Consider the following 72,089-nt stretch of genomic DNA (forward strand, 5'->3'; position numbering starts at 1 on the left):
TTTTTCACAGAGCCACACAAATTATGGAGCCTGTGTTGGTGCCAGGTCTGGAGTGGGCCTATGGGTTCAGATCCCCATTTATCATCTTTTAGGAGTATGACCCATGGCATTTATCTATCCCATTTTAAACCTTGTTTCTTTTCTGTAAACTGAGGATAAAAACCGGTTATTGTGAGAATTAAAGAAGAAAATACATGGAAAGAAACAGCATTGTACTACACATGGCTAGTCTATAAGTGGTAATTTATTCTCAACAATGAGAGTGTATTAGCTTCTCTCATTGTAGAGAGTTTATAGACAGTATAACTATATATATATTATTTTATATTATGAGTATAACAAAACTCAGTGGCTTAAAACAATATTTATCAATTCACAGTTTCTATGAGTCAGAAATCCAGTGCAGTTTAGCTGGGTCCTCTGGCTCAGTTTCTCACCAAATTGTAGTCAAGGCATTGCCTGAGGCTACAGTCATCTCAAGGCTCAACTGGGAAAGAATCTCTTTCCAAGCTCACTCATGTGGCTATTGGCAGGATACAGTTCCTACTGAGTTATTGTTCAGAGGGCCTCAATTCCTTTCTGGCTGCTAGCCATAAGATATCCTCTGTTCCTTGCCAAGTGGGCCTCTCCACAGGGCAGCTCTCAACCTGGCAGATTGCTTCCATCAGAACAAGCAAACAAACAGAGCCAGAGAGAGAGACTGAGCAAGACATAAGCAAAAGTCTTTTGTAGCCTAATAGCAAAAATGACATCTCACTTTTGCCATATTTGATTTATTAGAACCAAGTCACTAGGTCCATCTAACACTCAAGGGGAAGGAATTATACAAGGGCATTGTTATGGACTGAATTGAGTCAGCCTAAAATTGGGTCTTAACCTACATTAGAATGTGACTGTATTAGGGGCACCTGGGTGGCTCAGTCCTTGAGCGTCTGCCTTCAGCTCAAGTCATGATCCCGGGGTCCTGGGATCGAGCCCCACATCGGGCTCCCTGCTCAGTGGGAAGCCTGCTTCTCCCTCTCCCACTCCCCCTGCTTGTGTTCCCTCTCTCGCTGTGTCTCTCTCTGTCAAATAAATAAATAAAACCTTAAAAAAAAAAAAAAGAAAAAAGAAGTAGTAGCGTACCTAGTAACTAGTTGATTATTCTTAAAAAGAAAAAAAAAAGAATGTGACTGTATTAGGAGATAGAGCCTTTACAGAGGTAATAAGATTAAGTGTTATGGGTGGGGCCCTCAATCCAATATGACTGGTATCCTCATGAAAAGAGGAAAAGACACCAAGGGCAAGTGGGCCAAGGACAGATCCTATGAAAACACTGAGAAGACAGCCATCTACAAGGCAAGGAGAAAGGCCACAGGAGACATAAAACCTGTCAAGACCTTGATCTTGCACTTCTAGCCTTCAGAACTGTGAGAAAATACATTTTTGTGTTTAAGTCACCCAGTCAGTGGTATTTTGTTATGGCAGCCCCAAGCAAACTAATATAGGCATGAATACCACGAGGCCGGGATCATTGGAAGCCATTTTAGAAGCTGCTGCAGAGGATATTGAACCAGTTTATAGTCAAGGCCCTTTTATGCAATAATCTTTTAGAAGGATCCTCTGTTTTTGCAGAAAAGGACACATTTGACATTCTCCAATATGCAACAGTAGCCTGACGGCCATTAAAGCAATCTTAACCTGTACTCAGGAAATTGTAAGCTCTGTGATTTACAGAGTCATTTGCAGAGATGTCAGTTGCTAGAATTAACACTCTTAAACATTCAGAACTTAAGTAGTCTCAGAGAACAGAACATTAAAAAGACTTTTAGCTTCAACCCCCATGTGTCCTGATTTGTTATATTTCAAAAAGTCGTTTTGAAATTAGACCTATTTCATTTGCCATCTTTCTTAGATATGCATACTCTAGGCATTCTCTGATCTAATCAGAAAGCAAAACTACAGTAATAAGCTTGCTTCCAGCTGAGTTTTTTGAAAAGGACTGACATATGCTGAATTTCCTACAGCTACAGCCTTTCAGAGGAGTCTTGCTCTGTAAGAAAAAGAAATTAACAATTCTGTGGAAAGCTTTTCAATGTAAAATAACTTGTGGGAGTTCCTCTTCAAAGCATTTGAAAATTCTAATAATTCAGCTACCCACCCACATCAACACTGTTAATTAGAGCCTCTTTTTACTTGAAAGGAAGTATAATCAAAAAAAAAAAAAAAAGAAAGAAAGAAAGAAAAGAAAAGAAAAATAAGAGTAAGCCAAGCATATGTACCAACTCCACCTCTCATTGACAACTGTATCAACTGAAAATTTAAGTTGTCTTGGACTTTTGGTTCCAGCCATGGACAGAATGGCTGGTATTAGACTTAAGTCTTCCTGACATAAAATAGACAAAATATATAATTATAATAACCATCTCCAGGATTGGACAGCAACCAAAATAGAGCCATGAGACTTGAAAGAAAGAAACAAAGTGAGCTTTACATTCACCCTGCTTTGGAAGTGGAGCCCAAGAATAAAGTTACACCCTCCTCAGGCAGAGGAAACGGAGACTGGAGTTTGAGATTGCCACAGTGGCTGGGATTTGGAGGTCAGGTGATGGAGAAGACTGAAGTACACAGGAGAAAACTTCAGAAGAGGAACTCCTGAAATTTTACAGAAATCTCATGTCCTTGGTTCTAAGCTGTGTGACCACGGGGTGAGACTCCAGAGGCCTAGCAGAGAACAGCTGCTGAGAGCCTGGAGAGCTAAGCAGAAAGTTCAGAGGCTGCACAGTGCTGGGAAGATGATGGAGTTCAAATACAGCCAGAGTAGAGGGATATTGGTTCCTAGCCTTTCAGATGAGTCACAAAAAATGTCATGCCCCAGAAATATAGATCATGCTCCAGGAAGAAGGGCTATAACCTAGGAATAAGGTCAAAACTTAAATAAACCCCCCATTACAGTCTAAATCCAATCTTCATCAGAACTTAAATGAACTGCCAGTAATTTAACTGGCCACTAGAAGAAAATTCAACTCTTTTTAGAGGAAAGAACATAAACCAGAACTTCTACAAAATATCACCCACAATATCTACCATAAAATAAAAATTTACCAGGTAAGAATTGTCAGGGTAAAGTTACTAATAGCCAAGAGCTAGAAAAAGGTACAGAGATGATCCAGACATTGTTGTTAGCAAAAAAGATTTCAAAATAACTATAATGAATATGTTAAAGGAAATTGAAGTAAAGATTGACAATGAGGATGACAAGTGGAGTACATCAACAGAGAATTAGAATTTTCTTTTGAGAGAGAGAGCATGTGTGCATATGAGTGGGGGGAGGGGGATGAGGGACAGAGAAAGAGGAAGAGAGAGAGAATCTTAAGCAGGCTCCACGGCAGCATGGAGCCTGACCCAGAGCTCAATCTCACGACCCTGAGATCATGACCTGAGCCAAAACCAAGAGTCACACGCTGAACCAACTGAGCCACCCAGGCATCCCTAGAATATTTTTTTTAAAGAAACCAAGTAGACATCCAAGAATTGCAAAATAAAATATCAGAAGTTAAGAATTTATCAGATGGGTTAGCAGCACAACAGAAAACACAACTAATGGATTTGAAGACAGGCAATAAAATATATCCACACTGAAGTAGAGAGAGAAAAAAAGTAATAGAAAAAAACAAGTCATCTTAAATCCATTACTGGGGAAATACTCTCTTATTCACCTTTCTTTTTCTTATCCTTGCTCCCGAACCAGCTACTCTTCTAATAAAAGAAAAAGTAGGGTTAGGAGTGGGATTTAAAATACTTACCTAGTAAGAAATACCTAACATAATAATTAAGAATTAGCCTTAGTTCTGCATAATGAAAGAAACAACAAAACTAAAAGTTAGCCTGCGAAATGGGAGAAGACATTTGCAAATGACATATCTGGGTTAGTAGCCAAAATATATAAAGAACTGATACAATTCAACACCCAAAAGACAAATAATCCGATTAAAAATGGGCAAAGACATGAATAGACATTTCTCCAAAGAAGACATACAGGAGGGCAAATCAACACATGAAAAGATGCTCACCATCACCCATCATTAGGGAAATGTGAATGAAAACTACAATGAGATAACATCCCACACCAGTCAGAACGACTGAAATAAAAAATACAAAAAACAAGCGTTATTGAGGATGTGGAGACAAAGGAATCCTCTTGCACTGTTGGTGGGAATGCAAACTGGTGCAGCCACTGTGGAAAACAGGATGGAGTTTCCTCAAAAAGTTAAAAACAGAATTACCCTACAATCCAGTAATTGCACTACTGTGTATTTATTCAAAAAATACAAAACACTAATTCAAAGGGATATTTGCACCCCTATGTTTATTACAGCATTATTTACAATAGCCAAACTATGGAAGCAGTACAAGTATCCATGGATAGGTGAATGGATAAAAAAGATGTGATATATATAAATGGAATATTATTCAGCCATAAAAAATAATGAAATCTCGCCATTTGCAACAACATGGATAGACCTAGAGAGTACTAGGCTAAGCGAAATAAGTCAATCAGAGAAAGACAAATACCACGTGATCTCACTCATATGTGGATTTTAAGAGACAAAACAAACGCAGAAACAGACTCTTAACTGTCGAGAACAAACCATTAGTTACCAGAGGAGAGGTGGGTGGGAGGATGGGTGAAAAAGGTAATGGGGACTAAAGAGCACACTAATCATGGTGGGAAAAAAAAAAAAAAGAATTAGCGTTGGGCACAGAATTAAACAGAAAGAGTGTCTGGACAATTCAAATCTCCCTCTTTCCACTCTTTCCACATCCAGAAGCCAAACCATTCCCTCCTCTTCAACAGGCTCAGGTCCTCTGCTGGGCTGCCTGCTCTCCCAAAATTGGGTTTCAGACCCTCCATTAAAAAGGTGCCCATCCAGTGTCACATTCCCTCAAGTTTTGGATATTTAGCAAATGGCTCTCCTAATTAACCTAACACAATCAGCCTGTTAGCCCCTATAGATTATCATTTAACATGACAAACCTAGAAATACAATACATAACCTAGAGCAGTAAATTACTGAGGTTGGAATTTGATACTCTAAGACATGCCAGGATGGCAAAACTTTAATATAGAAACTTAATTTTAAATAATATTAAAATGCAGAGGTTCTGGGGTGTGTCGGTGGCTCAGTTGTTAAGCACCTGCCTTCGGCTCAGGTCATGATCCCAGGGTCCTGGGATCGAGCCCCACGTCAGGCTCCCTGATCAGCGGAGAGCCTGCTTCTCCCTCTCCCACTCCCCCTGCTTGTGTTCCCTCTCTCGTTGTCTCTCTCTCTGTCAAATAAATAAATAAAATCTTTAAAATAAAATGTAGAGAGTTCTACAAGACAGTAAGTACTTTTAATCTATTGAACAAAGCATTTCATGGACGGTTTTACTCTGGTTCTAAAAAAACACACTTGCAGCTCTGTTTTTGATTTGTAACAGTAATAGCTCTCCATCGCCTTTCAGAAGACATCCAGACTCTTCTGCCATCCTAGATTCCCTATTTTCCACTTCTATCTAACTCACCCATGAGTCTCTAACTACGGACCCCCATATACAGTTCTCCTCACATTAGCACTGCACCTGTTTCTTGCATATATTACTCATTTAAAAAATGTATTCAATGATGAATCTTTATAGAGACTCTTCTCCAATCCTTGGTCTCAAGCTGCATGAGCACAGGGTGAGACTCCCAGACACCCAACATAGAACAGTTGCTGGGACACCAGAGAACTGAGCTGAGCAAAGATATCAGAGACTACACAAAAATGGATTTTCAGTAGGCAACTATATTCCATGCCACGTCTACTTCTTTGCCTACCAAATATTAAGACCCCACTGTGTGCCATGCACTATTCTAGGTGTTAGGGTTATAGCAGTAAACAAATTGACTAGGTCCTGGCCCTTATGGTAAGAAATCTAAGTAAATGGGTAGGGCTGTGAGAGGGATAAAGAATAGTGAGAAAGAATTAATGGGCATTTGCTGAAGCCCGAAGGCAAGAGACAGTATGATGCCCACAAGAAACTAATCTTTTTATTTTATTTTATTTATTTATTTGAGAGAGAGAATGAGAGATAGAGAACACAAGAGGGAAGAGGGTCAGAGGGAGAAGCAGACTCCCTGCTGAGCAGGGAGCCCGATGGGGGACGCGATCCCGGGACTCCAGGATCATGACCTAAGCCGAAGGCAGTCGCTTAACCAACTGAGCCACCCAGGCGCCTGGAACTAATCTGATTCTTTTTTGAAATTTATTACTAAAACCTCTTCTCACTTCAATTCGCCCACACCTTCTCTAATTGATCCTCTCTCTGCTAGATGATCTATTTGATCTTATCTCCTCCCTGGAACCAGAAGTCAAGGTAGTAGATAAAGATCATTAAGAGGAGTCATAGTGAAGTAAAAAGAGAAACTGTCTTAGTTATAAATTAAAAATGCAAAAATGAGATGTCTGGGTGGCTCAGTCAGTTAAGCATCTGCTCTGTGGGAGGCCTGCTTCTCCCTCTCCCTCTCCCCCTGCTTGTGTTCTCTCTCTCGCTGTGTCTCTCTCTGTCAAATAAATAAATAAAATCTTAAAAAAATAAAAAATACCATTAAGAAAATTAGCAGCGCCTGAGTGGCTCAGTTGTTAAGCGTCTGCCTTTGACTCAGGTCATGATCCCAGGGTCCTGGGATTGAGTCCCCACATCGGGTTCCTTACTCAGTGGGGAGCCTGCTTCTCCCTCTGCCTGCCACTCCCCCTGATTGTGCTCTCTCTCTCTGACAAATAAATAATAAAATCTTTTTTAAAAAATGCAAAAAGTAATATAGAAATGTAAACCAAAATATAGCAAAGTTTGGGAAAATACTTCTTCTAACCTCAAGATAGAAAAAGACTTTATAAGTATGATATAAAATTCTTGAGGCATTTAAAAAAGTCAATAATCTGATTAACAAAATTCACAAACTTCTATGTTTGATGAGAATGGTCATAAGCAAATTCAAATGACAAACTGGGGAAAATGTCTACAACTCATATCACAGATATATATTCCCTAAAATATAAAATGCCTATAAATCAATATGTAAAAGATCAATACTCCAACAGGAAAATGGGCTAAAGGAAATGCAAACAGTCCTTAAATATATGAAAATATGTTCTACCCCACTCATAAGAAAAATGCTAATTAAAACTACGTAACACCGTATTTCATTTGTTTGGAAAGACAGGAAATCTGATGACACAGGAATCAGTGAAAGTGTGAAAAAACAGGGGTTTCTCATTAAAGTCTTCAGAGACCTAGACTCCTCTAACAGCACACACTCTGCCATTTCTAGGGCCTGGCCTTTATCTTCATGGTCCAGAGTAGCTGTAAGCCTATCATTTCACATCCATTCCAAGAAACAAACTTCCCTTAGGAGACTTCTCAGAAGTACCACACAAGGGGCGCCTGGGTGGCTCAGTTATTAAAGCATCTGCCTTCGCCTCAGGTCATAATCCCAGGGTCCTAGGATAGAGTCCCACATCAGGCTCCCCGCTCGGTGGGAGGCATGCTTCTCCCTCTCCCACTCCCCCTGCTTGTGTTCCGTCTCTCGCTGTCTCTCTGTCAAACAAATAAATAAAATCTTTAAAAAAAAAAAGTACCACACAACACTTCTGCTTACATCTCAATGATCAAATATTAGTTATGGAGTCACAACTAACTCCAAAGCAGTCTGAGACCCTTATAGCTTGATTGCAATGAGCAGCTACATGTGACAATTTGAAACATAAAGTGGATCTTTGATAGACAACTAACATTCTCTGATATGTCCATCTCTTGGCTGACCAAATATTTAAACATATGAATTCTCATATATAAAACACAGTGAATCCTCTCCCAAGGAGCCAACTCTCAAGTCTCATCTAGACGTTGCGTCCAGGTCAAAGTTCACTAAGTGTGGGAAATGTGCACCTCCCATCTCCTCCAGATGGCTCTCCATGGTCCAGCAATCTAAGAACTTAAAGACAAGTTAACCTGCCCCAACTTATCCAATATACAAAAAGGTGGTATAGGAGCAAGATAGCCACATTAAAATTGTGATTCAGAAAAAAGGAGAAAGGAAAATCTGCTGTGGTTACTGGTCTGGAACAATATGAAATTCCATGAGGCAGAAATAGAAACTTCCCTTCCTGGCAGTTTCTGGGGACCTTCAGTTCTGCTTTCTAGGAAACTCCTTCTGGGGCCTCTAGTTTTGCTCCCTGGGAGCTTCTTTCTAGTCTCTGGTCTCACCCTCAAAATGCACTAAGGAACACCAGGGAGCTGCTGACATTTCAACGCTTATTTTCTGTTAGCAGTTCAAGTCTGTTTTCCTCAGGGAAAAACTATCTTTTTTCCCTGTTTCCATACCCTCTTCCTTACTTCCTCTTTTGGACTGTCCTTGACACAACAGGAAAGAAAATGCTGCAGTACCTTTCTTTTCCATCATCTCAGTTTTGAGTAAACCTCTGATTATTATTTACCTTTTTTTTAAGATTTTATTTATTTATTTGACAGAGAGAGACACAGCGAGAGAGGGAACACAAGCAGGGGGAGCGGGAGAGGGAGGAGCAGGCTTCCCGCGGAGCAGGGAGCCTGATGCAGGGCTTGATCCCAGGATCCTGGGATCATGACCTGAGCCGAAGGCAGACGCTTAATGACTGAGCCACCCAGGTGCCCCTATTATTTACCTTTTAATATCTTTGCTTCTTACAGGAAAGAAAGGGAACATCAATTCAAACTTTCCTATCATAATTCGTCTGTCAGTCTCAAAAAAACCTTTATACATTTTATTCAAAAACATTTGTTGAGCACCTACCACGTGTGATACACTAAGGATTCCAGGTTCAAGGAGATCCTGGTCCCCATCTTGGTGGGGTAGTTACAGGGTATATATAATTGACAACACTTATCAAAATATACATTTAAAATCTGTTCATTTTATTGCATGTAAAATATACCTCAATAGAAATGGGGCCGTTCAAGGAAAGATAATACAAGGAAATGTTTAAGGTTTGTTGTAGCTGCCATAGTAATTTCGAGTAAGTTAAATTTAGGATGTGAACGTGACTACTCCATGTGCTGTGTGTATAGGGCCCCATATACTGGGTCAAGTACATGGACCCTCTAGAGAACTTGAAATGTTAACATTTTATAGTTGTTGTAATTGCCTATTTTATCATTTCATCAGTTGCAAAAATTATTTTTAAATGTGGCATGTAGCAGTACTAAAATCATTTAAGCTTTTCGTTAGCAAACCTGGGTTCAAATCCAAGCTTTCTCTGTGATTTAGGGGAAACGACCCACGCCTGTTTCATCTGAAAGTGGAGAGAATGCCCTACTTCACAGGATAGTTGTGGCAGCTGAGTAAGTGCCAAGGCATAGCAAACATTCCCTTTCCCGAGTTACCTCCCCCCAACATCTTTTGATGTCAAGTCCTTGGCCAGGATCGGATTACCAACTATGGCTAACACAGAAATACTGGTCCTTTACAATGATCCACATTATCCAGTTCCCAAAGCATTTTAAACTTCACACATACAATTCCACAATTCATTCATCATTCTTACTGAATATCTACTATTACTAGAACCTGTGCTAGCCTCTAAAGATACAAACGCAGTCCTGCATTTATGAAGTTTACATTCTAGGAGTCAAGATTATTTACATGCACACACATACAAAATCAGGTGGGTTAAAATTCTCTGAAAAAGTAAGATGAAGGAAGAAAATGATGGGGAAACGAGACAGGTGTAGAGTCTGCTATTTTACATAAGGGTGAAAGAAGCCCTCTCCATCAAGGTGACATTTGAGTACAGATTAAAGAGAGGAAGCCAACCATGTGGACGTCTGGGAGAAGAGTTCCAGCAGAGAGAAGAGCAACTCAGACACTTGGGTAAGTACGTGTGTGGCCTTACTGAGGAACAAGAGATCAAAACAGCAAGAGTGCAAGTGAACATGGAGGGAAGAATCCTAGGCAAGGAAGAGATCAAGGGTGCATAAGACCAGATTACAGTCTCATAAATCACAAGAAGTACAAATTCAGAATTTTATTCCCAGTGATAGGAAGCCACTGGGAAGTTCTGAGGGTGTGATGTAATCTTAAAAGGATCACTCCTGGGGGTGTTCAGTTGGTTAAGTGTCCAACTCTTGATATCAGCTTGGGTCTTGATCTCAGGGTTCTGAGTTCAAGCCCTGTGTTGGGCTCCATGCTGGGTATGGAGCCTACATAAAATAAAGTAAAAAATTAAAAAAATAAAAGGGCACTCTGGATCTGAAGCAGAAAACAGACTGTGAACATGTAGGGGAAGGAGGAAGACTTCCATGAGTCTAAGGCAGCAGCTCTCAAACCTGAGTTATGTCAGTCTTCTGAGGACTTGCTAAAACACATACGGATCACACAAAAAGCTGTACACAAATGTTTGTAGCCACTTCACTCCTAACAGCTAAAAACTGAGAACCCAGATGTCCTCCATGTACATCCATACCATGGAATACTACTCAGCAATAAAAAGGAATAATCTGATACACACAACCTAAATGACTCAACAAATATGCTGAGTGAAAAAAAGCCAGTCCCAAAAGTTTATTTACTGTATTAATTCCATTTATGTAACTTTCTTGAAACGACAGTTACAGATATGGACAACAGATTACTAGTTGCCAGGGGCTAGGCATGGGGGTGGGTTGTGGGTGAGGGTGGCTATAAAAGGGCAATAATGAGGCATCCTTGGGGTAACGGAAAAATTGACTCACCAATAATCAATACCCTGATACTGTAGTTTTACATGTCACCATTGAGGGAAACTAGGTAAAGGATACAGGGATCTTTCTGTAGCGTTTCTAACGCTGCATGCAACTTCACGACTATCTGGAAAGAAGTTAACAATTCAACATAACAGCTAAAGTACTTAAATCACAGAGATCGCTAGGCCTCACACTGTTTCCAGACCTGAAAATGCACACTTTTAACAAGTTTCTAGGTGATGATGCCAGTCTGGGAACAGCTATGAGAACCATCAATTTAGAAAATTTAGAAAGTAACACCTTGGGGCAAGTATTGTTATTCCTATTTTTTGGAAGAACCAAAGTCTCAAGATTAAGTGACTTCACCAAGGGCTAGGAACTAAGTGGCAGGACCAGGACTCAAACCAGATCCTATCAGCTCAGTGTTTTTGCCTAAGCAAATCAAGGTCAGAAATAATCTTAATTATACGGACTCTGCAGTGTCTAGCACAGAAAAGACCAATGCTTGTTGGATTGCACTGCCCTAAAAACCAAAATTCTGTAAAATGTAGCTTAGTTGTAAACATCTCATACTTTAAGATCTCACTTTAAGATATACACACACATTCAAGGGTGTACTAGTCTCAGCTCTTACCTGTGCTTTGAACAAGTGCTTCAACTGTTCCTTAGCTTCCCCAGATAGAAGATCAAAGAACTAGTCCCTTCCTACTTAACTCTGGATTTCTCACTTTAAATTCATCTACTGGGTTTTGGGCACCTGGGTGGCTCAGTCGGTTAAGCGTCTGCCTTCAGCTCGGGTCATGATCCCGAGGTCCTGGGATCAAGTCCCACATCGGGCTCCTTGCTCTGGGGGAAGCCTCCCTCTCCTCCCCACTTGTGCTCTCTCTCTCTCAAATAAATAAAATCTAAAAAAAAAAAAAATTAAAATCTACTGGGTTTTTAAAGACAGCTACAAGTTAACCCTCAATGAACACAAAACCAGTTTGCTATCCATGTTAGTATTTTATCAAAATGGACACCTGACATAATTTTACTTTCTCAATCTCAATTTCTGAAAATCCTGAGCAAGAAAGAGGTGTTAATGTGCACCACAATTCTAACTAAACAGAAGTTCACAAACACTAAAATTTAGCCAGGACTGGGAGGGGGTGCACATTCCTAAGCAATTCTATGGGATTTAAAAACTGCTAATGCTAAGAGTTTTTAGCAAAATCATTAAGTGCCTAGATTCATAGAGATGTTGAAGCAATTACATTAAGTGCTTGCCAAAAATGACTTTCCTGCAGTTAGCTCTCAGGAATTTCACTTTAAAATCCCATTATGCAGTAAGCCTCCATAATAGTCTCCTACGTCTCCATGGTAAAGTTAACAAAACTTGAGGAAATAGGCTTAAATAGTTAAGAGGGTTTACATCAGAAATAAGGAAGAATTTTCTGGGAATGACAGCTCTAGTCACCTGAGATTACATTCATGATTATTCTCTACTTAAACACTGGATGTTTAAAACATTCAAGCCAATGGGCTCCTCCCAAATCATATCTTATTTCAGGCCTACTTTCCTCCATTAATTACAATTCTCAAAGTAAATAGAGCTATTTTGTTAGAGTTACAGAAAAAGCTAAATTAAAATAGGATTCAAATACAGGTAGAGAGGGGCACCTGGCTGGCTTGGTCCGTGGAGCATGCAAATACATGCAGAGATCCCAGGAAACCAGGATCTGATACTGAAAACTAATTCCCATTCATTGTTTTAGTAGAAAGTGCTACTATTCTATGTAACTATCCATGGGCTCTTGCCCAGACAGCTCTAGATTCCAAACACCAATGAGGGAAATCTTAGACTAATTTAACTGACAAAGCAGGCACACAACTCCGCAAAGCCATCCCCATCCCCTACCAACAGAGCCACAGAACCCATTTCTTTCAGTGACAACTTTACTCCAATGACATGCAAAAAGGGCCAGTTCACCACAAACTGAGAACTGTCTCTACTTTTACTACCTTAGAAAATCCCAGGGGAAATTACCAATTCAATGCAAAAGGAAGCGGAATCCACTTAAGTGAATGGCCAAGAATTAACTCGAAAGTTCTATTTTTTAAGGTAGCATCTAGGCATATATATATACACTGCTTTGAAAAAGTACAAAAGGCTAAATTTTTACCTAATAGCCCATTATGTTTGATTCAAAAAGGACTCAAGACATAACACTGTTAAAAACATTTATTTTGGTACAGTCTATGATAAATAAGTCAGGAGAGGTTCCACTCTGCCACAGATTCATCTGAGAAGAGCCCTGTGCCATTCAACTGGTGAATGTCTGAACGACGTCCCATCTCTTATCCCAGCCAGAGCGCACACCTTCCATGTTGTTCCTGTCCATTGATTGCTTCCAAATCCAGATGACCTTTATCCCCAAAGTAAGCTAAAATGTTTGTGAAGAGGAGAAATAAATTAAACCCCAAAGTAAAAACTTAAACATAGTTTAAGAACTAGATTTTATACATTTACGTTTGTGTTTACTCATCAAATTCAGAGATACTATAAGACAAGGCTCAATCTCATTGAGCAAAAAAAATTAAGAGATATATATTTAAAGAAATACAGATTTGTTACTCTTGAGTGTGGTTACCTACTGTAAACAAAAAGGAAAATGTAAGTTGAGGTCTGTCAAAAGATAAATGATTTTAATGATTTTCATTAACATGAAGGACTGATGAACCCACAATATAAAACCGTATCATTATTAGATACCACATAGTAAAGCTGAAAATACCATTTACCGAATGCTTTCTATGGGTCACTACCGTGTAGAAAGTTCCCAACTCCCAATTATGACTTTTATTTTAAATACATGGATGAAACCAAGGCTTTGACATGGTTACCCATCTTAAGTGGCAGAATGGTATGACCCAGGTGCCCCCCCCTTTTTTAAGTAGGGTCCATGCCCAGTGTGGAGCCCAACGTGGGGCTTGAACTCATGACCCTGAGATGAGATCAAGAGTCAGACGCTGAACTGACTGAGACACCCAGGCGGCCCCTGACCCAGGTGCTCTTAACCATTACAACACACCCATCCCAGGAGCAATTATTAGTCTTCATTTCAGCCTCAACTCTTACCTCGAACATTCCAGCCACTTACTAGCCCAAATTCCTAAACCATTTCCTGACTAAGCAACAGGATTCTGGAGGAAGACAAGAGGTGTTTTATTTCTAAGTCTTGCTGATGAAAAATGTGGTTTCCGGGCGCCTGGGTGGCTCAGTTGGTTAAGCGACTGCCTTCGGCTCGGGTCATGATCCTGGAGTCCTGGGATCAAGTCCTGCATCGGGCTCCCTGCTCAGCGGGGAGTCTGCTTCTCCCTCTGACCCTTCCCCCTCTCATGTGCTCTCTCTCTCATTCTCGCTCTCTCAAATAAATCTTTAAAAAAAAAAATGTGGTTTCCAGTAACATGTCACATAAAATTGCATTACAAAATGATAACTTGAACATTCTCTGAAGTTTTTTTTGTTTTTGTTTTTAAGTATTTGCTTTGCCTGGGAAAAAGCCCAGCATCCATTTCCAATTTTCACCAAAAGTGTATTAAAATTTCCCATTAAATGCCAAGTATTTTTGCATAGAGTTAAGATATAAAAATGAAATATTCATCTATTAAGGCCTCCTCAGTGGTAATGAGCATCCAAAATAAAGAGAAAAGGAGGTCTTCCTTGGCCTTACACAGATAATGTGAACAAGTATTCTCTTAGTTTACCTCAGTGTTCATATATTTTGCCTAAATAATGTTTTACTAAGTACTGCTCCGTGTTCACTCAAGTACTGCATTTTGTATATGGACTGACATCAACCAACATCTGCTGACCACTGATAGCGCACTACCTGGGTGAAAGAGGACGCTAAGACCAATCTGGTCCTAATCCCCAGAAACCCAACAACTTAGCAAGGGAAGCAGACCAGTACATCATGAACTAGATTCAGATAAGTATTACTCTTCCCTAAATTGCAAATAGCCCTGGAAGGAAACCAGAAGATGCCCCTAATGACAGAAAAGAATGAAGGAGCACCAGAGAGGAGAGCAGCACTAAGAAGACATGTTGTGAAGAAATGAAAAAGCTGGGGGTGGCTGCTCCATCCAGACTGCAACGTTGAAGGGTCAACGCTTGGTGGGATAACTGAAGCCAAAAAGAAGTAAAGAACTACAACAGAAGGGCACATTCTATTCCCACCTCGGCACAAAAAATGCTATTCTCCACCTTGCAGATCCAGTCTAAAAGTCCTACCACAAGATGCAGTGCTGTATTAATTCCTGTCCAAAAAGGTCAGAATCATTTAATTAAGTTAATTCAACTCTTGCTGGCAGCTACTTTAGGTGCTCACAGGATATAATGTAATGTAAATAAGCAACAAGCACAATATAAGGCAGAGAACGATGCACACAAACGAGTATTATGGGAACACAAAAACTAGAGAGGTTTCAGCTACGAGAAGGGGGAAAAGATTTAAGGAAGGGATGACATTTGAGATTGGGCTTTTCTAGACATGGTTTTTCATCAAGTGGGAACAAGGGAAAGAGCATTCCAGGCTAAGGGAGCACGAGCACTGGGAGAAAGGCACAAAAATATACAGTTTGTTCTGGGATTAGCATACAGTAGCTTGCAGCTGGAGCAAGTTCTCACAGGAGAAACAAGTGAGGTGAAGGGCGCCTGGGTGGCTCAGTCGTTAAGCATCTGCCTTCGGCTCAGGTCATGATCCCAGGGTCCTGGGATCGAGCCCTGCATCGGGCTCCCTGCTCCGCGGGAAGCCTGCTTCTCCCTCCCCCACTCCCCCTGCTTGTGTTCCCTCTCTCGCTGTGTCTCTCTGTCAAATAAATAAATAAAATCTTTAAAAAAAAAAAAAAAAAAGCGAGGTGAAGATGACACAGAGAAGATTAAAAATTACTATTAACAGTTTACTGCTCACATATTACTTGCCGAGTACTCATTATACTTGATATACGATACTCTTACCCAATCCTCACGAAAACTTTATGAAGTAGATATTATACCCAACTTATAAAAGAGGAAACACTTCACTCTAGAAAGGCTAATGGCCTTTTGGGAAAAGGTGTTTGATAATAATTTCCAGTACTTGGAAAACGTTCACATTGCTTGACCAGGTAGTCCCTTCTCTGATGTTTTCTAAAGATTTCCCTATGAAAATAACTGCTCTGAGGTCAATCAGCTAGTAAATAGCAGATACATAACCTCAAGTCCCCATTTTACAATTCAAAAGGGAGAGGCTAAGAGAAAAGGAACTTACTAGAGATCTCTGAAAGCAGTTTTTAGAAGCCGCACCATAAATGGCTAAAGGGAGAGGAAAGTGAAGAAAGAAGCAGTGAGTGAAGACCATTTACTGAAGAACTTTATCAGGGAAAAAGAAAGGAACTTCAGAAATGGACAAATTGGGGGACAACATGGCTGGCTCAGTCAGTAGAGTGTGCGACTCTTGATCTTGGGGTTGTAAGCTCAAGCCCAGATTGGGTGTAGATACTACTTAAAAATAAAGTTTAGAAATGGACAAATCGAGGGCACATACAGTGGAAACTTATGAGAAGAAAAACCCCTTCCTCTCAGAAAGGAGAGGCCAGTAAGGCAGAGGGGGTGAAGGAAATTCCTATTAGATGGCACTGTGCTAAGAAAAAAGGTAAGATTATCTGGGGGAGCCCACACGACCAGTGGAAAGAGTGTAGGCTTTGGAGACAGATATATTCCACCACCTACCGACTTCGTGACCTGCTCTGAAGTACTGAAGTGACAATTAGAGATACTGTATATAAAGCACCTAAAAGAGTGGCTAACCCATCGCAGATAACTGTTATAGATACTACTATTACTTTCTGCCCATTCTAGGGAAAAAGTGGCTCAGAGTTAGGAGTCTGAAGAAACAGAAAACCCAGAATACCCAGGGCAAAGTCTATTAGGGCAATCCACAAGAAAGGTCTGTAAGACAGAGGATCAAGATGAAATCACACAGAACCTGTGCAAGTCCCGGTCATCATCGTGCCCCAAGCATCAGTACCTCCTGAAGAGCAAACCTACCTGTCCAGATTCTGCCTTTATATATATGTATATGCACATACGTACACATACAGCTTTCACAAGTATACATATATACGTACACTTGCGAGTATATGACTATGTATAGTGTGTGTACGAGTGTGAGTGTGTGTGTGTGTGTGAAGTTTCCAGAAGTGCTTATCTAACACTGGCAAGACTGTTTCTGAGAAAGAAATTTGACAATGCGTTTTCAGGGTCATAAATGTTCATACACTTTGACTTATTACTCCCATAAGAATTTATCTTAAGGAAATAAATCAAAACCTACAAAATCCATCTAAAAATGTTCACTATACTGTTATGTAAACTACTGAAAAACCTAAGTAATCAACAAGTTAAAAATATATGGGATATCAACTGTAATTTTAGTGAAGAAAACAAAATCCTACATGTTCTTGTTTAAATGATCTAAAAGGCTATATTTATCTGAATGAAGATAAAACAGAAATATGGGTAATTTTTTAAAAAGAGTTCATTCACCTTTCAAAGTGGTAGGATGATAAATTTGTTGTTTTTCTTGTAAATATGTTTCATTATGGTTATAACATGGTACAGTAAATGCAAATTAGAAAGGGGAGAGAAAGCAATTACCTGGTAACACAAGCTACACTGGTCTGCAAACTGCTGCAGTTTCCCAACAGCCCAAAACCATACTGACTAGTACAGTTCCGTTACAATGCCTACCACTAGGACTCTTCTGCTTCCCAGTGATTCAGCACTAATAGATGAACATTTGCCCTGAAATATTTATTTGTAAGAGCAGTACCTCAAAACAGTTGGTTCAGGCATTCCAGGATCTGCACCCCTCTTGAACCCTGGGGGAGAAGGGGAAGGAGGAGAAAGAGAATAAACAGTTAATTAAAACCCTAGCAGACAAAACATTTATCAAGACTTTCTTTTCTTTTCAAATCAACCTAGGGTAGCTAGAATCATCTACTAACACCATCTAAATTTACCTGTGTGCTACAGATCAGTCTTGAATTTTAACTAGAGTATGAGATTATGTCCAGGACTCATCAGTAGGGAGGACAAATAACCTTATTCTTATTATATACACAATTAGAACTATAGCCCTTAGCATGTACTTTCACTCTTAGTTATTACCCAGAAAAAAAGATGACACAACTACTAAATCATACTGGATAAAAGACTACAAAGAGCAAAAAGATTTTTTTAAAAACTACATTTTTAAAAAACAATTAAGGATATCTTATTTTATCCCCTACAAACCTCTTTTTATAAAGCAATCAAAAACTGGAAGAAAAAAAGAGTGGAAAAAAAAAACCAAGTTATTGTTTAACAACCTAATTAAGTCAACACTTTTATTACAAGTATGATTAAATAAGCCTTTTACCACTTAAAATATATTTATTAACTAACTGGGTAACATATATGCTAATTTGCTGATTGATTAAAATTAGTTAGCATCAAGAACTGTGGGGGTATGAAATTTTACTCCATTTTCAAGACAACAGAGTAGGCTGCCCGTTTCACAGATGCTGGCAGAAGACACAAGATCCTGAGTCAGAAACAAAGGAGAGTTTATTACTCCCAGCAGTTAACTACAGTCAGAATGTCATCATTTTTAGATGAACCCTGAGTTTAGAGAACCAGTCTTTTTTAATGGGCAGTGAGCACTGTCTCCCCTTTGCTCTAAAAGGAAATACTATTTTCCAAGGCTGTTCACTTCACAAACATCCTTAAAAAGATACTATGGAACAAAGGGTGGTCAGAACCTTTGCTCACAGGATTCATAGAAATTCAAGACACCATGGAGAATGGTCTTCCAAGAGGTGATTCATTAAAATCTTGTGTTAATCAATGTCCAAACAGATTTTTTATCATGTTACCATCTGTTCTACTTTATACCACTATATCCCCACGTACTCCCTGAAGCCCTAAAAGTTATGTATGAACCTAAATTATACAAGAAATTCAATCCAGTTGTAGGTTTTTGTGAGAGCTGAGGTGGAGAAGAAAAAGAAACTACCTGGGAAGTAGGTTAGACACAAAATTAAATTTCTAGGACGTGAAAAGAAATAAACAATTATTAACAAGGAAGAAGTACTAAAAAATAGCTCTAACATTACTCTCAACCCGAGTTGGAAGCTAGGGTGAAAAATCACCATAATGGTATTCCTAAGAAAGAGAATACAGCCAATGTGCGCAAAGAGAAAAATAAACTCTGGGGGCGGGGTGGGGTGGGGTGGGGTGGGGGGGGAACATTCTCTTCAAACCAGAGCCCTTGATACACAGAATGTAGCAACCAGCTACACCCTTCTGCTTTGCGGCTGTAGAAAAGGAATCACAAAAAGGGAGAAGGAGGGAAAGGTAGATGTAAAGAATTAATAGAGCAGCAAAGAAACCAGAGGGACCAAGAAGGCAAGGGTAGGCTAAAAAAAGGACCTCCCCCCGCTTCCCACAGACACAACGGAAAAGGGGGGCATAAAGAAGGGGAAGGATCAAAGTCCCCATATCTTTCTTGGTTAAAAGGAGAGCTAGATCTAGTGTTTGACTAGCTAAACTGGGCCCTTCTACCATGATGTGAAAGCTTGAGGAGGGGAGAGGGAGAAGGGGCAACATAGCCTGTAAGAGCAGGCTATCATAATTATGTGCTCTAATCCTGGACACCTACACAAAGTTGCTAAGATCTGGGAGAATAATGCTTTTTTAAAAAAAGCATTTTAAATAGATAGGAAAAAGATATTTCTAAGTCCTTATACTGAAGTATCCCCAGATTATCAGTTGGCTTGCATTTCATGGGGAAATCGGAGCCACAGCGACCTGGAAAACATCCAGCCAAATCAAAGGCTCCGTCAAGACCGAGAGTGACTGTACTTTATCTTGAACGCTGCATGACACCTAAAATAAATAGGAAGCAGCACCTTGTTAAAACCAAAGGGTTTTAAAAGTGTGAAACTGAGTTTTAGAAAATTTCAAGCTTTATGCCCAACTGACAGAGCTGGGGCTTTTTCCTTTCCTCTGTACACCTGAAACATTGTGTGTCAACTATGCTTCAATTTAAAGAAAAAAACTACTCAAGGCAAGAAATAGGATAAAGTCCCAACGTGCAGCCTTAGGTGAAAATATTTGCCTGAGCACTTACAAATCTTTGCGGTAGGGCATGGCATAGTGCTTAAGAGTATGGGCCTTGATGTCCCATTACTTGAATTCAAAGCTCCCCACTTAACAGCTGTGTAGCCTTCAGCAAGGAACGAAATTTCTCTATGACTCGATTTCCTCACCTATAATATGGGATCTATAACAAAAATCATCCAAACCCTTCATTGTACAGCTGAGAAGCACAGAAATCCAACAACTAATGTCATAATCATACTTCAAGACAGTGGCATACTCACGAAATCTACAGGCCTCTTTCCACCTACGACCACCTGAAGAGGTGAGGACAAATATCCCCGAAAACCCACCTAGTGACAGAGTGAATGAGTCGCTTTCAAATACATCAGGTCGTCTAACTCTCTCAACAATTCTCAAAGGTAGGTCACCTCCATTTTACAGATGGAAAAACAGAATGGGAAGGATTACGTGACTTATTAAAGACCACAAAAAACAGCAGAGACCAAGAACTCGAACTCAGGTTAGACCGACCCCACTGACTAGACTACATCAAGGGACGTGCATCGCGTGGTCGGGTCTCGCTCTCCAGCCCTAGAAAGCCAAAAATGGAGACGAGGCCTCCGCACACCCTTCCCTCCCGGCTCCTCCCAGGTTCTTCTCCTACTGACCCAGGTAAATCACGAGAGGAATAAAGCCCCAGCGGATAGCAAACTGGCCGCCCTTAAAAAGCTGCTGCAGCCTCTGCTTGGCCTCTTTGCTCAGCTTCACCATGGCGACGGCCCCGGCGGCTTAGCGAGGACTCTCAATACCAGCTGCCGCGTAGGGAAGCCGAAAAAGAAAAGAGATGCGCACGCGCCGAACACGGCATTTACGGCAGGAGTCGTGAGCGTCGCCAGCAGAGGTCGTAATTCACCGCCCGTCCCGACCTGCCTCTCCCCTCTACGGCGCCACCTGCGGACGGCGCGTGCGTGTCTGGTTCACCCTGCTCAGAGTCTCGTCTTTCCTTACGTTTTAGGAATCCCCTGTTTTTGATGATTGTGGGATACTGAAGGCAGTGCGCTGGAGCTTCCTTCAGCCTGAAACGCCCTTTCTCCTCCCACAGTCTTACCCGTTTTTTTAAAGTGCACCTCCAAGTGTTCCTCGCCTGACACAGGAGGAACGTTAAATTCTGTGTTTTAGTCCTGACTCAAACTGACTTGCTTTGTAATCTTGGACAAGTTACTTAACCTCTATCAGTTGGTTTCTTCAAGCGAAGGCTGAACTACAAGGGAGATTACGAACTGGTGCCCAGTAGGGCCCCTATCCATGTTTTCTTTGACTCCCGCGGTGTTTGGTTGTTTTTCTTATTTGTTTTAACATTATAAATTACTTGCCAACATTTTAGAGTTTGGAAAATTACACTTGGAAATCTGTACTTTTACAAAGCTGGCAGATCCCTTTGCAACAATCAACAGGAGTAAGAGGGAAATGACACACCTGTTCACCCATTTGTCCTCATTCGTTTAGAATTGCAGTAGTTCTCACCCCCGGCTTCACGTTAGACTCACCTGAGGAGATTTAAAGACATACGAAGGCTGGGGACATAATCCTAGAAATTCTGATTTCTTACCGGTAGGACCTGGCCATTGGTTTGCCATTAAAGTTTCCCAGGTGATTCTAACGTGTAACCAGCATTCCCAACTTTTGATTCATTAACTGCCTGACCACTGTTGTTATTTGAGCTTTTGATCCTAGCTAGGACTTCTTGATTTCTAAGGCTGTAAGAGATTTCTGAGGCCTTGCCCCTGAAGGTTTTCCTGGATTATCCCCGAGATACATTATAACATTTTCTGTCAAAATCGGAAGGTGCCCAGTGGCACCTGAAAATTTCCCCTGGCTTTATGGCTATTCCTGTACTTAGCTCATCTTCATGCTAATAACCTGTGACTGCTATATCTGTAAAATGAGAACTACAACATATACATACATATATATATACACATCCACATATACATTTTACAGATAAGGAAACTGTTTCTAATCTTTTTATCCAAATGCCTAGTAAAGATACATTTCTGTCAGTTGAGCTGAACAAAACCAGTCATTTGCCTTCATCAAACATACATTGAGTGTTACACTATGCTAGGAACTAGAGATAGAAGATTGCCCTTAAGAATTTCATGTTTGAGTGGAAAAGACAAGAGTAAATAGATGATTCCAATGCAATGTGAATGTGCTAAGTTCCATAATAAAGTTATACACAACATATGATGGGAAGGTAGATTAATTTTAGAAGGGGAGAACTAGCACTGTGAGCTGAGATGATCAGAAAAAAATTTCATAGAGAGCATGGAACTTAGCTGGCCTTGATGAGTGTTTATAGGTATAGAAACTCAACTTTATCTATTGAGGTAGAGATTGACTCCTTTTCTTCAGCCTTGGCCCCTCCAGTTTTCCCTCCAAACTTAATATCCTGCTGCAAAACTTCAGTACTAAATCATTACAAGATACATAAAAAGCACAGATAAGAGATTCCTCTCCTATTATAATAATAATCACCAACTATTTGTTACTATGTGCATAGAGAGAAAGAAAAACAGAGAAATAGACTCCAAACTCTTTGTAGTAATAATCATTTCAGGGGACAGGGAAGGAATTATTGGAAATCTTCAGTTTCCATGTATATATCTCTGTGGTGTGTCAATTGCTCTTCATAATGTGCACATATGACTTATCAAAAGAAAAAACAATAAAGGTAGATTTTAAAACAAAATAAAACCCTCCAAGGACTCCTCATTGCCTTTAAAAGATTAACGATCCATTGCACGACCTACGTGGTCCTTGAAAGTATCATATTATCTCCCATCTCTGCTGTTACCTCTGCCAGACATGCTTCCCCACGCCCTTTTCTCTTTTTTTAAAGGTTTTATTTATTTATTTGGCAGAGAGAGACACAGCAAGAGAGGAAACACAGCAGGGGAAGTGGGAGAGGGAGAAGCAGGCTTCCTGCTGAGCAGGGAGCCCGATGTGGGGCTCAATCCCAGGACCCTGGGACCATGACCTGAGCCGAAGGCAGACGCTTAACAACTGAGCCACCCAGGCACCCCACCCTTTTCTTTCTTAAGAGCCAGTCGAGTATCTCCTCTAAAATGCAATTTCCTTTAACTTGCTCCTGCTCCTGTCTAGGGCAAGTCGAACACTCTGTTTTTCTGTACTGCCACTTTTGAGTTGATTTATTATTATTTAAATGCCTATCTCCCCAAGTAGATTATAGGCAGAAACTCTGTCTCATTAATCTTATATTCCCAATGACTGTATTTATAAACACTTGTAGAATTGGTGAATGAATTTCATCAGGACCTAATAGCCTTAGTTAATCATGCTGCTTAATCAGCCACAGAGTGCATATCTAAAATGCTTATTTGTAGGGGTACCTGGGTGGTTCAGTTGGTTAAGCGGCTGCCTTCCGCTCAGGTCATGGTCCCAGGGTCCTGGGATCGAGCCCTGGCATCAGGCTCCCTGCTCAGCAGGAAGCCTGCTTCTCCCTCTCCCACTCCCCCTTGCTTATGATCCTGCTCTCGCTATCTCTCTCTGTCAAATAAAGAAATAAAATCTTTAAATAAATAAATAAATAAATGCTTATTTGTAAATTTACAATTAGAGATATCCTTAGCAAAAGAACTCATTTTCTCCTTGCTAGTGAGCAAGACTACTCAGACAATCAATTAGAAATGATAACTTGGGAACCTGGGTAGCTCAGTTGGTTAAGCGTCTGACTCTTGATCTCAGCTCAGGTTTCAATCTCAGGGTCATGAGTTCGAGTCCCACGTTGGGCTCCACGTGGATGATAGCTAATACTTACCAGGCACTTACTTTGTGCATGCACTGGGCTAAGTGCTCACATGCCTTAACTCATTGAATCCTCACAGCTCTATGAGGCTATATTTTCATTCTCATTTTATAGATAAGGAAGTTGAGGCAGAGGGAAGTGAAGTAAATTTCCCCAAGTTCAGATAGCTGGTAAGTGATAGAAGGAGGGTCTAAACCCAGACACTCTTAATCCAGAACTTAAATGTCAACCATAACACTAGACTGCCTTATAGAAGAGACATAAACACAATACTAGAAAAAAAAGCCATTGTCTATTCACAAAGAATATTTTCCTCAAGCTGTGATAGGACTCTTTCCATTGTACTGCAGCAACACATATGATTAGACCAAACCTAAAGGGATGACCAGTAACCTAAAGGAATGCTGACTGGCTGAACCAGATCAGATCCTCTCTAAGTGATATTTGAACTCAAGATGGAAAGAAATAATTTGACTGAAGCTGGTAAGACAGAGAGAATGGATGACATGAAGCAGTAGAAGTCGTAAGTAGGCAGAAGCCATGAAGTAGAGAATATTGAATTATAACGATATCACAGTCCTCAGATTAAGAATAACATGTTTTCTGGTGAGAGGGAAACAAGACATTGCCACCCAGAGTTTGTTGTATGCCAAACAACCTTCCATTCCCAGCACTGTTTCAAAGTTGGTAAGCCTGACTATGTCGTGGTTCCTGTTCTGTGATGTAGAGGAAAGTGGAACTAATCAATTACATTGTATCCCCTGTGGCCTCAGCCAATTATAGAATAACAGAAGAGTGGTGAAGACATAAAGGTAAGAAAATAAGGGGGAAAAACTGTCAGGGTTTCACCAGCACCATCCAAAGAAAAGATTCTACTGACTTCTCTTAGGGGGAAAGAAACAAACAAAAAAACCTCCAGAAAGGATTAGATGGTTGAGCTTTTTTTGTTGCAAGGAGGGAGAAACCTATGGAAATGTGGGTCGTCAAGATATATCTGACAGCACAGCCAGGCTTCCTGGAAGACCAGGGTCATTCCTTGGAATATCTATCTCCACAGTAGTAAAATGGGAACAGTAACTATCATCCTGGACTGAACTGTATCCCCCCAAAATTCCTATGTTGAAGCCTCAACCCTAGTGAAGGAGTTTGGAGGTAAGACCTTTAAGGAGGTCAAGTGTAGGGTCCTCATCTGATAGGGCTGGTGTCCTTCTAAGAGAAAAAGATGCCAGAGCTCTCTCTCCACGTGCAAGCGTGAGGAAAGGCCACATGAGGACACAGAGAGAAGGGGCTATCCGTAAGCCAGGAAGAGAAGCCTCGCCTGTCTGCACCTTGATCTGGGAGGTGGAGCCTCCAGAACTGTGAGAAAATAAATGTGTTGTTTAAGCTGCCCAATCTGTGGTGTTCTGTTATGGCAGCCTGCGCGGATGAATACACCACCTAATTGGGTTGTGTGTGAGAAAAATTAAATCCGAGAGTATAAATGTACTAACTAAGTACCATGTTTTGGGTACCTCCCTGGGCAAGGCATTTCACAACCTCATTTCTTGTCTTCCAAAGCTCATGCTCTTGTACCCCCTCACACTGCCTGGTACATAGTTGGTTTGCTAAATTTCAAATCTGAATAGCAAAGTCTTACGTCACATTTACAAGCCATAATTGTTTTTTTATGCATTTTTCCATATATTTTTCTGGCATATTGAGTACAGACAGTGTGCAGTAACCCCTGCTATGGATAATTATGTGCGGAGAAAAGAAAATAAGGCACAGCCATCCACTTAAAGATTTTATGGTCTAGTTAGAGAAGACAAGAATATTAATAAGTGACTTGTCCATGTGACTAATTTTTGGAAAAACAATAACATCGAGTCAAAATTAAACATAAGGACCCAGGGGCCACAAGCTCTGCCCTTGAATCCTGGCTCTGTCACACACTGTGCGATCACCATCACATCTCTTATCTCATCTGCAAAAGAGCGTCAGGAGAGTGCCCACCTTAATCAGTTGTTGCAAAGATAATATGAGAGACAAGATGGCTCAAATATAGTGTCTAGTGAAGATTTAATAAAAAATAAGCTATTACTGTTTGTTTGTTGTTTGCTTCCTCATTCTTACTGCCTTCAGATTCAAAGATCAATCTTTTCCAGAAGTTTTTTCTCTAATTCTAAGGCTACCTATGAGGAGCCTCCTGAGAACTGGCTGCACCTACTACATAGGCAGCCATAAAATGGTCAAGGGACACACTGATGCAACATGCAATAGAGTGTAAGCTCCTGGAGGAATATGTTTTACACTTTGTCTCCATTAGATCTAAATACAGTGCTTTGTACTGGAGGGAAGCTAACGAACATCTCTTGCTATGAAGAAAAGAATGTAGGATAGAAGTCGTACAGCTCTGAGATGTGACCTGCCAGGATTTGAATCCAACTCCATAACTTACTCAAAATGAGAACCTCAGGAACCAGTTGATAACATATCAGAAAACCTAAATAATTGACCATGGTTACCAGGAAAATAGAGCCTGTTTTCCAAAACACAGTCAAATGTATGAGCCAAAAGAAAAAAGAAAAACAATTTTTTATCATGTATCTTGTTTTCCAGAAATGTTATATTTTAAGATATATCAATATTTGGGGCACCTAGGTGGCTCAGTCGGTTAAGCAACTGACTCTTGATTTCAGCTCAGGTCATAATCTCAGGATCGTGAGATTGAGCCCCTGCAATGGGCTCCATGCTCAGCACAGAGTCTGCTTGAGATTCCCTCTCTCCCTCTCCCTCTGCCCCCCACTCCATGCGTTCTCTCTCTCTGTCTCTCTCTCCCTAAAATAAATAAATCTTTTTTAAAAACAAGAATTAAAAAAAAAAAAAGCTTCACTGGGCCATCACTCTAGTATAAGACTCTGCCACAAAAAGGGAATTTCAGAAAACGTACATACTTAGCCACTCTCCACAAGGAGTTGGTAATCTTATTTGGGGATGGAGTATGCATACCCTTGATAAGACAAGTGAATATGGGTTAAGAGCAAAATGTGGGGGCGCCTGGGTGGCTCAGTCGGTTAAGCATCTGCCTTCGGCTCAGGTCATGATCCCAGGGTCCTGGGATCGAGTTCTACATCGGGCTCCCGGCTCAGCGGGGGGCGTGCTTCTCCCTCTGCCGGTCACTCCCCCTGCTTGTGCTCTTTCTCTCTCTCTCTCTGACAAATAAATAAAATCTTAAAAAAAAAAAAAAAGCAAAATGTGCAGGGCAGACAAAACATTGATATAGGAATTTGGAAGAGAGAGAAATCCCAGGGGCGCCTGGGTGGCTCAGTCGTTAAGCATCTGCCTTTGGCTCAGGTCATGATCCCAGGGTCCTAGGATTGAGCCCCACATCGGGCTCCCTGCTCGGCAGGAAGCCTGCTTCTCCCTCTCCCACTCCCCCTGCTTGTGTTCCCTCTCTCGCTGTGTCTCTCTCTGTCAAATAAATAAATAAAATCTTAAAAAAAAAAAAAAAAGAAATCCCAGAGGGCTGGACTGTTGGGGGACAATGTCCCAGAAGTGAGCCTGAGCTGATTTCTGATGGCTGGGGAGCAAGAAGAGAAGAATAAAGAAATGTCAGAAAGTGCATGATTATGAGGAGAGAAAATGAAACACAGTAGGTGAAACAGAAACCTCTAGGCAGGAAATAATGAGACCAAGTTATAAAAAGAACCTAAATGTCAAGTTAAGAAATTTGGATTTTAGCCAGAGAGTTGCTGAAAAGCCGCGAAGTATTTCAGAGGGGGAAAAAAAATTACAAGGTAAAACCAACTTATTTTTGGGGTTTATTTTTTTCAATTTCCTTTATTTTGCTGCAAAGGAAATAAATTCACACAGTCTAAATTTAAAAGGTATAAATTTAAGGTACAAAAGGTCTCCCTCCCACTTCTGTCTGCCCATTTTAATCCCTGGAGGCAAACCAATGTTACCAGTTTCGTATATATCCTTCCAGAGAAATCTGTGCACTTGGAGGCAAAGACACACAGCTCCTCCCCTTCCCTTTTTTTGTAGAAGGGATGCATTCACACTTATTCACCTTGTGTTTTTCATTTAAAAATGTAACTTAAAGATTATTTCGTATGAATAACAAAAAGATTTCTCATTTCCTTTTAAAAAATAGGTGGACTGGTACCAAAGAACACACAGTTCAAATACTCTCTACTTCTTTGGCACCTTGCTACCAACCCAGTTCTTCCTGGAGGCAGTGCAATATGTCTGATTTCACAAATATCCTTTAAGAGAAATTCTAGGTATTTGGAAGCAAATAAATACATACACATCCTTCCCCTGTCTTTTAAGATAAACAGGAGGCATACTATACACTCACCATCTCAGATATTTAAAATTATTTCTTAGAGACCCAAATGAAGTATTTATATGAATTATTAGTATTGTCCCAATGTCAATATACAGTTATGTATAAAGCTATCATTTACAATTACATATAATGCTATCATGGGGGAAACTGGGTGAAGAGAGAGTTCCTGGCACACAGGAACCTTCTGTACAATTTGTGAAACTTTATGTAGTCTTAAAATATGTCAAAATAATAAGTATTAAGAGCACTCTTGAGATATATCCATTAGATGACTCCTGTCTATGGACGCCTCCAAGTAAGCATCGTTAAAGTCTCCTTCCCACTGCCATCATGTCTAAGTCAGAGTCTCCCAAAGAGCTTGAACCTCCTCTACATCGGAGCTTTGAGCTCTGAAAGAACCGATGAGAGTCTGAGGAGCCATTTTGAGCACTGGGGAGCGCTTACGGACCGTGTGGCAATGAGAGATCCAGAAGCTTTGCGTTTTTCACGTATGCCCCTGTGAAGGAGGTAGAAGCAGCCATGAATGCAATGCCACACAGGGTGGGTGGAAGAGTTGTGGAACCAAAGTGGGCCGTCTCAAGAGAAGATTCTCAAAGACCTGCTGGCCACTTAACTGTGAAGAAGATTTTTGTTGGTGGCATGAAAGAAGACACTGAAGAACACCATTTAAGAGACGAACTTGAACAGTATGGAAAAATTGAAGTGACTGAAATCATGACTGACCAAGGCAGTGGCAAGAAGAGAGGCTTTGCTTTTGACACACTTGATAACCAAGACTCTGTAGACAAGATTTTCATTCAAAAATACTTGGGTGCCTCAGTCAGTTGAACATCCAACTCTTGGTTTGGGCTCAGGTCATGATCTCAGGATCTCATGAGTCTCCACCCTGAGCAAAGAGCCTACTTAAGATTCTCTCTGTTTCCCTTTGCCCTTCCCCCTCCCCACTCATGCATGCTCTCTCTCTCTCCAAAAAAAAAAAAAAAAAAATCCCATACTATGAATGGTCACAACTGTGAAGTAAGAAAAGCCGTATTTAAGCGAGAGATGGCTGGTGCTTTGTTGAGCAAAAGAGGTCAAAGTGGTTGTGGAAATTTTGGTGGTGGCCGTGGAGATGTTGGTGGGAATGACAACTTTGTTCATGGAGGACACTTCAGTGAGCGAGGTGGCTTTGGTGGCAGTCAAGGTGGTGGTGGCTATGGTGGCCGTGAGGATGGCTATCATAGATTGGGTAATGATGGAAGCAACTCTGGAGGTGGCAGAAGCTATCATGACTTCGGCAACTACAACAAACAAACTTCAAATTTTGGATCCCTGAAAGGAGGAAAGTTTGGAGGCAGAAGCTCTGGGCCCTGCGGTGGTGGAGGCCAAAACCTTGTCAAACCATGGAACCAAGACAGCTATGGCGGTTCCAGCAGGAGCGGTAGCGATGGTGGTGGCAGGAGGTTTTCGTGACTGCCAGGAAGCAAAGCTGAGCAGGAGAGGAGAGCCAGAGAAGGGACAGGGAAGCTACAGGCTACAACAGATTTGTGACCTCAGTCAAGCACAGCGGGGGCAGGGCCGAGCTGCTACAGAGAAGACATGTTCCAGACAATCCTCATGTGTCCGGGCAAAAACCTCGAGGACTGGATTTGTGACTAATTGTATAACAGGTTATTTTAGTTTCTGCTCTGTGGAAAGTGTAAAGAATTCCCACAAAGGGTTTTAAGGTGGATTTTTTTTTTTTTTTTTGCACCCATGCTGTTGTATGCTAAATATAACAGTCTGATCACGAAGCTGAATAAACGTGTCTTTAAAAAAAAAAAAAGAGTATTTCATAGTGATCATTCCATATCGGTACATAAATACCTTCCCTTTTTATAGAGGCATAGTAGCACTTTAATAATTTATTTTACTTGCCCCTAAGAAGGCAAAATATTTCAGAATTCCTTAAAATTACTAAAATTTAATACTGTCCATCTGAGTGTGCACAGTCTTTGACTCCATGGTTAAGAGCGAGGCAGGCACCGAACTATGTAAGCACAATAAAGACGCAGTGGGAACGGCCCAGCCAGCCAATGAGGAGCACCCAGCTCTCATCCTAGCCCGAGGTGTTTGACCTTGAGCAGGTCACTGAATCCTCCGGCCCTGGCTCTCTTATCTGCAACATTGGGATTGTCTGCCCTAGGTCCCTCCCAATTATCTTGAGGGTGAGATAAGAGATAGAGCTCTCCTTACTTAAGCCCAGTCCGCTGTGCAAATAAAAGGTTTGGCAAGCATGACTGTTTTACCTTACACCCTGTATCATAATCCTCTGTCTGCAGTCAGAAGAAGGAGTCCCCCCATGGCAGATTCAATCTGTTTGAGTGTCAGAGAGATCTGCGTTCTAACCCACATTATTCTTCATTTAGGACAGAATAACTTTCTGGGCCCTTCTGTTTTCTAATCTGGTCATTAATGACCAGCAGAAGGTGTGCCACACAAGAATCATGAGAAGGGACAGAATGCCAGGACAGAAACTGAGTGGGGAACACTCGTCTTAAGCCCAGAGGAGAACTGCAGCAGGTCAACAATGGTGGGAAAGGGCATCATGGAGAAAAACCAGTGCTCAATAGCCATTCAGGGCCTAAGAAGCAACCTGGTTGCCTAGCAATACCAAATGGCCCACTGGACTTAAAGTGTCTTAGAGGGAACACTTGCTAAGAACTATGCAGGCTCTGAAATTTTACCCTACTTACAAGCTTGCTAGTTAGTCTTCCACGGATGCTGGCAAAAGTCAGGAGACCTTTGGGTCAGAGACCCAAGTTTTATTCATTATATATGGCAAAAGAAGTAGCCAGAGCTTTGTGTTGGTTTGCAGGGGTCCTCCCTGTGCCCCCCAGACTCCAATACTGATGACACAACAGACGCATCCGGGATGGCTGTACATGCAGAGCATTGTGTTAATGGGAGAGGAACGCTGAGCTGGGGAATTCACTGTTTTCTTACGAGCAGAAGCAAGCCTGGCCTTTGGAAGGAGGCATTACCTCCTCGCTCAAGGCTGCTTGCTGTAAACATGGTGAAGAACCATCAGGGCCTTGCATTCTTGGCTTACTCAGAACATGCAGCGATGCTCAAAGCCTATGGTAGACAGTCTCTCCCAACACCACTTTGGGAAAGTAGGAGGGAAACTTTAGACAAGGTTGATTCACAAATGAGGCTGAACCACATCAGAAGGAACGAGATTCCGAGAAGTCCACAAGTAAGGAGCTGGCAAGAGCAGGTTAGTCAAGGGCTGAAAAGAGACTGAAGACAGGGATGTGGGATTTATCTCTGGTAGAAGTGTTAAGAAAAGAGAAAACCTGTGAGGGAGACAATATGGAGAGATAACGTGCCCAGAAAAGCACTCGGGTAAAGTGCCCAATCGAGAGAGTAGGACAAGATGGCAGAGGCAGGCAGGTGGCCCCAAAAGGTCAGGCAGTACTAGAACCAGCGCCGTGTGAAACTAGAGTCCACACACTCACACTCAGACGTCCAGGGAAAGCTTTCCGGCTCAGCCCCAGGTCAGGCGAGGAGCCCCTCCTGCATACTCCCGTGGCACCCTCTGCCCCCCAGCTGCCACCTCCCCTCCCCCGCCACCCGGACTGTAAGTCCGGGCACAGGATGTGTGTGTGATTCTCCTCCATTCCCAGCATCCGCAGTGGCACCTCTCCGCGCTGGGCACTCAGTGTATGTGCTTGGAAATAATGAGCTAGTTCTTTGGGAAGTAGTCCATTTCTGGCAGCATTGTGTCAGATTCTGCAGATATACGGGTGGAAGATGAGGACTAAGAACAAAGCCATTGCTTTTGGAAATTGGCAAGTCACGGGTCATGATTCCGGAAGGCAGATTTGTCAAATTAAAGGTACACAAAGCACATCTCCAGTGACTGGTTGGGGGGGGGGGCAGGAAAAGCCAAGGCAATACGCTATTATTCTCTATGCCCCCCTCTCCCACGCTTTGCCTTGTATGTGACTACAGACAGCTAGGTAGAGGCATTCACGCTGCCTCAAAGAAAAGCATGGTTGTTACAGCTGAAATGAAAAGACATGGAAACAATTTCATCTGTTAAAAAAATTTCCACAAGTGGCCTTGTGAATTGAAATTTCAGGGGTGGGGGGAGGGGAAAGCAAGATACAGAGCTAACACCAAAGCAATGGCTTCTGAGAGAGAGAAGAGGAAGAGGGCTCTGCTTCCCAGAGACTGGGGGGGGGGGGGGGAGGCATGGGAGTAGGAAAGGAGGTCAGAGATGCGGGCCCAGAACCCTGATGTGGAGAAAAGAGGGCCTGCTCCAAGGCTCCAGGTTGGGGGAATCATATCAGGAGATCACCATGCTCCCACCTTCTCACCTCAGGGCCTTTGTACTTAAATTTCCTCTGCCTGGTTTCCCATGGCTCAGTCCCTCACTACCTTCAGATCTCCCCAGGCATATCAGCCTCTCATAGCTGACCATGCTATCTAAAATAGGAACTCCTTTCCCCCACCTCTCTCTGTTCCACTTCCCTGATTTTACTTACTTTCCTAAAGCATCCATACACATCAGGGGATACGTGACCACCAGAGCTCCTATGATTTTCTTTTCCTAGCAAAAATGGTAAGAGAAAGAAGCAAAAATGTTAAAAGTTCTGCCATATCACTTACATCTTTTGCTCTCTTCTAAGGAATTCTGTAAGCTTGCTACAAGGATATGTTTCTACTGGAAGGTAGAAGTCCCCCTTTCAGGACCCCAGATGAAGAAAGAAAAGTTGAAATTGGATGTCACTGCAGACAGTAACTTGGGTTTTAAAAGAGAAGGTTGGGTCCCCTCGTCCTTTTGGAAACAGTGGCCAAGTCACATCCACGAGCTTCCCCACGGAAGACCCTCCGTTTGCCTCTCCTAAGAAAGGGGTCTGATGGAGAGCAGCGATCCTCCACCATCCAGACTTTTGAAACAAAAGTGACCTCCGGGGCGCCTGGGTGGCTCAGATGGTTAAGCGTCTGCCTTCGGCTCAGGTCATGATCCCAGGGTCCTGGGATCGGGTCCCGCGTCAGGCTCCCTGCTCCTCGGGAGCCTGCTTCTCCCTCTGCCTCTCTCTCTCTCTCTCTCTTTCTCTCTCTCTGTCTCTCATGAATAAATGAATAAAATCTTTAAAAAAAAAAAAAGTGACCTCCACAGAGGGCAAAGTATCAGCGGGGTTAACATCTTATTAAATAACCATTACTCTAATTTCTAATGAAAATACAAACGTAGCAAGTATGTATCATCCCTCAGGGAAAAAAATAACCATTTTTTTTAATTGCAGAAAATTTTAATTCATGAGGCCACTTGTGGAAATTTTTTTAAAAGATGAAATTCATTCTCTCCCAGAGAGAATCCCTCTCTTACTGCCTTTTATTTTTTTTAAAAGATTTTATTTATTTATTTGACAGAGCGAGAGAGCACAAGCAGGGGGAACAGTAGAGGGAGAGGGAGAAGCCGGCTTCCGGCGAGCAGGGAGCCCGATGTGGCGTGCTCGATGCGGGGCTCGATCCCAGGACCCTGGGATCATGACTTGAGCCAAAGACAGACACTTAACCATCTGAGCCACCCAGGCACGCCTCTTTACTGCCTTTTAAAAAAGAACCAGTTAATGAATAATATAAAACTCTGGCAAGGAGAAGAGGGGCTCTCTCTATATCTGGCCACATGAACCTAAACACCAAGCCAACATCTAAAGATCACCCTATACCCTTGGGAGCACATGGATGGAAAAGTCAATGTAATCATTCTTTTCTTTGCTGTGGGGTGAGAGCCTTCTGTCGACAGGGGCTTGCAGGATGCCTGTGGTTTTCCCAGCAGAAGAAAATCCACTTACACCTCAAGACTTTGCTGAACCATTCCAAACTTTCACATGGGCATCGTTGGTGCCCCAGGACACCCCTGAATGGAATCAGGACCCATAATACTCAAAGGGATGGAGCCCTAACACTTCACTCTGGTGGGATCAGACAGTGGTCAAACCTTCCCCTGCGACATGTGGGGCTGACTTCTATGCCCTGTGGGCTGATTACAAACTCCTACTTTATTTTTTAAAATATTCATTCATTCATTCATTCATTCATTTATGGGGGTGGAATGCAGAGGAAAAAGTCGTAAGCAGATGCCGCAGTGTCTGCCCATGAAGCCCCAGGTGGGGCTTGATCTCACGACCCTGAAAGTGAGTAAGGGGCAGGTGGGGCTAGGTAGGGAGGGACAGATAGGGGGCTATGTGATCAAGCTCGCAGAAATCCCAAAAATGCGGAGGTGTAAGGAAACCAGAGATAAGGACACACACCAGACCACCTGCCCCTAAGTGTCTGGGTGGGGTGGGTGGGAGAGGGTCTTATTTATGACAGTCTCCTGTGGTCAACAGAAAATAAACAGACCCTAAAAAGAAGTAAGCCACTAAAGATGTTATCACTAGTCCTGCTTACAAAAAGGTGCTGTCAATCGACAAATTAAAAAGATCTAAGTTCTGGGCGCCTGGGTGGCTCAGTCGTTAAGCGTCTGCCTTCGGCTCAGGTCATGATCCCAGGGTCCTGGGATCGAGTCCCACAGCGGGCTCCCTGCTCGGCGGGAAGCCTGCTTCTCCCTCTCCCACTCCCCCTGCTTGTGTTCCTGCTCTCGCTCTCTCTCTCTGTCAAATTAATAAATAAAATCTTTAAGAAAAAAAAAGATTTAAGTTCCCTGGTTAGCTTTCAATAAAAGACCAACCCTAAAAGCCCTCAGTGGCAACCCTATCGGGACTCCCCTCACTCCTGTACTCCTGCTTCATCAAAACTCAATGGCTTTCCTCACTCTCCTCTCCTTTGTCCGTGAGATTCATTCTTCAACTCCGTGAGAAAAGAACCTAGCTCTCCTGCTTCAAAATCATGATCATGACCTGAGCCAAAATCAGGAGTCTGACGCCCAGCCACCTGCACCACCCAGGCGCCCCTACAAACTCCTACTTTAAAAATTACATCCAAGTCATCTTGAACAAAGTCCTGCCGAGGGGTATGCCATGCCCTGAGGAAGGAGCCAGAGGAAAGCCAGCAGAAAGACTGAGAAGTGATTAAAGGATTCATCACAATTCAAACTTGGTTCAAATTCAAAGTGATTGTTTTGGATTCTGAGCCTCTTATCAAAAAGGAAGCTCATTTCCATAAGCAGCAACTCTTGCCACTAATGGGGTGACCTGGGGCATATTTGGAACAAGAGCCTCCGGCTGGTACTGCAGCAACTAGGATGTTCCGGGGACATAGTGGTCGGTGCCACTGAACCCCGGGGAGAGCTAGCTCTGCCAGGACAAATTCTCTCTCCAGCCAGACCCCGAAGACCAGAAAGTGGCAAGAGACCATCGCAGGAGGGAAGAAGGCATGGTTGGGAAAATGGCTGCTTGTCAGCAGTGAGAGCGGCTCATTGTCATCTGCCCTCCCTCACTAATACACAGACACAGGTGCGCACGAGCGAAACATGACACTCTAAGCACCCCGCCTCCACCCCCTCGCAGTAGGATAGAACAGTGTTCACACCATGTGAGGAAATGTTAGGAGTGAGTTGGACAGTTAGGTCATCAGGGCCAGGGTCCCCAACAAGAAAATAAAGGAGTCAGAACAGCTGAGATAAAACAGTACTGACATCCTGTTTTGCAGCGTAGACAGGACCACACTAGCATTCTGTTTTGCAGCCTTCGCAGAAATGAGTTCTGCAAAACATCCAAAAACAAGACAACCACAAAACATCTGTCATTATCACGGGCAAGGGGCAGTTAAGACATCAGCCCCGAGACAGCAGCCAAAAAAGACCATCAGCACATAGACATTAGCCCAACAGGTAGACAGATACGTGACCAGAGCCCTGCTCAGCACAACTCAGCACAACCCGACTGCTTAAGATAGTCCCGCAAAGGAGCCCAGAAAAGCCCCAAAACTTATAAACCCCAACGGCAGCCCTCTCGGGTCCCCTCCCTCTCTGGGAGCTGTGTACCACTGCTCAATAAACTTAACTTTGCTGCCCACCACTCTTCGTCTGGTCTACCTCTTCATTCGTCGAAGTGGCCTGACCAAGAACCGCGGGCACTACAGGCTGAGGAATCCTGCAACGGAAGGAGTCGGACTCCTGAGTCTCAGGGGTGGGACTTCCCCCGACCCCAGGCTGCCCAGCCAGCCCGGAAGCCCCAGGAAAGGGTAGTTTGGAGAGAGGAAAACTCATTAACCACTAAAACCTAGTTCTCACCTTCCTCGGAGAGCCCTAAACAAGGGTAAATAACCTTGAGGGAGTGTTGAATGGGTGTTAATATTTTTTGGAATGTATTATGTTTTCCTCTTTTTTGTTTCTTGATACGTTCGTTTATTCATTCATCCAACAAACGGTAATTAAGTGCCTCTCTGTTGCATAGGGATCTGGAGATAGAACAATAAAAAAGACAGCCAAAGCTTCCGCCTTCCTGGACATTACATCCTAGTAGGAAAGGCAGTCGGTAAAACAAGCAGCGAATACTTCCGTGGCGCCTTCCGTGTGTCGGGCCCTCCTGTTAGGAACTCATGTGTTTCTCACAACCTATATGGTAGCTACTATTATCCTCCCCATTTTACAAATAAGGAGAGTGAGGCATCGGCAGGCTGAGTAACTTGCCAGGGGTGCACAGTTAATAGTAATAGAACAAGGATTTGAACACAGGAAGGCAAATTTTAGGGTCTATGTTCTTAATTGATAGAGATTGGTACACATACAGGTCTGGGCCTGGAGGTGGGGATAGAGACACAGACCTAGAGAAGGCTGTAGCTGTCCACATTCCCAGGGGATGGGAGACCACCAAGTAAATAACTCTTGAAAGGGACTTAATGTTTCAGTAGAGAAAGCCAGCAAGAGACAGGTAGATGGATACACAGGAACGTGCTATGAAGAAAGCAACGGGGCAGGCATGGGGGTAGACTGCCTGGCCAGCGCAGGGGACGTTGGCGTCGTCCAGGGCAGGTTCCCAAGGCCTGCCCAAACCAAGAGCAAGAGTGTGCTGTGAGTGCCCAGGCCCCAGGTTTCAGCCGCAAAGCACAGAGAAGAGCCGGGACTGGAACAGTCACATCGCTGTGGTCACTGTCCGAGGACAGCCTCCTCTGCAGCGAAGACCAGCTGGAATGCGGATGATCAGGGTCAGCCTGTCTCCCCTCCGGTGCCCTAAGCACCTCCCACGTACCCTCACCAGATGCCCATGGAGGAGGGAAGGGAAGGGGAGCAGGAACCCGAAAGACTGGGCCCTTTACAAAAACAGACTCAACGTTTACCTCTAAGGCCTGTTTACATGCCTGCACCTGAATAAATGTACCTGACTCACTGAACATAAAGCCCTCTGGGCACGTCAGGCCCTGTCTAGCAAAATGCAGATACAGCATTCGTGATGTCACTGCCCGCGGTAAAGGCTACCTCCGGTGAGGAGAGAAGAAAGGACACAGGATGATGGCAAGAGAAGCTAAACAGATCCTGTCACTTCCCTTCAAGGTGGAACAGTCATGGTCGCACAGAGGGTTAGTCACATCGAGGGTCAGGAATGAAACACACGTATTAGGCGCGTCTCTGGAGAGAAGGAAAGGATTATTCATTGTTTCATTATCATTTTTTTAAAAAGCTTTAAGCATGATTTAGGAGAAGCCATGTGCGGTATTGCATTCTGTTACCCAGCACAAATTTGGATGAGCCCGGCAGCTATTTCTAGGCTTCCAAATGTGGGTCATAAATACACGTTCATCAAAAAGGACAATGCAATCAAGCAGCTTCACGTATTTATCATTGTTTCTATGAAAGGCATTTATTAGCAGGTGTCTGCATGAGGTTCAGGCAGCCTGGGTTTTATATACAGAAATTAAGCAGTTGTGACTGCTTAATTTCTGTATATAAAAGTCCCTAACCTCTCGAAATTTAAGGTTGGCAATGCTGATTTGAACAATCACATAAAAATACAACTAAACGAGACTCACCTGCAATCATTCTCTGTCCCACATGCTCATGTTCTATGGCTCTTTCTCACTGTCCACTCAAGGATTCTGTACCTGCTGTTCTTGCTACCTAAAACTCCAACCAGATTAAAGTAGGAACATGGAACATGGGGTTGGGGCTATATTCTTTAAGGACCAAAAACCGGGGAAATTGCTTCTCTTGTACAAAAGGAAGAAGCTCACACTGTTAAATACCTACACAATTTCCATTACTCTGCCACTTCTTTTCTACAAAAGCACCCCACTTTTTTTCAGGGTGGTAATACACCCAGTTTTTTTTTTTTTTTTAATGCATTTCCTACTATCATTTGCAGCTAGAGGAGGGCATGTAACACATTTCTGGCCAAAGAGATGTAAGTGGAAATCACCAAATAAGGCTTCTGAGAAAGTGCTTTTTAAAAGAGCTACTTTGTTGGCATTTGCCTTTGCCCTCTGCCCTTCCAGTCACCTTGCCTGGAATGTGGATGAAATGCTGGACATGCAGGAGCCATCTTGTGACAACGAGGAGTCATTCAGAAGGGCTAAAGCCACAGCCTAAGGATGGCTAAACAGAAAAATAGAAAGAAACTGGGTCCCTTTGCACCAGTTCTGAATTGTTATGTGAGGAAAATAAGATTGCCATTAAGTTGAGCCCTAGTATATTCATTTAGTATATGTGGCCATGTACAATCCCTGATTGATTCTAAGAATTAGGCAGGGGTGGCTGCATAAGTTAGGGGGCCATTGTGACTAGAGCTCACTTTTTGATAATATTTTCTTCCTTTTTTGAGCACTGGCAGTTGTCTGGGGAATTTGGAGCAATGTTAGCATCAGTGGAGTTTTGCCCCAGCTCAATCTTGAGTATTAAACAACCATTTTGTGAGGGTCTAAGATGTGCCCCACACAGTGCTGGGTGCTGGTGGGCATAAGTCTCTGCATTTACAGCCCTGAGACTCTATCCAGGGGAGAGGAACAATAAAACAAGACAAACAAGAAAAGGAGGCTAAAGTAAAGAAAACAGGGGTGCCCAGGTGGCTCAGTTGGTTAAGCGGCTGCCTTCGGCTCAGGGCATGATCCTGGAGTCCCGGGATCAAGTCCCACATCGGGTTCCCTGCTCGGCGGGGAGTCTGCTTCTCCCTCTGACCCTCCTTCCTCTCATGCTGTCTCTCATTCTCTCTCTCTCAAATAAATAAATAAAATCTTTAAAAAAAAAAGAATAAACAGAGTAAGGAGGAGAGGCACACTGGGTGGGAGGAAGGACACCGGCACTTCATACAGGGTCGTTGGAAAAGGCCTTCCCTCCAGGTGGGGTGTAGTCACCGGCAAGGACCGCCACAACCACCTACCACAGACTGGGGAACCTCAACAACAGAAATGTAGTTTCTCACGGTTCTGGAGGGTCCAAGTCCAAGATCAAAGTGCCATCAGGGTTAATTTCCAGTAAGGCTATAGACAGCGTCTTCTTGCTGTGTCCTCACATGGCCGTGCCTCTGTTCATGTGGGCAGGGAGAGAGAGTGAGAGGGAGAGATCTGATGGCTTTTTCTCTTCTTATAAGGACACTAATCCTATTGGATTAGGGCTTCATCCTCATGACTTCATTTAATTATCTCCCTAAAGGCCCTATCTGCAAATATAGTCACACTGGGGATTTGAGCTCCAACATGAATTTTAGGGGAACACAATTCAGCTCTAACAAGTGGCTTATGAACAGAACCTGAAGGAAGAGACAGGGAAAGACAAACTGAAGCCTGGAGGAAGGGCATTTCAGGCAGAGGAGGAACAGCAAGCTGTGCAGCAGAGTATGCTGGGCATGTCAGAGGGGTGGTGGGGAGACCAGCACAGCTGCACAAGCAAGCAAGGGGGAGATTGCCAGGGGGAAGGACAGAGAAGAAATGGAGGCCACATCCTGGATAGTCTTGTAGACCATCGAAAACTTTGCCTTCACACCGAGATAAAGGAGGAGCCACTCAAGAGGTCTGAGCAGAGGAGCAACATGATCTTACTAATGTTTTAAAGAGTTCTCTCTGGTCATTGTGTGGAGAATGGACTCTATGTGCAAAGATGGAAGCAAAACATCAGTTAGAAGGCTGTTAAAATAATCAGGAGCGAGGTGATAGAGCTTGGACTAGGATGGTTGAGAAGTGGACAGATCTGGGCTGTACAGGGAGAGATCATGGGGTTTGCTGTCGATCAATAGGTGTAAGGTTTAAGAAAAGAGAGGAGTTTGCAACACCTCCAAGATTTTTGCCATAGGCACTGGAAGAATAAAATTGCTATTTTCTCAAGTGGATTAACGGTGGGAAACTCAGTTTTGAGGGGTGAAATATCAAGAGTTGAGTTTCAGATAAGTTTTCAAGATGCCTTTTAGAAACCCAAGTGCAGGGCACCTGGATGGCTCAGTTGGTTGAGCGTCCGACTCTTGATTTTGGCCCAGATTGTGGTCTCAGGATTGTGAGATTAAGCCCGCTCAGTGGGGAGTCTGCTTGGGATTCTCTCTCTCCCTCTTCCTCTGCCTCTCCCCCTCCCCATGCTCTCTCTCTCTCTCTCTCTCTCTAAAAATAAATAAATAAATCTTAAAAAGAAAAAAAGAAACCCAACTGCAAACATTGAGTGTGCAATTGAACATAGGGGACTGTAAGTCAGGAATGGTCTAGACCTGATGCAGAAATTTAAGAGTCATGAAGTACGGGTGCCTGAGTGGCTCAGTCAGTTAAGCATCTGACTATTTCGGCTCAGGTCATGATGGCAGGGTCCTGGGATCAAGCCCCACATCAGGCTCCCTGCTCAGCGAGGAGCCTGCTTAAGAGTCTCTCTCTCCTTCTCCATCTGCCCCTCCCCCCAGCTCAGTCTCTCTTTTATTTTATTTTTTTAAAGATTTTATTTATTTGTCAGAGAGAGAGCACAAGCAGGGGGAGTGGCAGGCAGAGGGAGAAGCAGGCTCCTTGCTGAGCAAGGATCCCTACATGAGACTTGATGACCTGAGCCAAAGGCAGACGCTTAGCCAAATGAGCCACCCAGGCATCCCTCAGTCTCTCTTTTAAATACATACATACATACATATATACATAAAACTGTACATCTAGATGAAGTCATCACCCCAGATAGGAAGTAGATCTGGAGAGTTGAGATCTGAGGAAGTGGACAAATGAAAAGGATCCAGTAACAGAGCCTGAGAAGAAGCAGCCATGAGGTTGGGAAAAAAAACAAACAAAAACAAAGTGTGGTGACCTAGAAGCCAAATGAGAAGTATTTCAAGAAGAGGGTGCTCACACTTGCAACTGACAAGACAACTAAGGTCAAGACTAAAAGCACTGTGGCGCTTGAAAAGAGTTGTTTCCGTGGAGTGACGAATTAGTGTATTAGTTATCTAGTGCTGCATAACAAATTACCACAAACTATAGCAGTTTAAAGCAGTAGGCATGTATTATCTTATAGCATGAGTGGGTCAGGAATCTGGGTGTAGCATACTGGGTGCCTCTGGTTCCTGGTCTCCCGCAGGGCTGCCATGAAGATGTTGGCCAGGGCTAGAGTCTTCTCAAGGTTTGATATGGGAGGATTCACTTTCAAGCTTGCTCATATGGCTGTTGGCAGGACTCCGATCCTTGTTGGCTATTAGGCTAAGACATCTATTCCTTGCCAAGTGGATCTCTCCATCAAGCAACTCACAACATGGCAGCCTTCTTCCCCTAGATCAAAGAATCTAAGAGAGAAAAGGCAAGAAACAGCAGCCCAAGATGGTAGCTCCAGTTTCTTATAACATAAACCCTGAAGTGACATCCCATCACTTTTTTAAGACTTTATTTTTCAAAGCAATTTTTTGTTCACAGAAAAATTAAGCAGAAAGTAGAGAGACTTCCCATAACCTCACTACACTATGAACATTCCCCAGCAGTATGGAACATTTGTTATAATGATGAACCAACACTGATGCATCATTATCCATCTCAGTCCATAGCTTACATTGGGGTTCACTCTGTGTTGTAGATTTTATGGGCTCTGACAAATATGCAATAACATGTATCCAGCCTTATAATATCATATAGAATAGTTTCATTGCCCTAAGAATCCCCTGTGCTCCACCTATTCATCCATCTTCCCCCAAACCTCTGGCAACCATTGGTCTTCTCACTGCTTCCATAGTTTGCCTTTTCCCAAATGTCATAGAGTTGGGATCATACAGTAAGTAAACTTTTCAGATTGGCTTCTTTCACTTAATAATATGCATTTAGGTTTCTTCCATGTCTTCTCATGGCTTGATAGCCAATTTATTTTTAGTGCAGAATAATATTCCATTGTCTGGACGCACCACAATTTATTTATCCATTCATCTGTTGAAAGACATCTCAGTTGCTTCCAGGCTTTGGCAATTGGAATAAAGTTATGATAAACATCAGTGTACAGGGTTTTGTGGACATAAGTTCTCAACTCCTTTGGGTAAATACCAAGGATCATGATTGTATCACATGGTAAGAGTATGTTTAGTTTTGTAAGGAACTGCCAAACTGTCTTCCAAAATGGCCATGCCGTTTTGCATTCCCACCAGTAGTGAATGAGAGTTCTTGATGTTCTACATCCTCACCAACATTTGGTATTGTCACTATCTGGAATTCAGCCATTCCAATAGAAACATAATGGCATCTCATTGTTTTAATCTGCAATTCCCTAATGACATGTGATGTGGAGCACCTTTCCACATGCCAACCCCGAACTTATGCTATATTCTAGTCATTGGAAGAAATTCACTAGGTCCAGCCCACACCGAAGGGGAGGGGATACACAAGGGCACAGATGGCCGGAGATGGGGCCATTGGAGACCATCTCAGTGGCTGACGAGCATAATTAGACAGAGAAATGAATGGAGGAGAGGAATTAAAGACAAATATAGACAACGCTTTTGAGGAGTTTTGCTATAAAGAGAAGCAAAGAACTGAGAGGTTAGTTGTAGAAGTATGTGCAGTTAAAAAAATGTTTTCGTTTTCTTTGTTTTGCAACAAACCAGATCATTCTTACCAATAAAGGTGATACGTTGGATATATTGATATGTAACCAAATAAAATTCTATTTTATACCTTTATTCATATACTTCCTAGAAGTATGGTGAACAACGCTAAAGTCTGTAAATAAGAAACCTGAAAGGGGACTTTTTTTTTTTAAGATTTTATTTATGGGGCGCCTGGGTGGTTCAGGCCCGTTAAGCGTCTGCCTTCGGCTCAGGTCATGATCTCGGGGTCCTGGGATCGAGCCCCGCATCGGGCTCCCTGCTCCGCGGGGAGCCTGCCTCTCCCTCTCCCCCTGCCTGCCGCTCCCCCGGCTTGACAGAGCACACGTGTGCGGGGTGGTGGGGGGAGAGCACGTGTGCAAGCACAAGCACAAGCAGGGGGAGCAGCAGAGGGAGAGGGAGAAGCAGGCTCCCTAATGAGCAGGGAGCCCAACTCAGGGATCCATCCCAGGACCCTGTGATCATGACCCGAGCCGGAGGCAGACCCTTAACAGACTGAGTCAGGCAGGCGCCCCAAAAGAGGATTTTTAAATTTTTTTATTTTTATTTTTTTAAAGATTTTATTTATTCCTTTGACAGAGAGAGGGAACACAGGCAGGAGGAGGGGCAGACGGAGAGGGAGAAGCAGGCTTCCCGCGGAGCAGGGAGCCCGATGCGGGGCTCGATCCCAGGACCCCGCGATCATGACCCGAGCCGGAGGCAGACGCTTAACAGACTGAGTCAGGCAGGCGCCCCGAGAGGATTTTTTTCATTGTCTGTTTTGTACCCATGCGGGGATCAGAAAGAAGTACATCCATATCCCAAGTGCTCCCAGGGCACTTGCAAGTGCACCTCCTAATTGCCAAAACCAGCCACACGAGTTTATTTAGGCAGATGAAACCAAGAGACTTCAGTGTGGGCAGACATGCTGTCTTGGCTTGAACATAAGCCTACAGCTGCTTGGAAAAGGCAGGCTGCTGGGCAGAGACCTGCATGTGGCAAATGGCCCAATGACTGATTAAATTGTTACCGGACTGGGAGTGATCATTTAAATCATGAATACTGTCTGCAGCTTTATCTTCTGATGCCCCACTACAACAACACAATAAAATATGCACTCAACACAGATACAAAAGTAAATGAATGGGCCAATTAATCTGTGAAAGCAAATGCCCTAGATCTGTGTCTGTTGTCAGTTCACTGAGAACAAGTGAGTCTTAGGATCTCCTGGGTATAGGGATCGGGTAACGGCAGGGTTTGAGGAAGATGATAAAAAATGTGCTTTCTTCCCCTTTCACATCCAGAACCAACACCGACATTACAGAACGGAAACTGAAGTGTTCACTTTACTACTGATAAGACTGTATCTTCAGAGTTCAGTCTGTTCTACTCCCATCCCAGTCTAGACCTTGAGTCACCATTGCCTTTCACTAATCCTGGGCAGTGAGGGAAGAAAAAGAACAGGAATCCTCAGTTTATAGCCATCTAGTGGAGTCTCTTCTTTGAGGAAGATGAGCCACTGGATGTTACCCGCCATGATGTACTTGGGGGCCAAAAATTTTAAATGAGTAAAATGCAGGACCATGTTATTACACAGTTAATGAGAAATGTTATATTTCATTTAGTTAGGACTCTCAGAAAAGCACAGAGGTGAAGGTAATGACACTTACAACGTACCCAACTGTGTACTGAACCAAGAAAACCCTCAATGGCTTCCAAGTGGTCCCTTCTTCCCCCCATCCCCCTCCCATCAGAGACTGTAAGAATCAGCCTGTTGAGAAGAGGGGGCAGGTGGAGAATGAAAGCCAGCAAGCCTACCCTGGTTTGCATGCTCTCAAAATTTATGTTAGCATTGGATTTTATGGAAATTCCTTCCTCTTCTGGAAGGGAATGAGGAAATGGTGGGCAGAGGCATTATCCAGCAGAAGTTCCTCCACGGAGAAACATGGTGGTGGTGGTAGGGGGGTGGCGGGAGGATAAGGTTCCCCTCTAGCAGCAGCAAAACTAGCCAGAGAAATGCCCAACACCTCCCAGGGCCCCAGGATGCCGTCTCTATAAGTGTGTGAAAGGCAGGCCAAAAACATGCCAAGAAAGGAAATCCAGCAGGTTTTATCAAGTCCTTACAGCACACCAAGCTCTCAGCCAGGTACTGGGAAGGCAGGGATAAATTCACACTCAAGGTGACCCAGGAAAGTTACAGCCTGGGATAAGTCCCCATCACTGCCACCGTTAGGAGCCTTTGAGAGTTTGATAGCATGAATACTCAACTACATTGGGGGATAAATGGTGAGTATCTTTTCCTGGAGTCATTTCGCCCTTACCCAAACATATTCCAGGCACTACTATGCTGAGTTCTGAGGACCCAGCGGAGAAGAAAACAGAGTCCTTGTGGAGCCGAATACTCCACCATCATGACAACTCCGCTTTTGGATAACACCCTAAGGCTGGCTCTACTCCACCAGAGAAAACTCTAGCTGATCTATAAAGTCCCTTCTGCTCTAGAATTCCTCTTTAATTCCCTTGGCCTCTGATTTTTACCTCTTGGATATTTGATGTACAGTCAGCTTCCTGCTGGTAATGCGAGACTCACCGTAGATACCCCTTCTCCAAGGAGCCTTCCCTGACCCCTTAGCAGGCTGGGCTCAGTGGTTCGCGCTGTGCCCTTGGCACACTGTTGTGGGCTTCTATCGGCGGGTGAATATCACTTCACGTTCCTTGAGGGCAGCTGCAGTTTCTCCTATTCCATTTTATACCCCCAGCACCAATCACATTGCCTGGCGCAGTCAGCACTCAGAAAATACTTGTCACGCTAAACAGTCCCTCCAACCAAAATAATATCAAGTGTCCCAGTTTCGAGGAAGCCCCAAATCTCAAAATTCCAAAAGCAGATTAAGGACAAGGCTGGGAGAGCGGGTCCTGTGCAGCCGTGCTTCCGCGGCTTGCAGACCACCCTGAGGGAAGACATGGAATACTCTGGGGGGCGGGGGTGTACATACCTAACATTATCTGATGCCTGGAGCTTCATCTAACCTGCAGCGAGGTAAATGCCCACCACACCCAGAGAGGTGTCCGGGCAGGTGTGCCCCCGAGGCCCGGGCGCCGGCAGGGGGCATGCGAGAGCCTCCGGGCGCCCCGGGCGGGGCGGATACAGGGCCGGGAGGGGCGCCGGGGTAACTTTTTGGTTGGTTGCTGCAGGGTGCCCGACTGCCAAGGCCCCTTTTAAACTTGGTCTCTCCAGCATCCTCCCTTTTCGCCGCGGCGCGCGACTCGGTAAGTGTCTTCCGACCCGCTCGACGCCGGAACAGGCCACGTGGGGGTCTCTGGTGGCACTTACTAGACGCGCCCCTCCTTGCCCCCCGTGCCCGCCCCGTCCGGGCGTCCGTGACTCCGGTTCGGCCTCAGCTCGGCGCCCCCTCGGGAAAGGACCCCGATGGAAGGAACTCCCTGGAGGCACCCATGAGGGCCCCTCTTAGGTGGGCACGTCCTCGTGGAGCCGGGGACCCTGAGTCGAAAAGAGGACTTTTCGAGAACGCGGCTGGGGGCGGCGGGCGCGGAGCCGGCTGGGTGTCCGTGTTGTAGGCGCACTCGGGGCTCCCGCCTGCCCGCGCTTGGCAGTGGCCCCGACATGGCCCGTTTGGAGAGTGAGCGGGACGGTGGATCTGGGCGCGGGCAGTTTCCGTGCGGAGCAGAGTGAATCCGGTGCTCGCCACAAACCAAGGGGATTCCGCTCGCACAGCCTCTCATGCCACTCACACAGGCGCCTTTCCGTTGCCACTTTGCAGGGTAGTTGGGCTTTTTAAAAAGTCTGGGGTGAGTCTTGCCTGAACTGATAACTGCTGTGAGCCCTCATGAGGGAGTCTGCAATGTTCTCCCCCCACATTCGCCGTTTCAGGAGTGACCAGTGCTTTATGCAGCACAGGACCCTCTTCCAGCATTTTCGGGGTGTGAAGCCCGTCATGGTTTTCTGTCCGGGGAAGAAAATCTTTAACCACTGGGGTTCCGATCTGTGTCCACTAAGACGCTGGCACACCTTGCTGGAGAAAGGGTTATTCTCCGAATTTTGTAAAGATACAAATTTAGAGTTGAATGAATGAAGGAATACCCTAGGTATCACTGAGTAATCTCCCCCCTTGAAATGTGAGGCTTGCGGGGTTCACATGTTTGCACTAGAGTTATGAAAGACTTTTTCACTTATTAGAAAGTATCTAGTTTTACGGATTGGGAAGCCCAGTGCGACACCATTTTGTCATGCTTTTAAAGAGGGGGGAGGGGCGCCTGGATGGCTTAGGTCATGATCCCAGCGTCCTGGGGTCGGAGCCCCGCGGGCTCCCTGCTCCGCGGGAAGCCTACTTCTCCCTCTCCCACTCCCCCTGCTTGTGTTCCCTCTCTCCTATCTCTGTCTCTGTCAAGTAATAAGATCTTTAAAAAGAAAAAAAAAACAATAAAGGGGGGGAAAGTAGTGTTGCGAGCTGTGCTGTAGGGACCCATTTTGCGGCCACATATATGAGCCCAGAGCACAAGGCCAGTTTTCCCTGCCCTGCGTCCCTCAATCCGGTGACTAAATACTCCCACACCTGGAAATGCAGTGGTCAGGCTTTGTTTTACAATTCCTTTACGTGTTGGGGATTCCTCTTAAGCCAAACTGTTGCAACGTTTCCATCTGAGACAGAAACATGGGCTGAGAGAGCCAGGCGGCGCCGCAAGGAAGCGGCAGCTTGCGCCAGTGTCTATTTAAGGATTGTGGAAACTCAACAGGGGCTGGAGACCGTTCTCAACTTGCTACCTCTGCCTCTGGGTAAACAAGTTCCAGGCTTCCTTTGGTTTGTAAATCTCTTTCAGTGTTTCCTAGGTACAAACTGTTGCCAGTAACGTTTACTTTTTTTCTGAAATTGATACTATTCCAGGCTAATGTAACCAAGAGATCAAGCTGCTGCTGACATTATATTCAATGCAATCCCAGAGGATAGGAATTTAATTCACTGTTCGTTTTACTCCTGGCTGAAAGTGACCAAGTTGGTTCCCAAGTGTGAGGAAATCTTGAAGAATGTAGCCTTTTTACAGGAATTCTATTCAAAGGTAGCTTTTTAATTCATCAAAGGTAGCTAGTAGATAACTACAATAATAGACACTCTACAAAACAAAAAACAAAGCCCCAAACCATAAAAAGTGACATGATATTCCTAACGTTGTTGTTCTCACTTTTCTCTCAGGCTCAGTCCAGTTCAAGATGCTGTCGAACTTCAGGTATGGCCCAAATGGAGAGAATTTGGCTTGAGTTACTAAGTAGCTGAATGGAATTCTTGGCCAAGGATGAGAACCCTAATCTGATTAGCTACGCTTCTCTGATGGGTTAAAGGATTTACCTGAGGCCAACGAAATAGGAATTGGTTACATGATCACATCCCTCCTCCCTTTAGAAAGTGTTTTAATTAGAAAGGGGGAAAACCTCTAGTATATAATACTTTATTATGCCAAGAAAAGGTTATTTTTTAAGTGGACTTTTAAGTAATTGACATTTAATCTTTCAAAGTATCTTTTCCAATGGTGGCCATTTTGCATTTGAGTCTTCCAGAAGGTTGAGGTCGAGAAGCTTTAGTAAAATAGGGTTTGAGTTAAACATTCACTTTTATATCAGAACATTACTAAGTCTGAGTTGTGAGCCCTGAGTTGACAATGTATAGTATGTTGGGGAATTTTATTTAAAGTTTTTGTAAACGTGGTCTGGAAACCACTGTTTATTTCTTCTTCTTCTTCTTCTTCTTCTTCTTCTTCTTCTTCTTCTTCTTTTTTATTTATTCATTTGAGATACAGAGAGAGCATGAGCAGGGAGAGAGGCAGAGGGAGAGGGAGAAGCAGGCTCTCTGCTGAGCCAGGAGCCCGATGCGGGGCTCGATCCCAGGACCTTGGGATCATGACCTGAGCCGAAGGCAGACACTTAACCATCTGAGCCACCCAGGCACCCCACCACTGTTTATTTTCTTAATAGCACATCTTATTTAGTACTTGCTGCTCTAACTACCTGCTGTGATACTTCTTTTACAGGCCTGGTGCTTGAAAGAATTGTGCTTGAAAGAAGCTTTTCAAGAAGGTAAAATATATTTGAACATGTGGTAGTTCATAAATATAGAATAGAAGCTCTTGCTTTCTTTGTCCCTTTCGTGGTAGTATCAGGGGTGAATTTTGAGAAGATGCCAAATAGCTATAAGAATATATATCTACTTGCCCCATAGAGAATTTTATAGAATATAGTTCCATTTAGTCTTTACCAACCAACCAGCCCCAGCCTGAAGCTTGACACTACTCTCTTGACAACTTTGTCAATTATGCTTTATAATTTGCAAAGGTTATTTTTTAAATCTCATTCTTTTGACTGTCCTAAAGATATGTTTCAAAGTATTCTCTTAAAAATTTGGTTTTGTTATATGCTTACAGATTTTTCCATAATAGATCATTTTAATGATTACATTTGATCCTTTTGACAGGAGACAGATCAATGGATTCTTAAGGATCAGAGAGGGGCTGGTTGCAAAGGAGCATGAGGGAGTTTTGAGGAAATGTTTTATATCTTGATTATGGTGGTGACTGCATTTGTCAAATTTCGGGATGAGTTTTGCTAAATGTAAATTTCACTTCAATAAATGTGACTTTAAAAACTTTTCTGGCATCTTAATGACCTTTCCAATGCAATCTGTGGCAAGGCAGTTTTGGGTCAGTGCTTGAATGATTTCCTGAGGGGTTAAAAATGGCAAAAGCATCAAAATCATTTGGGGGGTATAGTCACATAAGTGACTTGTGCACACAATAAATATCTGAGAAAAAGGGGATCAAAGGGCATATGTTGGCTTACCCATTGGGGATATAAAATTTCTCTTTATGGCTTTTTTGAGCAACAACACATACTCCTTGTCTTCTCGACAGCTGCATTTTAAGTCAGATGCCAGGCACTTTGCCCTCAGTCTCTTGACAGTCCATTCTAGTGGCCACATGGTGGCAGAATACAGAGTGTGAAATTTGTTACCCTTACATGCCCTGTAACTTGGTTGGCACTGCTTTGGGTTCCTTTGTAGCTTTGCTTTCCACACTGGCAGTTTCCTCTTCCAAGAAAATTTAGAATGGCCTTGACTGACACCAGCCACGGAATTTGGGAAATGAAGTGTGAGGTTTTAGCTGCTGAGTAAATAGGCTTGGGTTGATCTGAAAGCTTGATGCATCAGCCACATGGTTTACTCCTGAAAAAAATCAGTCTGAACTCTCCCTTTTACTCTTGGGATTTTCAAGGATGCTTCTGCAAGGAAAGATGGGCCAAGTATTGGTTGTGAGTCATTGTTCTTACTGTAGGTAATAAGTAGGTCTAACCACAGAGCCTGTTGAGCCCTGCCCCATGACCAAAATGTGATAGGAATATAACTTTATGCTAATGGTTATGGTTTCTTTGAAAATGTAAAATCTTAGGAACTCCAGTCACTATCTTCCCCAGATGTGACTTGCCCAGTATCACGGTTATGCTATTGCTCATGTCAGTTCAGGTAGATTGAGTCACATAATTAGATTTCAAGAATGGGCATATCCCATTTTTGACATAGGCACTCCACAGTATTCTTAAGCCCTGACTACAAGTGGTTTCTGGTTCTTAAAAGCAAGCAAATCTTTGTAGTTCAAGTGACTATTCCAAACTAAATAAGTATTTTTGAGGTTTCTAAAACCTCAAATAAACATATTTTCATAATTCGGCAAATATTCACTGCGTTTCTCTTGTGTGTTAAATCCTGTGATAAGACGACTCCTGCCTTAATAGTGCTTGTGTGGTGTGACTTAAGCATATCACTAAATAAGTTAGAATATGCCCCAGTCAACTTCTGTTAGAAGGACTAACTTCACTTAGTATCTGAGTCAGTATCTGAAAGATCCAATTGTTAGGACAAACTCTGAAGAGACTATTTTTACACATACACACACCCCCCATCACTACCACATTCCCTGAAGGATTTAGGGCTTCTAAACAAACAGTAAACAATACAATAATTAGAAGAGAGAATAAAAGCTCAGCAAGAAGAGAGCAGGATTATAAAACCAAGCCATTAGACCTCATGCATTAGGCTCCTGCCAATTTGGCTCCGAGCCTCCTAGGAGCTGGCAAAAAGGGCCTGTTGGCAATTTGTCATTAGGCACTTGAATATGAATTTAAAATAGAAAAGGAGGAGGAGGTGGGGTCATTTTCATTCTTGGTTCCCTGGAACCTAAGTGAAAAGATGTTTTTTTTTTTTCCCCCTTCATGATCTCAAGTACCTTGAAGGAAGAAGTAGAACAGAAAAGGTGTCCGTATAACTAAACAAGGATCTAGAGATCATGGAGACTGATGGATTTGATGCAGAATATGAGGTCGGTCGGCCGGTGACCCCAGCTTGTTGTCAAGACAAAGGGATAACACCTCTTGAGAAAAAAGCCATATTGAGATGGTGTAAACAGCCAGATACATGTTTGAAAGGCTTATTTTCATTTTGTACTCAAAGTTTGCCTTTCCAAAATTTACCATATATTCATGAACCAAAGAGTCCTGATTCCAATATTATGTTATAAAATTGTGATTTATCACAATCTGGGACTATGCAACCATGACTAGAGGGCCCCCTCGTGGACCTTATCTGCACTGCAAGGGGCCCATTTCTTGCACTCTCCACCATTGCCATCTGCATTTCCAGAAGGACAGCTCCACATCAATCTGTTTCAGAGATAAAGAGATAAAATCCAGTCAAATCAGTTTGATCTATGTCACAGGGGTTCCTTTCTAGGAGCAGAGCAGAACGGTGCTGTTGATGGATCAGAGCCGAATACCATTGATTTTCCAGTTGGACAGATGCCCTGGCATGTTACCCCCATGCAGAATAGAGAACACTGTATCATTTATAGACCTTCTGTGGTAGAGAAATATGTGCAACTTTGGGAATCATCATAGGGTCCAAACTGCACGCTTAAACACAGTAGGAACTGACCACAAGACACTTGAGCGCTTGAACCATGGCTACTCCAAACTCATCTGCACAGAGGTATAAAAAATATCAGCTTTGGAAGAATTAATATAAACAAATAATGTGAAGTATCTCAACTTTATATTGACTATATGTTAGATGATAATATTCTGGATACTGGGTTAAATGAAATATGAAAATTATATAAACGCTATTTGCATATTTCTGTTGGGCAGTACTAATCTAAAACAAGAATCAAAATATTCATGGGAGGGGTGCCTTGGTGGCTCAGTCATTAAGCATCTGCCTTCGGCTCAGGTCATGATCCCAGGGTCCTGGGATCAAGCCCCGCATCGGGCTCCCTGCTCAGCGGGAAGCCTGCTTCTCCCTCCCCCACTCCCCCTGCTTGTGTTCCCCTCTCTCACTGTGTCTCTCTCTGTAAAATAAATAAATAAAATCCTTAAAAAAAATATTCATGGGAACAGGCAGATCATGGTTCCATGGTCCATAGAGAGAAAGGTGTCACCATCCTACTATAGGACCTGGAGGAGAAGCAAGAGTAAAATTAGATTGGCACTCAACAATACAGCATTTCCAGGTAAGCAGCTCTTTTTCCCAGAGCACAGGGGCACCGATCCAGTGCCATTTAGAAGACTGGATATAAATTCTACCCTCAAGCTGCTAGCACCTTCGGGGATTGTAAATGAAAGGCTTCAGGATGTATTTATTAAACACTCTTTTGTTCTAAGATTATGTACAAGTATTGATGTGTTCTCAGGGGCCAAAGGACTTGGTATGCTACATCTTGTCAAAATACAGCCTCCTTAGTGAAGGAGGAGTATGAAGAACAGTTCTGGTTTCCTGACCTCGTTAGTTTTGGGGGGGGGGTGTCCCTAGTAATCTGTCTTTCATGTTTAATGGAAGGTAAAGACTGGGGGAGGTGGCACCATAAGTATTACCAGAACTTACATGAAACCTTATGTTAAGCAAAATGTTCCCCAACATTCTCCCTTTCCCTCATTTCACTTAGGTCTAAAAAGCAGCTCTGTGTAAAACCCCTTTTGTAGTTTTCCTTACTACTAATAATGACTTTATCATTTTGTCTTTTTAAAAATTCTTTATTTAAATTCAATTTGGTTAACATGTAGTGTATTATTAGTTTCAGGGGTAGAATTTAGTGATTCATCAGTTGCATATAACACCCAGTGCTCATTTCATCAAGGGCCCTCTTTAATGCCCATCACCCGGTTACCCCATCCCTCTACCCACCTCCCCTCCAGCAACCCCCAGTTTGTTCCCTATAGTTAAGAGTCATGATTTGCCTCCCTCCTTGTTTTTATCTTACTTTATTTTTCTTTCCTTTCCCCTATGTTCATCTGTTTTGTTTCTTAAATTCCACATATGAATGAAATCATAGGGTATATGTCTTTCTCTGACTGACTGATTTTGCTTAGCATAGTACCCTCTAGTTCCATCCACATGGTTGCAAATGGCAAGATTTCATTCTTTTTAATGGCTGAGTAATACATACATATATATGTATCTATCTATCTATATGATATTTGCATCTTCTTTATCCATTCATCTGTAAGTGGACATCTGGGCTCCTTCCATAGTTTGGCCATTGTGGACATTGCTGCTATAAACATTGGGGTGCAGGTGCCCATTCAAGTCAGCACTTTTGTATCCTTTGGATAAATACCTAGTAGTGCAATTGCTGGGCCATAGGGTAGTTCTATTTTTAAATTTTGAGGAGCCTCCATACTGTTTTCCAGAGGGGCTGCACCAGCTTGCATTCCCCCCAACAGAGTAAGAGGGTTCCTCTTTCTCCGCATCCCCACCAGCATCTGTCGTTTCCTGACTTGTTAGTTTTAGTCATTCTGACTGGTGTGAGGTGGTATCTCATTGTGGTTTTCATTTGTGTTTCCCTGATGCCGAGTGATGTGGAGCACTTATTCATGTGTCTGTTGGCCATTTGGATGTCTTCTTTGCAGAAACGTCTGTTCATGTCTTCTGCCCATTCCTTGACTGAATTATTTTTCTCGGGTGTTGAGTTTGATAAGTTCTTTCTAGATTTTGGATACCAGCCCTTTATCGGATATGTCATTTGCAAATATCTTCTCCCATTCTGCTGGTTGCCCTTTAGTTTTGTCGACTGTTTCCTTTGCTGTGCAAAAGCTTTTTATCTTGGTGAAGTCTCAATAGTTCATTTTTGCTTTTGTTTCTCTTGCCTTTGGAGACGTGTCTTGCAAGAAATTGCTGTGGCCAAAGTCACAGAGATTGCTGCCTGTGTTCTCCTCTAAGATTTTGATGGATTCCTGTCTCATATTTAGGTCTTTCATATATTTTGAGTCTATTTTTATGTGTGGTGTAAGTTAATTGTCCAGTTTCATTCTTCTGCATGTGGCTGTCCAATTTTCCCAACACCATTTGTTGAAAAGGCTGTCTCTTTTCTATTGGATATTCTTTCCTGCTTTGTTGAAGATGAGTTGACCATAGAGTTGAGGTTTATTATTTTGTCTTCTAACAGTAAGTGGTGGATTCTTCCCTTAGTTTTCACATTTCTCTTAAGCAGTGATTCTTTAGAGGGGATGGGGTTGGGGAGACAATTTTGCCCTCCTTGGGGACCACTGTATTGTCTGAACACACTTTGATTCTCATAATTGGGTGGGGGGGCTGTTATTGGCATCTTGTGAGCAGAGGCCGGGGATGCTACAAAATATCCTCTCATGCACAAGACAGCCCCCACACCAAAGGATTACCTGACCCAAAACGCCAATAGTTCAGAAGTTGAGAAACCCTTTCTTAGAAAATGTCATTCCCAACAATGCCAACCTGCTAAGGTGCTACCGAGTATGCTCAGGCCAGTCCCAAACTATGGCTTTCTCATGCACAGAAAGGTTCTCTGGACTTTGAGGCCTGCAGGGACTTATTCACAAGCTTCATTGTTTTCACTTCTATGTGAACACATTCATCACAGCACTTACAAAATAGTAATTCACTATTATTTTAAGAAGGAGCTATATGTATATGGATTTTCTTCTAACCCTCTCAAAAATCTAGTTTTAATGTTGATTGTAAGTGGCCAGAAACTCAAAATTTGCTCATCACAAACTTGTGGTTTTCTTTTTTTTTTTTTTTAAGATTTATTTACTTTAGAGAGAGAGAGAGAGAGAGAGAGAGAGTGAGAGAGAGAGTGTGTGTGTGTGTGTGTGTGTGTGTGTGCAAGGTGGGGGAGGGGCCAAGGGAGAGAGGTTTAAGCAGACTGTGCCCAGCGCAGAGCCTGACATGGGGCTTGATCGTACAACTCATAAGATCATGGCCTGAGCTGAAACCAAGAGTCAGACGTCCAAGCAACTTTGCTACCCAGGTGCCCCAAACTTGCAGTTTCTTAACCAGAGTTGGTGGAACTGGAAGTCTTAGCTTGGTCACTGAGGCAGAACTTGCCCAAACCTGCTGAGGGGACTGTCAGATCCCCAGCCAGGCCTTAGAGTCCATAAACCACCCCAAAATGGTCACAATGATCTACTTCTGTGATAAATAACTTCAGGTTTCTTGAGGAGCCCTTAACACATCAAAAGAACATTCTCGATCCCCCTGTAAAACAAAAACCCATATCCAAGGAATTGAGACCAAATATGACTGACCATGCTCCACCCTCTCTAATTTTAACCTTGACCAAAAGATTCTGACTAATTTTAGAACCCAGAGAACAATAAAAACCTGAGACCATTGAATTACTCCATTGGCAAAAGTAAAACAAGCCCCTTTAAGTTGTCTGGAGTGGAATCTGGTTCAGCTGATGGGCCCGTCCCGAGCCAGAGCCCTTTCAAACCACCCATCAAGGCAAAGACACTTTTGATGCAGTAGCTGTGAGATGTAGCAGCAGAATAAGGCACCCAGTAGCAATGCCGGGCCACGGCCGCAAACACTCAGGGTGAGATGGGGCCAGGGTTACTGGGGCTCGGAGCAGTCAGAGGGGCTGCCTACCCCTCAGATTAGAGTGCCCTCCTTCGCGGTCTTCTGAGCATAGCCATTTGTAATGTTATACTTTCTTGCATAAAAAATATACAGCACGTGCCCCATGGTCACAAACAGTAGGGAGATGAAGACCAGCATGCTGAACTCCTGAGGCTCTGCTTCTGGAATGTTCTCCTGAAGAAGCTGGGTCACGGTGAGGTCAAAGGACCAGAGACCCACGGGGCAGCAGTGTTGGGGGAGAATAAGTATAAACAGGTATCAGAGACCTTGGTGAGAATTTCAGCTCTGGCACCGAATGGCATTGTCACGTTGGGTAAACAAAGTTTTCTGGGGCTCAGTGTCCTCATCTGTGAAATGGGAACAGTTAGAGCACTACCTCGCTGGAGGATTAGACGAGACAGTGTTGTGAAGTGTGTAGCATCATGCCTGGTCATCTCTGCATGGTAGTTACTCTCATAATTTGTGGTATTATGAGTATTTTTTTGAGTCACCATCACCACACCATTACTACCTAGCAATATAACTTCATTTGGGGTGTATTTACACCTCCACTCCAAAAATGTGTAGGACAGAGAGCCATGTCTTGAGCTTCCAATCTGGTTCCAATTCCAGACTCTCCCTCTTTGCTCCTGGGTTAGCACAGCAGGAATTAGCCTCCTCTCTCTCAAACGCCCCACTTTCAACCACATAAAGAGGCTCTGTTTGATTACTTTGGAAGCAGCCTCAGGACCTGCTATTGAGGCATCAGATAGGGCAGAACCAGCCACGGTGATGAGTGGCAGCAAGGGGGCTCTCACGCCTGCCTCCCCGGGGAACTGCTCCCAGCCTAGCTTCTGTCTGCCTGGCTGGCTGGATTCTCCCTGAGATCCAGCGTGGGCCCTACAGAGGCCTCCTGGTTGCCTCTGTACTGATCCCCAGACTTAGCTCTGAGCTCAAGAATTATTTGGACTGAATATGCTTGTGTCCTCCCATATCTGCCTTTCCAAAGCATTGGCCAGGCCTTCTGTCTTCCTGTGCTGCCCCCCGCCATCCTGCTGTGGCCACCGCCTGGGGGCCCTGACCAGCCCCCGCCCCCATCTTCTGGCCTGTGCTGACCACCCAGCATGGTCTCTCAGTCTCTAGGGGCTTGGCCTGCCAAAGGCCTTGCCCTGCACCAGACTCTGACGTGGAACTCACCTGTCCAACCCCTCTACCTGGCCCTTAACACACAGTGCTTGGGAAGCATTTGTGAAATGCCCCAGTGGTATGATGGGGAGTGCCCAGAAGTGAGGCCTAATTAGGCACTGACAGAATTATTTACACATTGAGGGCATAAAGAGTTACAGTTCTTAGATTCTTTTTTAAAGATTTATTTATCTTAGAGAGAGGGAGAGCATGAGCAGGAGAGGCAGAGGACAGGGAGAGAGAATCTCAAGCAGACACTGCACTGAGCTCAGAGCCCAGCGTGGGGCTCGATCCCAGGACGCTGAGATCATGACCTGACCCAAAACTAAGAGTCGGATGCTCAACTGACTGCACTGCCCAGGCGACCCTACAGCTCTTAGATTTTAAAAGGCAAAGTGACTTTGGGGCAATGTGCCAAATCTTGTTGTCGCCAGAGTTCTATCACTTAGTTTCCAACAGAATGGAAAAAAACTCTTTACTGAGCCAATGCCTAGGATGAGCCTGGCCCGGGGACGCCTGGTAGAATGCCAAGGTGCGCCACAGGCCACCCGTCCTGGTGAGAGAACCGGTCACCACCACCACCAGACCTTGCACGCTGACCATGCCAACCAACATGCAAGATATCCTTGTGGGCACTCGTGCTTTGAACGTGTGCAGTCTCAATAGCACACAACCCCAAGGTCATGTGTAATTCTGCCGTGTATAAAGATAAAGGGCACCTCCTGGCAGTGGGTGTGTAGGAGAAATGCAGCACCCATGCTGCTCGGCATTGTGGTTCGGTATCACTGCCCGGCCCACACCCACCCTTATACAACGGGGCTTGTCAAAGCACCGGAAGTACAGCCAAGACAGAATAATGGCGACTAAAGGAGATGAGAGTCAACATTCATTCTTAGCAAGTAGCTCCTCTGCTTGTGACTTCCCTGCCGGGTAGGCATTCTCATCACGACCCCGTCCTACAGAGAAGGAAAGGGTGACACAGGGAACTTAGGTGGCTCGCTGGCATCATCAGGCAGCCTGGCTCCAGGTCCTGAGCTAGCTTCTTCATGAGTGTCAAGAGCGTTCTGCGTCTCTGGAATCCTCAACAAGGATCAGCGAAAAGAACTCCTATTACAGTAGAGAAAAGCCGGAAGCTTGTCATGCTGAGCGCTGCTCTGGATTACAGGCAGCCGATGACAGTCCATGTTCTCCAAATGCAATCATTTCCTTTGTGTCAGGAAGCCTCGAGGTGGACTCGGCCCCCTTTTGAACTAAATAGTTTATGATCACATTGTGAATTGCACAAATCTTAAATGACCAATCTGCTCTCAGTTGTTCATGCAATTAAAGGCTGGAAGTACAAACCAAATATCCTAATAAAAAATAATCTACCTGTCAGGTACTTCGCTTAAAATATTTTAGAAGTTAAGTAAACTCCAGATGAAAGAACAGGTTTCTAAATCAGTCATTTAGAATTCAGAGCACAATTTCTCTCTCCTACACCCCCACTTCATCAGAGGAATGAGGTTCCCAGGCCAACCCATGGTTCTATAACCTCTTGAATCTGATCTACAAAACTCTCATTTCCCCTTTCCCAGTGTTCCAAAGCTTCTGTGGACCAAGAGGTTCTGGGTCTCCATGGCAGAAATAAGGAAAATATCCCCCTACCCCCATGCTCTCACCCTACTGTGGCTCCAGCAGTGAGAAGGTAAAGCTCTGAGCCCCTAGAGGTCAGGGACCTTGCTGAAGCCCCTAGAAGTCAGGGACCTTGCTGAAGCCCCTAGAGGTCAGGGACCTTGCTGAAGCCCCTAGAGGTCAGGGACCTTGCTGAAGCCCAGGACCTAGAGCACAGAGGAGGCTTGTTGCTGACCTAGAGCACAGAGGAGCATACAGGAAGGCTTGTTGAATGAACGAAGAAGGTAGATTTGGTTGTTGATCTACACCACCACCACACTTTCCACTTCCTCCATTTCTGACTTGGGCTTGGGGAATCCGCTGGTTCTGAGCTGTGGCCTCAGGGAGGGGCTTGGAAGGTGGTGACTTTGGATTTGGGGGACGGAACAAGGCTTGGGTGGAAATCTGATCTCAGGGATTCCATGTCTAAGAGCAAGGCCCCGATTCTGCCCAGGTTGGGAATCTGCAGGTCTAATCATTGGGGCCAATAAGCTGTTAAGTGATTTCTATTGCCATCACTGTTGATCCCAACATGTCACTGTTGGATTCACCATGCATCAACTGACCAGATTAAAAAAAAAAAAAAAAAAACAGCAATAATTAAACACCCTTACTAAATCAGATAAGTTCTCATTGCCACAGATGAATGACATGTGGTTAGTGCCAAAGTTCCAAGACCAAGCTCTTAGGACAGACAAGCATGTAGACCTTCAAAGTTACATGCGTTGTCCTGGGAAAGGATTTCCCTCTCCTCCCCTAAGCAGCTGAGGAAGGTTTGGGCCCCACCAAGTTGCCCTCTTTCCTGTCTCTCCATCCCAGTTCCATAGAGAAAGGATCCAGGTCAAAATGCTCCTTTAATGTAGATGCCATCTGTAGCACTGACATGCTTGACACCTAGGAAAATGACACTCTCTGGAGAAATGCCCCAGCTTCCTTGGCCGTTGTTGTGACAATTCTGAGGCAAATCCTACACAGTGTCCTGCAGGGCCCCAGCAAGACATTTCCATGTCTTCACATTTTAGCCTTTGTACAACTGTCTAGCCTAGAGCACTCTTTCTTTCTTTTTTCTTTTTAAAGATTTTATTTATTTATTTGACAGAGAGACACACAGCGAGAGAGGGAACACAAGCAGGGGGAGTGGGAGAGGGAGAAGCAGGCTCCCCGCCGAGCAGGGAGCCCGATGCGGGGCTCGATCCCAGGACCCTGGGATCATGACCTGAGCCGAAGGCAGACGCTTAATGACTGAGCCACCCAGGCACCCCCTAGAGCACTCTTTCTTCGTGGCACCTGCTCAGTTTGTTCTGTAAGGATCTCTTAATTGTGCCTCCCTCTAGGAAAGCTTCTCTAACTCCCAAGACCAGGTTTGGTGTCCCTCCTATATATTCTCAATCCTCTGCCTACCGCTCCACCCCCCCAAACACACATAGCTCCTTTCACTTTGTCTTGTTGACTGTTTACTCAACAGTCTCCCATCCAGACTCTATGCTCCACGGGGCTAAGCTTTTGCGTGATGAAACCACTCTCATATCCCCAGTGTCTAGGACAGTTCTTTTCACATAACATGTTCTAGGTAAATGAACGATAAAGACTTACAATGACACCATGGAGAGACCATCAAGGTTACTTAGCACCATCACAGTCTGCAGAATGCCATGTCACACTGGACCCACTACTCACCAATTCTTGCCAGGATCACACCCGAGAATAGCAAGATGATGGAGATGTAAGACTCAGGAGGCTTGGGGTCCAGCTCACCTTCACATAGAACGGTGCTATTGGTCCAGTGGATGGAAAATCGGTCTGGGAGGATAGGCTGGTTCATGTTTCTTTCGAAGACATAGACATGTACCTCGTCCGCTTTTAGCAACTCACAGTTTGAAGAAGAGTTTTTGCTTAATGAAAGTGAGAAAACAGCCAGATCAAACAGGCTTCCAGAAGCAAAGACAGAAAAGACGCAGAGTGTGAGACGGCCTCCATGGAGCCAGCTGGATAGGATTCCTGTGGTGACCAAGCGGTGGTGCTCTCTGAGCCTGGTGAAGAGCATGGTGCCCATCAGGGCAGATCAAGCTGACGGGGCCATGAGTTTGCTCAGCAGGGAGCCTCCGACCCCTTGGGTATAGGCGTAGCTGGTGGTGATGCAGTCGAAGCCCAGCAGCATCACATAGAGGAAGGCCAAGCCCGAGCCTGCCGGGAAGACAGTGCCTGTAGTACGCCTCCCCCCGCTCGCGGCCCATGCGCAGCCACCTTCCGGGGTTTGGGAGGCAGAGGGGAAGCCCTGTGGTTCTGGCCTGTTGTTCTTCAAGGTTAGACTTGTGGTCCTTGAACCTTCCCAAAGTTTCGGGCTTGTTGATGAATCCATCAGTGGTTTCCTGAGGGTCCATTTCACCTAAAATAAAATCCAATAAGCCTGACGTCAGTGCCCTGCCCCAATGCTTTCAGCCCAACCCTGCCCTCATCTGCTTCTAAGTTGGGCAATTCCTGCGGGTGACGATGGCTTCCTATGCCAAGCAGCATGTCTTTCTGAGAGTCTCTCTCCAGCCCCAGGAACACAAGGAGAGGCCGTACTGGATGTGCCCAGGCATCACACCTCTGGGAACAGCACTTTCTGGAGAAATGGCCCAGCTTCCTGGGCCATTGTTCGGACAATTCTGAGGTAAATCCTACACAGTGTCCCACAGGGCCTTAGCAAGACTGAGTCCCAATACAGTAACCTGTATGGCAATACACTCTTCATTGGCTCTTCTCCCTTCCCTGTTTCATTTCCCATCACCGCCCCCCCCCATGCTTCCTGGGATCACCTGCCAGATAGATTACTTTTCACCCCAAATCCTCATCTCAAGAATTGCTTTTGAGAGAACCCCAACTAAGACACACAATGAGGTCGGGAAGGTGGCCACTGACAGGAGAGAAAATACAGCAGAGCATGAAAGACAAATTTTCACAGGCTTGAAACATGGTAATGAACTCTTAAAAAATCTTTGGTTATGTTTCTGAAGAAACAGATAACTTGTGAAAAGAAAATGATAATAGCGTTCAGTCTTCCAGCATGGAATAGGCAATGATTGTAAGCAGATTTAAAAAGAAAGAACCCTTTGTGAGAGGCGTTTAGCACAGATGAAGACAAGCTCTGGGGGAAAAAAAAAAAAAACGACAGGAGGGCTGTGAAGGAAGGAGATGGGGTCAGGCCAAATCCATTGTAGCGCAAGAACTAAGGGGAGAAGGAAACTCTTGGTTGTAGAAAAGAATTTATTGCCAGAGCAGCTTTTAAAAAAAAAAAAAAGAAAAAGCTAATAACCATAACCACACCGATGAAAAACCAGCTAACACTGACTAGTTTCACTATATGCCACGGCGCAAATTGGGGCTTTGCAGAGGCGATCTTTCTGCCACGGCATTCCTGCCATCAGTCCTGCCGTTGTTACCCCTACTGAACAGACAGTGAGACACGCAGTCTGAGCCAAATGACTCTGCCTGGTTACACAGCTAAAAGGGACAGATGGAAAGCTACAGCACAATTTATCTATTTATCTATCTAACTACTTACCTACCCATCCTTCATCTAAATGCGTGCATCTATCTCTATAAATACACATATTTTATTCATACAATGAGATCTGGTAGGCTTGAATTGCAGAACAGCTTGAGAGAAAGGATAATTAATTAGAAGAAGTCCAGAAAAAGAAACTGATCTCAGAAGCAAGGCCTGAGCTCTGTTATGCCAGGCACATGGGCAACATTTTCAGCAGGCAGGGACAGCTTTTAATCTTGAGGTCATATTTATTGGCAGGTCCCCCTTCCTCACATCCTCACCCTAACATTAGGGAATCTCTGTTTTAAAAAACCCTACTGAGGGGCGCCTGGTGGCTTAGTCTGTTGAGCGTCCGACTCTTGATCTCAGCTCAGGTCTTGATCTCAGGGTCGTGAGTTCAAGCCCCATGTTGGGCTCCATGCTGGGTGTGGAGCCTACTTAAACAAAGAAACAAAAAACAAAACAAAAAAACCCCACTGCTGATATCAGAGATGGTCAATTCATCACACTGTCTTAGCCAAAGAGCAGCCCATACTCTCTGAGACAGTTGTCTTTCTAACTTAGCATCTTTAAGGAGGAGGATTATGAATGAGAGAGGAAGAAGAAATTTGCCCTCAGGGCCATGAAATAGGTTGTATAGGTCAAATACTGCACAGTCTCATGGGAGTGCTACTCACATCGGTGTCTCTCTAAGTAAAGCCCCTGGAATGGGGCAGTGTACAACCTGTGTAACTGCATATGATGGCACCACCTGCCCCAACCAATGAGATCAGCCATATGAACTATATGACCAATGGCACAGTTGGAACCTTCTCATTTTTTCACTGTTTCTAGGCACATTTGCAGACAAAATGTGGAGATTATAATCAGACTCAAGCTCCAGAAAGAAGAAATGAAATACTGACATAAAGGAGAAAAAAAGGACAATAGCTGTCTCTGACTTTATCTTACCTTGAGTGTTCACAGCCTCATGTTGCCTTTCTTGGAAGTGCCCTCCTCTTTGTTGCTGGGGTTTTACAGCCAATTGGGGAACTAGCTGATAAACCCTGGGCAGAAATAGAAACTCCACAAGAAGTGAAACCAACTTCCATCCAAGAATGAAACCACAACCAATCACATGAGATGCCCATGTCGTCACCTGGCCCATGGACAGGGGAACAAATACGCTAATGATCTGGTCCAGCCACCGGACCGCTGTGTGCATCCCTGTAAGTGAGGGGAAGGGAACACTGCAACTCAGTGGCTGAGTCCTTCCTTCCTCCTGGCGAATTTAACAGGGTGCATTTGTTAGATTGGCTAGCCTTGCATGGGGTGAACTGTGGTGGAAACAGAAAAGATCCCTTTCAGGCTAATCATGGATTCATCACAGGATTTTCAGCCTGAAAGAAGCCTTCAGGATCAGTTCTGTTGAACTTGAACAATTAACAGATGAGTAAACTGAGGACAAGGTTACTTAGAGCTAATTATTCTAACTCCTGTCTCCTGTCTTCTCTTTTCTATCACATCCCGCTATCTTAACAACAATAATAACAATGACATATGATATCTATCATTGATATATGATATATAACAAATATAATAACTAGTCATAATGTTATGGTAACTAACATGTCAACAAGGGGGAGGAAGATGAAGGACAGAACTAGTTGAAAACTTCCCAGTGCCAGGCACGCCGTTCTAAGCCTTCTCCATACAGCCGGCTCACTGACCCCTCACAACCACTCTAAGAGACCGACGGTAGCTCCCTTTTACAAATTAAGAAGTGGAGGCACAAAGAGGTGAATTTATTTTCTCAGGGTCACAGAGACCGTTAAGTGAGCTGAGATTCAAATCCAGGCAGGCTGACTCCAAAGCTTACTCTCTTAACTATTCCACCATTGCTGAAGAACATATTTGCAGGATCACTTAAAAAATCATAGTGAGCCTCGAAACAGAATCTGTGTTTTATTTTAGATTTCTTTAAAAGCAATTAACAGAGGCTAGGAGGATTTTCTCTTACCCAGAGACAGAGGACACTTTCAACACTATGTCACCCGGCTTTTACCCACATTGCTGTTTTATTTTGGGTGGTGTTATTTAAGCCAGAGTACATCCAAATAAGTGTAGTTTAAGAGAAGACATGATTATAAGGGGCTTCTACTCTTTGTGAGGAGTGTATTTTAATAGACTTCTCCGTGATAGCTTCCTTTATCTTGGCTACCAACTCGCGAACATTTTCTAGCAGAGAGTACCAATTCCACAAATAAAGGGTTGGATAAGATCTCCGGCTTTTAAGTTGGCAATTTGAATATATCACAACGTGAATGATCCAAGTTTTATAAACGGAAGAAAAAACAAAGACGGTGCCAGATTCTTCCATTTAGCTCCATTGTTGAAAAAAATTCTACCTCTCACTATCAGTGGTAAGTGATAATCAACAGTCACATTCGTGGATGCATTTTTTGCAAGGGAAGTAGAAGCTTATCACTGGCCAGAATTAAGAAATCTTTTAATTCACTTATGTTGCAGGTCTAAAATTGCCATGGAACTTCTGTACCATATTTTGAGAGGCTTCTCTCCCAAAAGTACAGTTTATGTATCTTTTTGATAACAACAACGTCATCCATTTCTTCCTGTGTGCAGATGTAGGGCTATGTGCTTTACAAATCCTGTATCTCACAGAATTCTTCTCCAAACTGAGCAGGCATGGGGTGTGGGTGTGAGGTCTGTTTCTCCCATTCTACAGATGAGGAAAGTAGAGTCTGGAGAAGTTAAGTGAATTGCAGCTAGTAAGAGCCATAGTTCATTTTAACTGGATTCAAATCCAGGTCTGTTTGACTCCAGATGCCTTTCTCTTAAAGGTGACTTTACCGCCCCTCCCAGAGCCCTGACGGACTCATCAATTCTGTCCACTTGAGCTACTTCTCAACTGATCAGAGGACTGTGATGCCCAGGGTGACCCACCTCACCAGCCGGTGGGCCTCTGTTGTCACTTGTGAGGCTCACAATCCAGTCCTTCTGAATGGTGATGGTCAGTGCGGTGCCGGCCAGGTACGCCAAGGCCACCAGGGGTATCACAGCCACTTAGGAGGCTACCTACAGTCGGGGGGAGGGAGTGTGGAATCCGAAAACGGGCTTTCTCAGTCCATTGTGGTACCTACCACAGTTATTTATCTGACAGCTCAAGGAACATCTACAATGAACACAAAGACCTTTGAGAGCAAGAGGTTCAATTTAGGTTTGAAGCCAAATGTGACTGTGCTGATTCTACCCATTTTCTTCTTGCCGCCCCATCAGCACCCGCTCTGAGGCGAATTTGTACCTTGCAGACGTAGATTCTGCTGTTCTACTGCCTTTGTGTCAGTGGGATTTGGGCTCTAATTCACAAATTAGGGGTGCGGAGAACACAGAGTAAAGATTCACCAGATCCCAAACCAGTGAGCAGGGCTGTGTGGAGATGACTCACTGAGAGGCATTCAAGGCTGGTCTCCGACACTCACTCTTAGGACACAGGAGGGAGCTGAGATACATTCCTGGAGATCCAGCTGCGCCAGACTTGCGTCGTCTCCCTTCTGTAGGAGAACATGAGCATCAGGACAACGCAGGGACAGAGGCATGCTGAGTGAAGAGCAAGGCATGAGCCACTGTGAGTGGAAACAATGTTTACTCTTGGTTTTAAGACACAGGTCATGACTACAGTATCACTTAATGCAGAGTAATTACGTTTGACCAAATCCCCAGGCCAGCCAGGGTTATTGTTTTCATCAGCAACCAAGGGCTTGAGGAGGAGACAAAGAGCAGGCTCATGTGCTCACTAAAGGCAAAGCCTTTGCACCCAAAGGGGGGAAAAAAAACCCTGAGCTTTATAAGTAAATGAAAACATACTTTGAGAGAAGAATTATATGGAAAGCAGGATACTAGATAAATCAGAGAACTTAAAGTTTTTCTACCTATACATCACACTCTTCTAGATGTAATCTGTGACTAAAGCGATCAATATGGTCAAAGGACCAACTTTACGTATGTTAGCTTTTCCAAAGGCAAGGCTTCAGACAATGTCTTTCCTAGCCTCCTAGCAAGAAGGAAATGTTGATGAGCAATCAAAATAGGAAAAACTTGAAAAATCCTACATTCTTAAAAAAAAATCCTACATTCTTACTTGGTATAAAAGGGTTAACAAGATATTAAAGCCAAAAGCTAAAAATAGTTCTACATTTGAATGACTAAGTCTCCAGATATTAGTTCCTAATTTAGACAGATTACTTGGTACCAAAGATATCTTTTATACATAGAAACTGTCTTTAATAAAAAAAAAAAAAAACACAAGTATGTTATACACAGGTAATAGCAGAGTATTAAAAAGAAAGCGTGTTTTTAGAAGTTTAATATTAAAAATCTGTGATGGGCAAGAATCTAAAAACTACAATAAAATGTTTTAAACATAATACCGAAGAATGGTACAAAGCTGTATGCACTTTTTCTAGTTTTTAAAAGTTATGCTCTCTTTCTATTAAGTTCATATCTGTATTTTATTTCACTAAATAAACCAAAAAAAGCTAATGAGATCATAACTTACCTCGTAATTACACATCATAGTTAAGAGTATTACCTTTGTTTCTTGGTTTCCTGTCGATCCAATCACCAATTAAGACCCCAAATATTAACACAGAGCCAGCCACCACTATGCCAAACATTGCTGTTAGAAGAAGACTGTGTCCATATAATTCTATCAGGAACACAGAAATGGCAAAGTACCACATTCCATCTCCCTGCAAGGCGATGAAGCAAAGCATGTTTTAATTATTGACCTAAAAGATGGAACAAACTTAAAATTCAGAAAGATGCTTTTCTCCCAAAGGGCATGTAGTATGCAGGATGTAGAATCAGAATGTCAAAGTTACACTTTTATGCAGTACAGCTGTAACATTTGTAAAATGCAATGTAGTTATACTTTAAAAAGCTGGACAGAATATATTTCAAAATCTTAAAAGCTTCAAAGAGCCAAGAATCCCATGAGAAAATACCAGCTAAATACTTTTGAGAACATGAAAGCCCCAAGAAGTAAGCCCAGGTCACCCTGAGACATCTGCCGACTCAGAAGAATCAGCTGTAAAATCTGTAAGATCTGCAGTTTGGGTCATATCAGAAAGTCAGATGATAGAAGCCCATGCCCACCAAAGATGAGACATAGACAAAAGAGTTCTCGCTTTAGGGGCGCCTGGGTGGCTCAGTCGTTAAGCGTCTGCCTTCGGCTCAGGTCATGATCCCAGGATCCAGGGATCGAGCCCCGCATCGGGCTCCCTGCTCAGCGGGAAGCCTGCTCCTCCCTCTCCCACTCCCCCTGCTTGTGTTCCCTCTCTCACTGTGTCTCTCTCTGTCAAATAAATAAATAAAAAATCTTTCAAAAAAATAAAAAAATAAAATGTTTAAAAAAAAATAGTTCCCGCTTTAAACTGAGATCCCATATAACTCTACCCTAAGGGTAAGACAGGGTAAACCACAAGTAAGCCAACCCTTGCCTGGACTTGCAGTCTAGCCTTATCTCATCTGGATGGCCCAAGGAATCACAAGCCTTGAACTTGGATTAAACTGGTCGCAAATGGCTAGTGCCCACCACGTATCTGGTAAAAAGCCAGTTAAATTCCTCTCTAAAGAAAAACCCTATCATCTTAGGCTTTAAAATATTCCTACAATAATTTTTAAATACAATGCCTAGTGCATGATTAAATATAACCTGTCTTACAAGGAAATGAAACACCACGAGCAAGATCTACATAAATAACAGACAATAGAAACAGACCTAGTGAGACTTCAAACATTTAAATTATCAGACATAGGCTATAAAATAATAGTGATTATTATATCTAAAGAAATTAATGCCAGGTCTGATAATCTGAGCAGGGGATTGGAAACCATAAAAAATGGCAGAACCAGTCTGAAAAAGAACTACAGAGAAATTCTAGAGCAGAAAAATATAACAATAGAAATTAAAATAAAAAATGCAATTGATAGGTTCTTTTTTTTTAAGATTTTATTTCTTTATCAGAGAGAGAGTACAAGTGAGAGACAGAGCGCACAAGCAGGAGGAGCGGCAGGCGGAGGGAGAAGCAAACTCCCCACTGAGCAAGGAGCCCGATGTGGGATTCGATCCCAGGACCCTGGGATCACGACCCGAGCCGAAGGCAGATGTTTAACCAACTGAGCCACCCAGCTGTCCCGCAGTTGATGGGTTCTATAGCAGATTATAACTAAAGAAAAATCAGTTAACTGTAGATATGTGGGAAGAGAAATCCACAATAGAACACAGAAAGACAAATTGAGGGCGGGAAATGGTAAGAACAGGAGATGAAAAAGAAGAAAAAGCCATAATGAGCCAGACAAATAGAAAACACAAAATAACATGGTATGTTTAGCCTAAATATATAGCTAGTTATCGTTAAATATAAATGAATTTAAATGTTCCAGTTAAAGGATAAAGATTAACAAACTGGATTTTAAAATACAACTACAGGGGCACCTGGGTGGCTCAGTCAGTTGAGCATCTGACTCTTGGTTTCAGCTCAGGTCGTGATCTCAGGGTCGTGGGATGAGCCCTGCGTCGGTCTCTGAGCTCAGTGCAGAGTCTGCTTAGGACTCTCTCTCTCTCTCCTTCTATCCCTCTCTGCCCCTCTCTAAAATAAATAAAAATAAACCTTTAAAAATAAAATAAAACAAAATACAACTAGATGCTATTTACAAGAGACACATTAAAAAAAATCAGATTGAAAAGATGATTAATGATATACTATGCCAATACTAACCAAAAAAAAAAAATTCTTGTCACTAAATTCGTATCAGACAAAGTAGAGTTTAAAGGGGAAAAAGAAGAGCATTGCTTAAAATAAAAAGGATCACTTCATAATGACAAAGGCTCAATCCATTAGGAAGATATAAAAATTCCAGTTTTGTATGTACTTAAGAACAAGGACTCAAAATATAGGACTCAAAAATGTGTAGAATTAAAAGAAGAAAAAGACAACCATTGTGGGAAATTTTAACTCACAACCTGCCTCTTGGTAACTGATTGAACAAGAAAAATATAGTGTGTGTGTGTATTCTACTTAAAGGTTATAGAAAAAACACCATACCCCAGCAATATCAGAATACACATACTTTTAAAGCACATGAAACATTTGTAGGAATTGGCCACCTAATGGATCGTATAACAAATCTTAATTTCAAGGTATTGAACCACACAGAAGACATTCTCTGACCTCAAGGCAATTAAGCGAAAAGTCAATAAGAAAAAAATCAGAAATTCCTCATCTGTTTGTAAATTTTAAAATATATTTAAAATTAATCCATTGGTCAAGCCAGCAATCACAAAGGACATTATAAAAATATTTTCAACAAAGCACATCAAAATTTGTCAGATGCAGCTGAAATGCTGCTTAAAGAGAAATTTAGTCTTAAATACAGATTGTAGAAAAGAAAAGCTGAATTTGATGAGCTAAGTATATTTAGATGTTAGGAAAGGAACAGCAAATTAAGCCCAAAGAAAACAGAATAAAAAATGATATTCACAACCCCACTGATAATGTATTATATGAACATTTTTCCTTTTGCATCTCCAGACTATATTCATTGTCTGAGGTGAGTTAAATCACCAGGATTTGCTGTCAGTATTTTAACACCTGTAGTGGAAGACAGACCCAGGGTAATATCGCACTAAAATCCATCATACAACCTTACTAACCTGTCTTGGGATTCCAGCTTAGTGCTTGGATTTATTTCCTGATTAACACTACATAGAGAAGTGGGACATCTGCCAGCCCGACTCTGGGAGAACCAACTAATATCAAACAAATGAAGGCCATTTTGATGGTCTTTGACACTAATTTTTATGATACAAATTTATAAACTGATTTTTGTAAAGGACTAGGTTTTAAAAGTGTATTTAACTTGATGTTTTTTATCAGCATAAATGAATTAAAATGGTCATTAAATAGTTGTCAAAAAAAAGAAAATAGAAGAAAAATAATAATAAATGTAAGAGCAGAAATTAATGAACTAGAAAAATACAGGTACAATAAAAAGGCTTAATAAAGCCAAAATTTGGCTCCTTGGAAAACTTAATAAAATAACTTGTGGTTTATTATACAGTGAAATACTATATGGCAATGAAAGTCACCAACCCAGGGCTAATTGTAACAACATGGATATTACAAAAATAATGTTGAACAAAAGACACAATAGAGTATATATAGTAGGATTGCATTTACAGAACGCTCAAACCAAATTTGAACGAAACCCAAATAGCTCATTTAGGGATGCTTGCAGCCATGGTAAAACCACACTGAAGAGCAAGGAAAACTGAGGCTCAGACCTATTTCTCATTGGTGAGGAAGGAACGTGATTGGGAAGGACTCCCCGAAGGACTAATCTTAGGATCCACCCAAGTTTTTGACTTGGGTTGTGGTTTCATGTATTCACTTTATAATTATTTATTATACGCATTCCTTATACATGTATGTTTTATGCATTTTCCTCTCTATGTGCTCTAGTTGGTAATTCAAAACATTTTTTAACAAAAATAAACAGGCATCTTGTATCAGATATTTTGAGACATTCTAATGGCCTATTCCAGTTCTCTTAACCATTCAAAATATATTAATTTTCAATTTGAATGATCTTACCCATATTGACAAGGCACAGCTTACATAAATCAAAAATCTTGGACTCATGAGGTAGATCAAAGTTTCTCCTAAAACACATATATCCAAATGATAAATGTTACTAAGTAGTAATATGTATGTATATATTTCTTTAAATAACATCTGGCCTTTAACTCAGAGAAAGTAAAATCCTGTTTGGTGTGAACTTGCTTTGAGAGCATAGTCCAGGGCTAACTGAAAATACAGGCAACGGAAAAGCACATGGTTTTACTAAACATCTTAGGGGATTCTCAGGGCTTCTGTTCTGTTTTTCAGAGCAGCCTTCATTCCCTGAGTGACCACTAGGGGAATATTCGGCCACATCCCTTTTCTCAAGTCTAGAGATGGAGGCAGAGAAGGAAGCAAGGCTTTACACTGCAATCCAGGCTTTAAAGCCAGTAGCCCTGGGTGTAATGGAGGAGTAGGGAAATGGCAGCCACTCCATCTGGGAAGGCAGCACAGTGGCTTTGAGTGGATGTCACTTCTGAGCAAAATCTGAGTGCCAAGTGGGAGTTGAGCTCATGAGGAGGTTTGAGGGTGGAGATAGCTTTCTAAATTGGGAGAACCATGGGCATGAGAGTCTGGAGAAAAGAGAAAGCATAACGGCAAACAAGAAAATGCAGAGGTTGGGGTACAAAGCATGAAAGAGTAGGAAGTAGGGAGGATGGAGCAGTCCAAAGGGAGGCTCCCTCCTGCCCAGAGGGAACAGGGAGTAGAGGTGAATCGTCAACTGTGCCCCTCTGTGGATTCTCAGCTGCAGGGGGCTTCATCTCTGGCCTTTTAAACACACCCACTATACCCACAGAGCTGGGGGCTGGAGCCTGTCTCAGCCGTTCACCCAGGAACCCTCTCCACTTCCCTTCTGCCCATCTTGACCATCACTCCTCAATCTGGCCTTTCTGACATTCTCATCAAAATGGCGCCTGATCCCCATCTGAGGCCAGCCACTGACAGCCCAGTCTCCGTGGTCTCCTCCTGCAACCTCCAGTGTATCTTCTTTGTTTTAGAGAGCTCTGGTGAACTCCCGCCAACCCCTACCTGCTTGCACTGCTGTATTTTCTATAGCTGCTACCACCAATTCAGATCTCTCTTTGCAACCGTCACCCAGAAT

The 72,089-nt window shown here is 43.2% G+C and overlaps 1 protein-coding gene, 1 long non-coding RNA gene, 1 other non-coding gene and 1 pseudogene across 3 annotated transcripts; 3 read left to right on the forward strand and 1 right to left on the reverse strand.

Moving 5' to 3' along the window:
• Nucleotides 1-12,967: 12,967 nt before the first annotated feature.
• On the reverse strand, nucleotides 12,968-20,765 carry TOMM7 (translocase of outer mitochondrial membrane 7). The gene is made up of 3 exons (XM_028119383.2): nucleotides 20,599-20,765; nucleotides 17,619-17,667; nucleotides 12,968-13,187 (listed from the first exon to the last, which is right to left on the reverse strand). The coding sequence occupies exons 1-3, from the start codon at nucleotides 20,699-20,701 to the stop codon at nucleotides 13,172-13,174; spliced, it is 168 nt and encodes a 55-aa protein (XP_027975184.1). The 5' UTR covers nucleotides 20,702-20,765; the 3' UTR covers nucleotides 12,968-13,171.
• Nucleotides 20,766-28,422: 7,657 nt separating this feature from the next.
• LOC114221187 (heterogeneous nuclear ribonucleoprotein A1-like 3) lies at nucleotides 28,423-38,593 on the forward strand (annotated as a pseudogene).
• A 7,621-nt stretch (nucleotides 38,594-46,214) lies between these two features.
• Nucleotides 46,215-49,669, forward strand: LOC148162512 (uncharacterized). The gene is made up of 4 exons (XR_015766739.1): nucleotides 46,215-46,283; nucleotides 48,224-48,257; nucleotides 49,056-49,101; nucleotides 49,496-49,669. It is a non-coding gene; the product is annotated as an uncharacterized LOC148162512 (long non-coding RNA).
• LOC114221262 (small nucleolar RNA SNORD93) lies at nucleotides 48,315-48,385 on the forward strand. Its single transcript, XR_003611718.1, has one exon. It is a non-coding gene; the product is annotated as a small nucleolar RNA SNORD93 (small nucleolar RNA).
• Nucleotides 49,670-72,089: the final 22,420 nt, after the last annotated feature.

This window comes from Eumetopias jubatus, unplaced genomic scaffold (assembly GCF_037043125.1).
Source record: "Eumetopias jubatus isolate StellerSeaLion01/CBP00866 unplaced genomic scaffold, mEumJub1_p1.0 scaffold_14, whole genome shotgun sequence".
In the NCBI taxonomy this organism is placed as follows: Eukaryota; Metazoa; Chordata; class Mammalia; order Carnivora; family Otariidae; genus Eumetopias; species Eumetopias jubatus.

Excerpts from the sequence above, each read along its gene's own strand:
- TOMM7 (XM_028119383.2), bottom strand. The coding sequence starts at position 20,701 with ATGGTGAAGCTGAGCAAAGAGGCCAAGCAGAGGCTGCAGCAGCTTTTT. Across the intron at positions 17,668-20,598 it reads TCCTCTCGTGATTTACCTGG|GGTTCAAGAGGGGTGCAGAT; the intron begins GTCAGTAGGAGA and ends CTTCTCCCCCAG.